Below are 72,089 nucleotides of genomic sequence, written 5' to 3'. Positions count from 1 at the left end.
TGGCTGCTAAGGGCCAGTCTACCCCACCCACCTCACACCATATCATGTAGACTCAGTGGTGGACATGAAACTTAGACTCTGACTATAATTTATGAGGAAGGGCAATTGTATGTCATTCAAAATTCCCCAAGACTTTTACCTCTTTTCTTTTTTATTTACATAGCCAGTACTTAGTGTCTTAAGAAAAGATGTTTGTCTCATGTATTTTGGAACAATTTGGTTGGATGCATAATCATTTATGATTGTTATTTCTTCTTGGTGAATTGTCCCTTTTACTAGTATATAATATCCTTCTTTGTCACTTACGGCATCCTTACATTTAAGTCTACTTTATCTGAAATTAGTATTGCTACCCCTGCTTTCTTTTTGCTGTAGCTTGCATGGAATATTTTTTCCATCCTTTCACTTTCAATTTCTGTGGGTTTCTGGGTCTAAGATGAATCTCTTGTAAACAACATATTAATGTTTTGTATTTTTTAATCCATTCTACCAAACTATATCATTCATTTGGTGAGTTTAATCCATTCATAGTCAGTGGGTTCTTGAATGCAGTTCTTAGATCAGCCATGTTATGCTTTGTTTTTATTTGTCAGATGTATCCCCCCTCTTCATTTCCTTTAATATAACCTTACCAAAACTCTTCAGTTCTGTTCCCTTCTCCAGATTCTCTCTCTTTTCTTTTTTTCTGCCAGTAGATCTCCCTTTAGTATTTCTTGTAGGGCAAGTCTCTTGTTAACAATTCTCTCAGCAGTTGTTTGTGAAAATTTTAAGCACTCCCTCAGTTTTGAAGGACATCTTTGCTTGATAAAGTATTCTTGGCTTGCAATTACTCTTTTTCAGAATTTTAAATATTCATACCACAACCTTCTCACTCCCATGGTGACTGCTGAGTAGTCAATACTTAGTCTTATGTTGTTTCCCTTGTATGTGGTGAATTCTCTCTTGCTGATTTCAGAACTTTCTCCTTCTTATCAGCATTTGACAATCACTAATTTCCTCAGGGAAGTTCTCAGCCACAGGGCTGTGAAGGGTTATCTCCCAGACAGCTGCAAAGATGGCTACTTGTGGTATGGAAAGCTACCCCATTCTGTGATCATCTGCTTGCTCCATTGGTCCCTGAAATGGCAGCTGTTGGCCCCAGGTCTGGGAAGGAATATCACCCATGCCAGGTACTGAGGAGTATGCCCAGGATGTGGAAGGCTGCTCTCCCCTAGCTGTCAGCTGGTTCCAGTCCCCCATGTTCCAGGCTGAACACTCACCTGTCTAAATGCAGCCTCTTGGTTTCTCCAACTATACACTTTATGGGCATAGAAGTCCCTGCCCAGATGGTGGAGCCCAGGAACTGCTGTTCTGGAGCAATTTCTGTCCTTTATTTAGTGTTTTTCAGGGAGGAGAATTTTGCTCTATCCCTCCTAATCCACCATCTTGGATCCCCTCAGAGTCATTTTATTATACTCATTTTAGAGAAAAATATGTGGGTATAGTGAATGTATGTTGAATGAATAAATGGAGATACAAATGAAGGATTCAACATGTGAGATCTTAGTTGTGAGACAGGGAGACAAAAGATGGGAGAAAGAAGAAACTGAGGCAAAATAAAGGGCAACACATCAGATAATGGAGGTTCTAACTGAAGAGGAATAGAAGACCTTTGGCTCTGAGTTTGTGAATGAACAAGCCTAGAGTAGAGAGAGAGTGGAATGCAGGAAGGACAAAAACACTACACAGGTCTAGGAATTTAAATGGTTAGGAATATTAGTACATGTGACTTTCCCTTTTCTTTGCATTCCTGTGTCTTTTAGAGTTCTGTTTCCCACAGCATCCTCTCCCTCTAACCATATTTGTTCAGAATGGGAAGAAGAGCGTGCACACGTGTTTAACTGCCCCCACAATGATGGCTCCAGGAGGCACAAATGGGTTTATTCTGTCTTGTAGTGAAGGGCTTCAGGCCAAGGTCATGGGGTAATATTTGCAGTAGGGTCTTTAGCAATTCAATTATTTCTTGTAGTACTTCTATAATATTTGAGCACTTTACCTCATTGAGAGCACCTGGTCCAAAAAATCCAGAGATCTTATTTGCTCTTTAATCCACATGTTGAAAATTTCAGCCCAATAATTGAATCCAAAACTACAAATATTCTTCATCATACAAGAGCTTTTCTTCTTGGGATTGTGAAATTGACTATACAGAAGGTCACAAATAAATATTAACAGAGCCCATGAGCTGCAGGTTCTCCACACTTAGAGGGAATTAGGCAGGCATTAATTCAAGCATCATTGGGCTCCAGTGTCTTCCTTCAAGGATGTGGACATGCCACCTGGATAGACTCAACCTCACCTGGAACACCCAGGAGCACCCTGCCACTGCTACTTACAGTTCTTGAGTTTGGACTCAAAACAGAGGAAATCATTGTCTGTGAGAGAGGTAAAGGGAAAATCCAACTGTCTTGTTTCACCACAGACCTCATAGTACTATCTCTAGATTCACTTATGACATCCTCTAGGACCTGGTCATAATATGTTCATGTTGCAAACTTTAGGGAGCGGAGAGTTTGTTTATACAACACATACATTATTGCTTCTTTAAAGTCATGGTGTTCCCTAGAAATATGCACATGCAGACCATTCCAGCATTTTAATTGCAAATCAAAGCAGAATAAGATGGTGAGTTATTTGGAGTTACCAAAATTAGGTTAGTAATAGATGAAACTCTCCCCCAATTCTGGTGGTGAAACTCTCATGTCTTCACTACTGGATGTCAAAAGCCTCTTGTCACTGATTACGGTGTTACACTTTTACCCATGTCACAGTTTCCTGCAGATTTACTCAGCATGCTTGGATGTCAGGTCCAGGATATGGAATCCCTGCCACCAACCTCTCACTAGTGAGGCTGTTGCTGTGTGAGATATCTTCAGCACACAGTAGGAAATGGTTCAAGATCCTTGAAATCCATTATTGGAATTCCTGAAGTTAATGGACTGAAGACATTGCTCATTATATTACACAGTGTGTCCTGTTCAAGAGAATCAGAAATATCAGTGTGCTTTTTTGCATTGATATATGGAAGGGAAATGCTTCTACTACTAATGTGGCTTGTTTTAATGTTATGTACACTGTGAAACTTGTAATCAATACTTGTGCCAGTGATTGCTTGCCCAATATACCTATTTTGCTCTACCTTATTAATTCTCTAATCACTCCTGACTTTCCCTAGAAGACACTGCCAATAAGTTTTCCCTCTCCCAAACCTCCATGAGTACAGGACTTATTGGATAACCTGGCTTCCTACAACAGCATTACTGGATGGACTTGGGTATATTGGAATGTCCTCTGCTGGGAAATGTGTGTGGAAAAACAAGGAGGTGGTGTGTGGTGCTGACTCTCTGCAGGGGAAGGACAATTTGCAAAGCCTCAGTGAGGGTGCTGTTAGCCTGTCCCTGATGCCCTGCAGAGGGGAGAATTGACCATCTCTGTGGAGCTGGAGGCTGAATATTCAGAGAGACTCATTGAATACACTGTTTTCTTTTTACAATATTTGCTCAGCAATTATATTCTGTGGATGCCCAGGGGCAATAAATAAAAGTAAATGTTTTTTGCCTGCTCTCTCCCAGTGGGTTCAGCTTTGGGGCCTAATACATATTCCTTCCCTATTAATGGAGTCATTCCACCTGATTAAAACTTGCCTTTGCTGATATTCCCTCTGCTTTGGGGATTGACAAAAAGGCCATGCATGGGCCTCTATGACACTGTAAATGACAGTTTGACACTAAGTCCCAACAACTGACTCAGAGATGTGGGACTATCCTCTGACAACACTGAACTCACACAGGATCCTTCCTGAAACTTCATTCTGACATCTAGTGGAAACCCTATTGACAGACCCTAGAATAAATGGATGGCTATCACATTTGATTGGAGGTTAGCAGGCTCATTTCTGGTTAAAGAGAAAAAAAATCATGACTCAAATACCCCAGGTCCAGTTCTTGAATCTTTGCTTGTGTCATAAACACATACACAATACAAATTCACATGACTTTTTTTTGCCATAAACCCATGTAGAATACTCAGAGACTTCCTTCAAATTGTCAGAGAATGTCAGCAGCCATTTTATGTAAAGGGTTAGATTGTAAGTATTTTAGTCTTCTAAAACCACATGTTCGGGAACTCTATAAAAGTTTCACTCACTAAGTTTATTCCTCAGAAACTTAAACCCTCCAGAGGCAACAACCTTTCCACAAAGAGCAACCAGTTGCATCCCCTTTTCCCATAATGTCAAGTCCCCTTTTCAACATGAATAAGTTAGGATAGTCATTGCCTAGTCATCCCTGAAGATCTGGAAAGTGATTAAACTAGAGGAAGGGTTAGCAAAAGACAAAATATAATTTAATAAAGGATTATGAATACTGAATCTCTATAAAATCTTCTTTTTCTTGGTTACCAGTGTATTTGAATAGCTAGAAGGAAAGAATTGAAATGGTGGAACTGCAACCTATATTACTCTTTGGAATTTGTATTACAGCTACTTACTAAATTGTAATTTGAAAGTTATCACCTTTTTGTGTATATGCTATATTTTACAATAAGGAAATAACTGAAACTATGGTAGTGTAACCCATAAGATTCTTGGAAATTTCCTATATAACTACTTGTTAAATAGTACTTTGAAAGTTTTCACCTTTTGGCATAGATGTTATATTTCACAACAGAGAACAACTGAAACTGTGGAACTGTAACCCATAACATTCTTTGAGATTTTCTCTCTAACTACTTGATAAATTGTGCTTGGAAATTTGTCACTTCTACATAAATATATTATATTCCACAATAAAAAAAGACAGGTACTAAAAACACATGTTCTCTGTTCCAACCACTTATCTCTGTGGCTTATGTGAACACAGGTGTAGACAATGGTACAGACTTGAGCTGGTTGTGTCAATTAGTGTCCTGTGTCTACTGTAACAAATAATAAAAAATTTGGTAGCCTAAAAAATGAGTAATTTATTCTTTCATGATTCTGGAGGCACAAATTCCAGAAACAAGGTGTCTGCAGGGCCATGCTCCTCCTGAATCTTGATGGACTGACTTCATCTTTGCATATTCTGTAACGTGTTCATGGTCAGTGTTCTAAGACTGTGGCTTCATGACTCCAGTCACTGCATCTGTCATCACATGGCCTCTTCCTTCTCTGTGACTCCCTCATGTTTCCCTTAGAAGAACACTATATGTTGGATTTATGATCCTCTTGGATAAGTCAGAATGATTATATCAATAGATTATATGAACAGGACATTCACATTTTTTCCAAATAAGTTCAAGGGGATGTTATGATGTGGACATATCTTTGAGGGTCCCATGAAAAACATTACATTATGCTTGAAAAAAATATTTGTACAAAACAGCCAATAATAGACATCTTCACAATGGTAATGATAGACAGCTACTGAAAATTCCCAGGTTCAGCAAAAAAATTGGACAGATATCACTTAATCATAACTCTGGAGGAAGTAAATATTAATGATCCCTCAAATCCTGTATTAAATAAAAGAAAAATATCAGTTAGAAAAATTTCATCCCAGATTTTCTACTTCTCTTCACTCCCACTCACTCAGTGTCACAGAGCTTGGGAAGTGCCCAGATGGAACAGCCAAACATAGATTATAAAATCTGAGATAGAACCAGCTACATCCAGACACAGAGAACAAAGCCTACAGGGTCCCGAGGCAGGACACAGATTGCTGAGGAATGCAGAATACATGAGGGCCCAAAGGAGGATTTTCCAATATGGAGGATTAGGGAAGTAACAGCAGGTAGCCAGGCAGAGACTGTCTGAATCAACTATTTGGGGACTTGGGAACAAGGGAGGGAATTTCATCACCCAGGTATCTGCAAGATGAAGGGACTGAGGAAATGTGGGCAGAGACTTAATTCTAGCCATGTTTTCTGGTACCATCCTCACCCTGAGGGAAGGAGCAATGGGTGGCCTGACTCTTGCCTAAGGAAATGACTGAAGATGAGTCAGCTGTGGTGTTCCTCCTCCATGAGTAAAGAAGAGGACACAGTCTAATGGTAGCCAATTTGGCCAGTGAATTGAGAAAATAAGATCCTGTGGTTTCAGTCCCACCTAGTCAGATTCTGCAAGGCTCCAAAGAGCACCAAATGCTGGGCAGTACAGAAATTACAGGAGGAAAAGGCAGGAATACTTTGGAGTCTCTCAAAACCCTATCCCAGCCCCATCAGAACTGGCATACCCACCCCTCTCCTTTTGTACTGCAGCCTGTTTTGGTCAGGAAGTACAGATGAACCAAGTTTTAAAGCAGTGCCCTATACAAACCCAAGGAACAAAGATATCCTAGACAAGAGAGAGAAACCAGCTTTCAGAGTAAACTCATCAAGATAATCAGATGATCAGGTATCAGCAAAAATATCACTGGATGTATTAAAACACAGGAATGTATGGCCAAGTCCAGGGAACAAATTTAAAGGCCAGAGGAGACACAGAATTTGGAACAACTATCTAAAGATGTTCAAAAAAATCTAAATCAATTCAAGGAGATTAAGGAAAGGAAGAGTATTAATAAGTGTAACTAAAAGGATAAAAAGGAGAAAAATATATCTGACAAAAGTCAAAATTAAAATGATGGAAGTAAGTACTGCCTTTTCAGTGATAACACTGAAGGTTAATAGAATAAATTCCCCAATCAAAAGACACAGATTGGCAGATGGATAATAACATATGATCCATCTATATGCTGTTTAAAAAGTCTCACATTATACCCAATGACACAAACATCTTGGAAATGAAAGGTTTGAGAAAGATATTCCACAAAACAGTAACTCAGGAAGGGCTCGTCTAACTATATCACTGTTGAACAAAATAGACTTTAAATGCAAAACTGTTACAAGAGACAAAGAAGGACACACCCTATTAATTAAAGAGGCAATCAACAAAGAAGAAATAATTACAAATATTTATGAACCAGGGTGACCCAAAATACTTGAGGCAAACACAAGCAAAACTGTAGGGAGAAATAAACATCATTGCAATAATAGATGGAGACTTCAATACACCACTCTCATGAATACATAGAACATATTGAAGAGATTGAATAAGAATCTGAGAATTTTAATACTATGATAAATGAACTAGACTAATAAACATACACAAATCACTGTACCCCAAGACAGCAGACTATAACTTCTTTTCAAGTGCTCAATGACCATTCTCTAGGAGAGACCACATGTTGGGCCACAAAGCCAATCTCAACAAATTTAGAAAGATTGAAATTATGCAAAGAAGTTTCTCTGAATTTATAGAATGAAGCTGAAAATCAATAACATGGATAACTGGAAAATTTACAAATATTTGAAAGTTCAACACACTCTTAATCTTTGGATCAAAGAAGAAATTGAAAATGCAATCAGTAAGTAACTTGAGAGAAACAGAAATTAGAAGACAGCATATCAAAATTTTTGAGATGCAGCAAAGGCAGTGCTACATGGAAATTTGTAGCCCTATATGCTTATATTAAAAAGGACAAAAGAGCTAAAATCAAAGACCTAACTTCACAACTGGAGACACTAGAGAATGTAAACTAAACTAACCCCAAAGAAAGCAAATGGAAAGAAATAACCAAGATTAGAGTGGAAATTAATGAAATGGAGAATAAATAAAAACAATATAGAGAATCAATAAAACAAAGTTGGTATTTTCAGATCAATAAATTCAATAAACCCTAGTTAGAATGACAAAGACAGAAAGGGAGAAGGTGCAAATGAACAAAATCAGAAATGAAAGGGGGTCATTACTTAGGACACTGAAGAATTAAAAGAGATCCTAGGTGGAGCTAAGATGGCAGCATAGAGGGGAGTGGAAGACTGTTAGTCCCTCCTGGAACAATCCATAAATGACCAAAAAAACTAGTAAATAATATGGAATAACTGTGGGGAGACAAACGTTACTGTCCACTCATCCACCAACCTGAGTTGGGAGGAATGCCCAAGATCACAGCATAAAATCTGTAAGTAAAAACTGTGGACCTGCATGGAGAGCTGAGAGCTGAGAGCCCCTCCCTCATGGAAGCCTCACCATGCTAGAGAACAGCACTCCCCAAATAAGCTAGTGTACCTCAGCCCAGCTCCAACTGGGGTTTTAATGTTAACTGCTCAATACAGACAGCAAATCCCCAACAAGTAGAGGCTTTTGGTGACAACTGAGCTTGGGAGAGTCAGGGGACATAGCTGTCTCAGGATGGGGAGCCCAGAGGATTGGGTGCTATCTCTGGCTGATGGGTGAATCTAGGAGCTTTCTGTCCCTTTCTCTCTCTGTGGAGAAAGTCTCAGCCATTTTCAGCCTGCAGTGCTTTGCAGTAAAGAAAGCCTCAGCCATTTTAAAATTGCAGCACACTGATCAGCAGAGTCAGAGAAACAAAGAACTTATTGATATGCAACTGATCTCTCTGGAGTGGGCATAGCTTCCCAAGAGGAAAGGGAGAGGCCCAGCTCTACTGCCTGCCTTACTGGAACCAGACCACAAAGCCTGGGGGAAGAGAGCCGCAGGCCACACCCCCTTACACCAGCTGATGACAGGCTGACAGGTGCACCTGCCAGGCAGAAAAGCATATGTGTCAATCCTCTAAGAAAAACCATCAGGGAAACTGGAAACTGAATACTTCTTTATTCTGTGACCTCAGCCTGTTCTCATCTGGGAAAACCTGATTGGGGTGGCCTGGGAGGTCAGATGCCTAGACAACAGAAAACTACAACTTACACTAAGAAAAATGAAGTTTTGGCCCAGACAAAGGAATAAATGTACACTTCAACTGAGATACAGGAATTTAAACAACTAATGCTAAATCAATTCAAAAAGTTTAGAGAAGATTTGGCAAAAGAGATAAAGGCTACAAAGAAAACACTGGGCATACATAAGGCAGAAATCAAAAGTTCAAAAAAACAATTTTAGCAGAATCTATGGAAATGAAAGGCACAACACAAGAGAGGAAAGACACAATGGAAACATACAACAGCAGATCTCAAGAGGCAGAAGAAAACACTCAGGAACTGGAGAACAAAACACCTGAAAGCCTGTATGCAAAGGAGCAGATGGAGAAATGAATGAAAAAATATGAGCAATATCTCTGGGAACTTAAGGATGAAACAAAGTACAAGAATGTACGTATCATTGGTGTCACAGAAGGAGAAGAGAAGGGAAAAGGGGCAGAAGCACTAATAGAGGCAATAATCAATGAAAATTTCCCATCTCTTATGAAAGACATAAAATTACACATCCAAGAAGTGCAGCATACTCCAGAAAGAATAGATCTGAATAGGTCTATGCCAATACACTTAATAATCAGGTTTTCTAACATCAAAGACAAAGAGAGAATCCTGAAAGCAGCAAGAGAAAAGCAATTCATCACATACAAAGGAAGCTTAATAAGACTATGTGCATATCTCTCAGCAGAAAGCATGGAGGCAAGAAGGAAGTGGTGTCATATATTTAAGATACTGAAAGAGAAAAACTGCTAACCAAGAATCCTATATCCAGCAAAGCTGTCCTTCAAATATGAGGGACAGCTCAAAATATTTTCTGACAAACAGGCAATGGGAGACACTATGAACAAGACATCTCCCCTACAGGAAATACTAAAGGGAACACTATAGCATGATAGGAAAAGACAGGAGTGCATGGTTTGGAACACAGTTTTGGGAGATGGTAGCACAGCAATGTAAGTACACTGAACAAAAATAACAATGAATACAGTTGAGAGAGGAAGGTTGGGAGCACATGAGACACCAGAAGAAAGGAGGAAAGATAAAGACTGGGACTGTGTAACTTGGTGAAATCTAGAGTGTTCAACAATTGTCATAAAATGTACAAACATGTTCTTTTATGAGGGAGAACAAGCAAATGTCAACCTTGCAAGGTGTTAACAATGGGGAGGCATTGGGGGAGGGATGCAATCAATGTAAACAAGTGACTGTAACTAGCAGAATCATTGATTTATGCTTCCTTTAATGTAACAAAGGTGATATACCAAGGTAAATGCAGATAAGAGTGGGGGATATGGGAGGCGTGTTAGACACTTGACTTTGGTGGTGTTGTCTAACTTTTTACTCTACTTTGATTTAAGGCTATCTTTCCTTTTGTTGATTCCTAGCTGTTATTTTTTCCTCTTTCTTTATTCTTTTTCTTTTGCCTCTCTATCTTCTTTTACTCTCCCTCCTGCCTTGTGGAAGAAATGTAGATGCCCTTATATAGATAGTGATGAAGGTGGTGAACACATAAATATGTGACCATACAGAGAACTATTGATTGTTTACTTAGGATGGACTATTTGACATGTGAACAAAACCATCTAAAAAAAATAGGTTGATGAAGAAACCTCGAGGGCAATTTACTGAGTGAATAAGCCAGACACATAAGGACAAATGTTGCAGGGTCTCACTGATAGGAACTAATTATAATATGTAAACTCATAGACATGAAATATAAGGTACCAAGATATAGGATGAGGCTAAAGAATGGGGAGTGGTTGCTTAATATGAGCAGAATGTTCAACTAGGATGAGCTTAAATGTTTGGCAATGAACAGAGGTGTCGGTAGCAAGATGTGAGAATAACTAATAGTGCTAAATGGTGCATGAATGAGGTGGAAAGGGGAAGCTCAGAGTCATATATGTCACCAGCAGGAAAGTTGGAGGTCAAAAGTTGGGAATGTATAAAACTGAATCCTATGGTGGGCAATGCCCATGATTAACTGTAAAAATATTAGAAATCTCTTCTGTGAACCAGAACACGTGTATGACAATACAATTATAAGTTGATAATAGAGGGGCAAAAAGGGAAAAAATATATACCTATAGAAAACTATGTACTATAGTTAGTAGTATTTCAACATTATTTCATAGACAGTAACAAATGTACTATTCCAATACTATGAGTCAACAATTGAGGGGGGTTGGTTAGGGATATGGGAGGATTCAAGTTTCCTTTTTTTTTTCTTTTTTCATCTTTTGCTTTATTTCTTCTCTGGTGTAATGCAAATGTTCTAAAAACTGAACAAAAATTAAGTGTGGTGATGGATGCACAGCTGTATGAGGGTACCAGGGGCAACTGATTGTACACTTTGAATCTTTGGATAATTGTATGATATGTGAACAATCACAATAAAAATTAAAAAAAAGAGATCCTAAGAGGTTACTATGTCCAACTGTATGCCAACAAACCTGACAAATTGGGTGAAATATACAATTTCCTAAAATCACTTGAACAGCCTACATTGACTCAAGAAGAAAAGAAGACCTCAATATTCCAATCACAAGTAAAGAGAATGAATCAGTCACCAAAAACCACCTGTTTCAGTTTGGTAAATTTGCCAGAATTCAATAGAACAGAAATGAGTTTTCTTTTACAATGTGGATTTATTAGCTTACAAGTTTACAGTTCCAAGTCTGGAAAAATGTCTAAATCAAAGTGTCACCAGGAACCTTCACTGAAGACCAGTTAACAGTGAGCTTGGGATCCTCTGTCAGATACAAGGCACATGGCAATGTCTGCTGGTTCTTCTCTCCCAGGTTTCATTGTTTCAACTTCTGGCTTCTACATATGTTATTTTTCTCTTAATATCTCTTGGTGTTTCTCTGTGAGTCTCTTGATTTCATGTTTTAGATTTGTATGTGTTTTATCTTCTTACCTATGACTCCAGTAAGTGGATAAGATGCATCTTGAATGATGTGGGTCACAATTTATCGTTAAAATCTAATTAAATTTTCCCACCCACAATATGTCTACACCCATAGGAATGGACTAAATTTTAGAATATGATTCTATGGGGTACACAACCGTTTCAACCTACCACACCTCCCAGCAAAGAAAAGCTCAGGACAAGAAGCCTTCACAGATGAATTCTCCCAAACATTCCAAGAATAATTAATACCAATCCTGTTCAAACACTTCCAGAAAATTGAAGAAAAGAATACTCTATCTAATTCATTCTATGAAGTCAAAGCCACCCTAATACTAAAGCCTGATAAATATGTTAAAAGAAAAGAAAACTACAGAGCAACCTCTCTAATGAATAGAGATGTGTAAATCCATAACTAAATCATGGAAAATTGAATTCAAAGCACATTAAAAGTATTATACACAATGATCTGGTGGGTTTTATTCCAGGTATGCAAGGGTGGTTCAACACAAGATAATTAATGCAATACACTACATTAACAAATTGAAAGGGAAAAACCCACATGATCATCTAGATTGAAGCAAAATATACTTTTCACAAACTTTGGCATCCTTTCTTGTTAAAAATATTTCAAAAAGTGGGAATAGAAGGGAACTTCCCAGATATGTTAAAAGTCCTATATAAAAAACCCACAGCTAACTTTGTACTACATGGGATAGACTGAATGTTTTCCATCTAAGAGCAGGCACAAGACAAGAATGCCCACTATCATGCCTGTTACTCAACACTGTGCTAGATATTCTAGCTACATCAATTGGGAAAGAAAATGAAATAATATGAATCAGAAAAGAAGTAGCGAAAAGTCTCTGTATTTCCTGATGACATGGCCTCCATATAGAAAGTCCTGATAAAACTGTGACAAAGGTACTGGAGCTTATAAAGATATTCAGCAGAATGCCAGGACACAAGATCAACATGTAAAAATCTGTGGTTTGCTGGAGGGCAGTGAGTGTGGTGGTTCTACAAGAAGCTAAGTATTGGGTTGCCATGATTTCCTGCAAACCCATTATTAGATATATATTCAGAAGAACTGAGAGCAGGGATATCAATGGACATTTACACACTGGCATTGATGGTGGCAGCATTCACAATTTGCAATGGATGGAGTGGCCTAAGGGTACATTGGCTGATGAATGGAATGGGGAACTATGGTGTATGCATGCAATATATTATTGAGCATCTGCAAGAAGGAATGAAGTTGTGAGGCATGCAACTAGGTGAATGGACCTTTAGGACGGCATTTTAAGTGAAATATGCCAGAAATGAAAAGACAAACATTATAATGTCTCACTAACATGGAGTAACTATAATGTGCAAACACTGAGAATTGAATCTTAGAGCATAGGTTTTTGTAAAGCATAAGCTTATTTTAAAGGTACCTAGGTTTTAAGCCCTTACATCTATTCCTGAGTTGTAATGGTTATCTCTAAACTCTGAAATGCTGATCTCTTTGTTTAGAACCTTGTCTGTGTCTGGAACTTTGGGTATTTGTGTGAAACCTGAGACTCAGAGTTAGAGTTCAGCAGCTATGAATGTCAGTGTTACATGGTACAGCAACTGGGAAAAAAGCTGAAAAGAAATTCAGACTTCAATTACAGATATGAATGAACATGATCTGGTAATGACTAAGGCAAATAGGACTAAATATCAAATAATGATATTGACAGTGTTTTAAAACTTCAACTTCCATGTGAGACCAAAAGAAGATAGATTTATTTGGTACATAATCTATAATTTCTGTATCAGACTATATAATTTAACTTGTATGGTCAGTTTATTCAAGCACAATAGTTTCATGGAACTTTGAATAGGGAATTGGATATGGTTGGTTTTATATGTTAGTGGGAAGCCCTGATACATTCCCAAGTAATTTGGACAGATAATAAAAATATATTTGCAAAGGTCCCTTAAGGGACTGGGAAAAAAATGTGGAAATATTAAACTTCCCCAAATGGGGAATTAATGGTATTCTCATCAGCATTGGGGAATACTAATTTAGAAGGACTACTTGATCTTGGGAATTGCCCCTATGAAGTGTTTTATTGCAAAAGAGAGGCTAAGCCTATTATAAATTTGTCTAATTGTCACAAGAGAACTTTCTGTTGTTCATATGTTCCCTGTCTAAGTCAAGTCAGCAGGTAAACTTACTGCCCTGCCCCTCTATGTAAGACATGACACCTAGGTATGTAAATCTCCCTGGCAATGTGGTACACGACTCCTGGAGGTAAACCATTCTGTGATAGTACTTTGAACAATTAATTGAACAGTGTGGGTGTTTGTATGGTATTTGAGTATATTTCAATAAAACTGAACTAGAAAATCAGTGGTGTTTCTATTCACTAGTAATGAGCTATCAGAGGAGTACTCAAGAAAAAATTCTCCGCTTACAATAGCATCAGAAAGAATTAAATATCTAGGAGTTAGCTTAACCAAGGATGTAAAGGACCTGTACAAAGAAATCTACAAAACACTGTTAAAAGAAATCAAAGAACACCTAAATAAATGGAAAATCTAATGTGTTCATGGATTGGGAGGCTTAAATGACAAAGAGATATAGATTCTATCAAAATTACTCTGGAGATTCAATGTATTTCCAATTAAATTTCAAACAGCCTACTTTTGCAAAAATGGAAAAGATAATGATCAAAGTTATTTGAAAGGGTAAGTGAACTCAAAATGCCAAAAGCATCTTGAAAAAGAATAATTAAATGGGAGGACTCATGCTTCCAGATCTTAAATATATTATAAAGCTACAGTGGTCAAAAGTGTATGGTACTGGCATAAAGATAGACACGTTGATCAATGGAAACAAACTGAGAGCCGAAGAGGCACCCAATCAACTTGAAAAGGCTCCCAAGTTCACTCAACTGGGACAGAACAGTCTCTTCAAAAAATGGTTTTAGGAGTACAGGATATTCATATCCAAAAGAATGATAAAAGGAACCCTAGCTCACACCCTATACAAAAATTAACAAGCAATGAAAGAAAAAAATAAACGAACCCTCCTTAAAATAGAATACTTCTGTGCTTGAAAGGACTTTGTGGAAAGGGTGAAAAGGCAACAGACTCAATTGGAGAAAATATTTGGAAATGACATATCTGTTAAGTGTTTGATAACAAGAATATATAAAGGCATCTTATAACTCAACAATGTAAAGACAACCAACCAAATTAAAAATGGGCAAATGATATAAATAGACATTTTTTTCCAAGTAGGTAAAAAGCACATGAAAAGATGCTCAGCTTCACTAGCCATTAGAGAAATGCAAATAAAAACACAATGTGAAATGCCACATATTTCTGCAAATGTAGAATGGCTTCATAGTTTTACTGCTCTCAGAAAATGGATTGTTGTAAAAATTCAATGAGACAATCCTATAAAAGGGCTAAGTAGTGGCATGTTGCATAAGTAGAAATATATCTCTTTTACATAACTAACACTTTATAAATGAAGGACTAAATGGGACTTCATAACTTGTGTTAAAGGCAGGACATTCCTAACTGGACAAAAGCATAATTAGGGATGTGTTAGTTGTGTTCATGATCCAAGGAGTCCTTTTTTCCACTTTGTTGAAGAGGGAAAAACAATGCCTTGGAGAGAAAATGGGGTCTGTTTCCTCACCATGCATTAATGCATGGCAAGTCTAAGATAGTATTGAGGATGATTCATCAGTCCTAGACATGGTGAGAATTTAATTCAAAGAATCAGAAAGGTGCTAGATGATGACTCCAGGGCAAGGCAGCAGAATCCATGAGAAGGGAGAGTGATAAAGTTGGATTCACATAATGCAACCTGGAATCTTGGGAACAAAGAGTGAGCAACAATGTTTTCCATTCTCCTTTGACCAGTGTCCCAAAGGGAATGGATGACTGTGGAATGAAGCAACAAGGAAATATCCTAATGAGGGACATAGAAAAGTGCTAATGATGGAGAGAGGCAAAAGTGCTAAAGAGCAGCTAAAGGAAAGCTGCAACTATCCTCTTATTTCTGATATCCCTCATCCTGTGCAGTACTGGGCTAGATGGGACAGGATTGTTTCCTTGGGTTCCTAAGTCTGGTTGGAGGACTGAAACTTGACTCTTTCCTTCTTTCTTGTCTAAGAGCTGCAGTCTCTACTGCCTACCACCCAGGTAGGAATTGAGACTTTCACATGGAGATCTTCTTCTCAGAGTTACCATTTGGGAAGTGGAGAGCACATTAGGGGGTGCAGGAACATGTCAGGGGAGCAGAAGCCAAGAATTTTTATCTGAGAGCACAGAGAGTCAATACAGCACAGCCCAGAACTGAAGAAAACCCTGCTTTGTAGGACTGCTTGACTAATAAATGAATGTATTTATTTAAAATGTACTTAAAAGCTGTTTCTATATTAATACAAGATATTCAGAAACTTCTGTGAAAACACAAAAGTGAACAACACTGATGTAGTTTCTGCTTATTTGGTTCTTTGTGCTACAGAAGTCAGAGTTCAGTGAAGTAAGTTCATGTGAGAAAATGCCCTCTCAGATACATCATAGGAAAAAAGATGTATCCTAGTAAAGATAGTTGTGGCCTGTGCAATTTTTTTAAGAGAATGGTTGGGGAATGGCTGCATATTGCATGAGGTACAGAATGAGGACTGGGTTATGTCCATTGGATTGTCAAAAAAAAACAAAAAAACAATCAAAACCAAAGTCCAAGAATAACAATGTAAAGAATGTTGTGAAACAAATGTGAAAAAAGGATGCTCTTCATCTGCTTTGGGACCACATAAAAATCAGCATTACCTAATAAATGTGAGACAGGGTCAGGAATAACAGGTAGAACATGGTGAGATGTGATGACCATGACATTGCATGAGCCATAAGAGCATTGCTCTGTTGCATTAAATCTGGAGAAGTGCACAACACACTCATGCAGCCAAAAAAGAATTTCCAGAAATAATTTTGTGTAGTAGTCACACTATGTGTGTTCTCCTCTGATATATTCTATGGATCTCTATCATTATATCCTAATTAGTAAAATATACATCATTAATGAGAAACAACTCATAGGGTTTTTGAAATTTATGCTTCTAGCCTCTTCTCCACACCATATTTAACATCTTACTGCTTCTTCTCTTTCACTTACCACTAATGTTTGCACTGAAACCATATTCTTTTGTTCACTCGCACACTATATTTTTATAAATCTATTTATACTCAGGCACCAACTGGACTAAGTATGTAGAACAATTCTATATCCCTCAAGGCATTTGCAGTGTAGCTGAGCAAAAAGTAGTCAGTAAAAGCAAAACAATGTCATAGACCCTTAAAATTAAGTGCAGGAAAGAAGGTGTGGTCTTCCTGTGAGGATATGAAAACCAAAAGTTCATAAAGTTATTACACCAGGCATCCCTGGATGAGGAGGTGGAGTTTTCCTGATAGGAGGGAGTGAAAAATTCCAATTGCCCTTATAGAAGAAACCCCAAGACAGTGAAGTAGTGCTAAGCTTTGAGTCTATGGCATGCTGGTGAAGGTGCCAGTAAGGTTCAAGATCATGGAGGCTATAGTCAAGGTCAAGGAGGCCATGATATGCAGTCATTTTGTCCCTCTGTGTGTGCACAGTCTGTAGACGTATGAATGTCTTTGTGTGTGCTTGTGTGTGTTTGGTGTGTTCAGAGCAAGTGAGATTGGATTGTGTTCCAAAATGTGTTCTTTATAATACAGTCTGTACAATGCAAATCCATAATTGGAAACAAAGAGCATATTCATTTCTATTTCTGGGATCCTAGAGACCAATTTAATAAAGGAGAAGATGTACAACATGTGGCTGAGGGTGTGTGTCCTGAAGTTTCAGCAGCCATTTCTCTGTCTCTTCCATAATAAACATTCTTCCCTTTGTCAACTTTCCCAATTTCTGGTGCTTTTCTCAATCTTGAATGAGAAAAAATCTTGGAAATTCTAACATATCATGAGAAGACTGGGTTTCCTGAAGAATAGATTTTTCTCAATTGAAGTTTAAAATCACAACAGATTTTTCTTTTTTTACTGAAAAAGTGGTGGTGAGTTGTCCTAATCTAATGGAAAAATGGACCCATATCATCTAAGTCTCTTTGTAAAATTTTAATGTAAAAGACCCTCCAGCTTTTACCTTAAATGTCTGTCATCACACTGTATATTTTTACCTTATAAATCTTTCTACTAATACTGACTTTTATATAGTGATGCTTCTCACAGCAGGTCATCAAGTTTATCATCCTTATTAAGATCCTGTTTTCTTTTTCAGCTCATTGTCTTCAGTGCTTATCATGGATGGTCTCTGGCTTAAGGTGCTGTAGGCAAAATTGTTTGTCTAATATCCATCTTTCAAGATGTGATGGTTAGGTCCATGTGTCAACTTGGTCAGTTGATGGTGTCCACATGTCCTTTGAAGCAAGCACTGGTCTAACCATTACTGAAAGGATATTTGTGGCTGGTATGTAAACCAGAAGCATGGTTTATTAAATCATCAGTCAATTGGCTGCATCTGTGGCTGATACATCAACAGAAGGCATGACTTCTGCAATGATAGAATTCAGTCAGCTGGATTTAATCTTATCAGTTGAATTTTAAGGGAGAAGAGAGAGAATTTTCACTTCTTCAGCTATTCTACCTAATCTAGAGAGTTCATCAAATACCTTCATTGGAGTTGCCACCTTGCTGCCTGCCCTATGAAATATGGACTCATGCATCCTGCCCTACAGAATTTGGTTCCATGTTTCCTGTCCTATTGAATTTGGACCCCTGCATCACGACAGTTGTGTGAGATTCTTTTATAAGATCTCATATTTACAGATATCTACACTTGGTTCTGTTTCCTTAGAGAACTGCAACAAATATAGCTTGGTACCAGGAGTGGTTTTTGAGAAACAGAGCCTTAAAATGAGCTTTCACAACTGGTTTCTACTCTGATTAGATTCAAGGGCCTTAATGACTCAATTTCCAATAGTCAAGATGACACTAACCAACCATGGCATGAGTTGGCAATGGAGATATGCAAAATACCACCATTTGATTCTCCCAATAATACTCTTGTATGAGGCAGGGCTCTGGGTGACAGTGTTTTTAATACTTTAACAGAGTTTTTTGGAACAGAGTTTTGTTGAATCAGGCTGAATTTATTGATATGGACCCCCTAAGCATAGATTCTGCATTCAGTGTTGTAGCTCAAGGGATTAGAAAAGGCATTAACTGTTTGGGTTGTTGGCTGAAATGTGGATCAACATGTGGCCAACATTAACTGAGGTGGAAATGTCAGAACTTCCCTGGTGTAATGTAGAGGAGAGGATTCAAAGGAATAGAGATTGGAATGTTAGACTGGATTTATCATGGAAGACCTCTTCAGTCATCCTAGGAATGTCCAGAGGAAATACCTTTAACCAGGACTGTGAGAAATAAATTTGAGAGACTAGCTCTATTATCCCTGAAGAGCTCTGTAGTTGCCCTTCTCTGGAGATCATATATTATTGTGGGAACTGCTGCCACTGAGCTGGAATCCTTAAACACATTGAGAATAATTGCATCCCATGTTTGTAGCAGTTAATCCCCAAAGACAAGGTGGGCATGACTATCACAGTGGTCAACAAGCCCAAGGCAGCAGTCAAAATAATCTGAAGGCAGAACATATAGGAATGAACAGCACAACAGAAGAGATGAAAAACACAAAGGAGACATGCAACAAAATATTTGAAGATGTGGAATAAAGGATCAGTGAACTGGAAGACAGAACATCTGAAATCATGTACACAAAAGAACAGATGTGGAAAATAATGGAAGAATATGAGCAGGGTTTTAGGGAACTGAATGAGAAAAGGAAGAACTTGAATATACATATTATTGGTGTCCCAGAAGGAGATCAGGGGAAAGTGGCAGAAAGAATCATAGAAGTCATAACTGAAAATTTCCCAACTCTTACGAAAGACATAAAATTATAGACTCAAGAAATGCAGCATATGAAAACAGAATAAATCCCAGTAGACCTACTCCAAAACACTTTCTGATAAGATTGTCCAACATCAAAGACAAACAGAATTCTGAAAGCAGCAAGAGAAAAGCAATCCATCATATACATGGAAAGCTTGATTAGACTGTGATGGATTTCTCCACAGAAACCATGGAGGTGATGGCAGTTGTTTGGTGTATTTAAGATAATGAAAGAGAAAAACTACCTAGCAAGATATCTGCGTCTGGGAAAATTTTCCTTCAAAAATAAGAGATTAAAGTATTTTCAGAAAAACAGACACTGAAAAATTTTGTCAATAATAGGCCTGCCCTGCACTACAAGAAATACTAAAGGGAATGTTACAGGCTGATAGGAAAAGATAAGAGAGAGAAGATTGGAGAATTGTGTAGAAATGAAGACTATCAGGAAGTGTAAAAGGAGAGAGAGAGAAAAATTAAGATATGACATACAAAATTCACAAGACAAAATGGTAGAAGAAAATACTGCCCTTATGTTAATAACACTAAATGTTAATTGTTTAAATTCCATAATAAAATGACATAGACTGACAGAATGGATTAAAAAAATATGACCCATCCATATATGTCTACAAGAAACTCACTTTATACACAATGACAAAAATAGGTTGAAAGTTAAAGGTTGGAAAAAGGTATTCCATGAAAACAACAAACAGAAAAGAGAGGGCACAACTATATTAACATCAAAGTAGACTTCAAATGTGAAAGAATTAAGAGAAAAAGAAGTGCACCAGATATTAATAAAAGTGACAATTCATCAAGGAAACACATCAATAATAAATATTTATGCACTGAGCCAGAGTGCCCCAAAATACATGAGGCAAAGACTGGCAACATAGAAGAGACTTACTTCTACAAATATTGGTGGAGACTTCAATATACCACAGTCATCAGTGGATAGAACCTCTAGACAGAGGCTCAATAAGGAAAGAGAGATGGTGAATTGTACAAAAATTAACTAGTCTTTGACAGACATTTTAGAACACTACACCCCACAACAACAGGATACACATTTTTCTCAAGTGTTCATGGATCATTCTCTAGGATAGGCTTAATGTTGGGACACAAAGCAAGTCTCAGCAAATTAAAAAATATTGATTTTATACAAAATACTTCCTTGGATCGTGATAGAATGAAGTTGGATATAAATAACAGGCAGAAAACAGAAAATTCGTAAACATGGAGACAAAACAGTATACTCTTTAACAAAGATTAAGGTAAGAAATTGCAAAGGAAATTATTAAATGTCTCAAGACAAAATGAAAATGAAAACACAACATATTAAAACTTATGGGATTCAGCAAAGGCCATTTTGAGAGGAAAATTTATTGCCCTAAATGCCTATTTTAAAGAGAAGTAAGAGACAAAATTGAGGAATTAACTGTTCACCTGGAGGAACTAGAGAAAGAACAGTAAACTAACTCCAAAGTAAACAAGGAAAGAAATAACAAAGATTAGAGCAGAAATAGATGAAACTGTGTACAGAAAAAATAGAATCAGCAAAAGCAGAAGTTGGTTCTTTGAGAAAATCAGTAAAATTTATGAACAATTAGCTAGACTCACAACTACAAAAAAGAGAGCAGATCCAAATAAACACAATCAGAAATGGGAGAGTGGACATAACTACTGCCCCTGCAGAAATAAATGAGATAATGAGAGGACACTATGAGCAACAACATGCTTCTAAATTAGACAATTTAGACAAAATGGGCAACTTCCTAGAAAAGCATGAACCACCAAAATTTAGTAAAGAAGAAGTAGATAACCTCAAGAAACCAATCACAAGTAAGAAAGACTGAGACAGTCATAAAAAAAGCCCCTCCCCCCCCCCCAAAAAAGCCCAGGACCAGACAGCTTCACATGTGAAATCTACCAAATATTCAAGAATAAATTAATACAATTCCTGCTCAAATTCTTCAAAGAAATTGAAAATGAGGGATAGCTACTAACTAATTCTATGAGGCCAACACCACCCTAATACCAGTTAGAAAAGATACTACAAAAAAAGAGAGCACTGTAGACAAAACTCTCTAATGAATATAGATGTGAAAATCCTCAACAAAATATTTTCAAACAAAATCCAGCAGCACATTAAAAAACTTACACACTATGACCAAATGGGATTTATTCCAATTATGCAAGCTGGTTAAGCAAAAGGAAATCAATTAATATATTATATAACATTAACAAATCAAAGCAGAAGAGCCCCAAGATCATCTCTATCAAGGCATTTGACAAAATTCAACATCACTTCTTGTTGAAAACACTCAAAATGATATGATTAGAAGTAAATTTTCTCAATATGATGAAGGCAATATATAAAAAACCCATGGCTAATACCATACTCAATGGGGAAAGTCAGAAAGCATTCCCTCTAAGATCAGCAACATGACAGGGATGCCTACTGTAACTACTGTTTCTCACCATTTTGCTGGAAGTCCTAGCTAGAGAAATTCAGCAACAAAAAGAAATAAAAGACATCCAAGTTTGAGAGGAAGAGGTAAATCTTCACATTTGCAGATGCATGATACTAGATGTAGAAAATCAGAAAAAAAATGTACAGCAAGGCAACTAGAACTGATAAATGAATATAGCAAAGTGGCAGGGTACAAGATCAACATGCAAAAATCAGTAGTGTTCCTATACACAAGTAGTGAGCAATAGGAGGAAGAAATCAAGAAAATTTCCAATAGCAACCTAAAGGATAAAGCATTTAAGAATAAACTTAAGGCCACAAAAGACATATACCCAGAAAAATAGAAGAAACTGCTGAAAGAAATCTAAAAGGACCTAACAATGGAAGAACATACTGTGTTCATGGACTGGAAGACTAAATATAATTAAGATGTGAATTCTACCTATACTGATTTATAGATTCAATGCAATACCAATTAAAATCCCAACAACTTATTTTGCAGAAAGAGAAAAACCAATAACAGAATTTATTTGGTAGGGCGGCATACCCCAAATAACTAAAAATATCTTAAGAAAGAGGAATTAAGTGGGAGATTTCACTCTACCTGATTTTAAATCATACTACAAAGGTGCAGTAATGAAAACATATTATTGGCATAAAGATATTTATACCAACCAATGGAATCAAATTGAGTGTTCAGAAATAGAGCCTCTCATCTATGGACAATTGCCTATTTTTTAAAAATTCAATTTTATTGAGACATATTCACATAGCATACAGTCATCCACAGTGTAAAATCAGTTGTACACAGTAGTATCAAATACTTGCCCATTCATTAGTAAAATCAACTTTTGAACATTTTCATTACTTTAAAAAAAAAAACAAGAATAAAACCCAAGTAAAGGAGAACATGCAAAACATCCCATCTCCATCTTTAAAGGATTATATTTTTCATTTTATTTTATTCCCATTTTCCTACTCATCTGGGCAATTGATCTTTGATAAGGCAGCCAAGGCAAAGCAACTGGCACACAGCACTCTCTTCAATAAATGGTGTTTGAAGAACTGGATATCCATTGTTTTAGGTTTTCTAATGCTGCCATTACGCAAAATAACAGAAATGGGTTGGCTTTTATTTATGGGATTTATTAAGTTACAAATTAACACTTCTAAGGCAATAAAAGTGTCCAAACAGAGGCATCAACAGGTGATACCTTCACCGAAGGATGGCCAGTGGCATCCAGTAAACCTCTTTTAGCTGGGAAGGCACATGGCCAGTGTTTGTTGATCCCACGTTGTGTTCAACTCCTCTCTCAGTTCCTGTGCATTCTTGGATATTTCTCTCAAGGTGTTTCTCTCTAGGAATCTGGGAGCCCACTTAACATACCCTGGGGCAAACCCTAGGCTTCATCACAGAGCTAAACATCCTCCTGTCTGCATCTCCATGTGTCAGTGTCAGCAGGAGTCTGCTTTCAATGGCCATCTCCAAAATGTGTCTTTCAGCTACAGCAAGCATCTGGGCCTGAGCTCTCCTTTTAGAGGACTCAAGTACACCAATCAAGGCCCATGCTGAATGGACAGGGTCAAATCTCCAGGGAAACATGCAATCAAGGGGTCACACCCTAACCAAAAATATTAATAAATCTGCTGTCAAATGATTGTCATTAAAGAATATGCCTCTTGAGTGATATAATTTATTCAAACCAGCACATCCATATCGAAAATAATGAAAGAGCACTCCTATCTCACATCTTATACAAAAATTAACATGAAATGGATCAAACAGCTAAACATTAGTGCTGAGCTCATATGACTTTTAGAAGAAAATGTAGGGAAATATCTTAAAGAACATGTGATAGGAGGTGTTTTCATAGAATTTACTCCCAAAGTGCAAGCAGTGAAATAAGAAATAGATAAGTGGGATCTCCTCAAAATTAAACATCAAAGGCCTTTGTCAGACAAGTTGAAAAATGGGAAGCAATATTTGGAAACCACATAAGAGATAAGGGTTTAATATCACAAATATATAAAGAGATCCTACAACTAAACAACAGAAAGACAAACAACCCAATTTAAAATGGGAAAAAGACATGGACAGGCACTTTTCTGAAGAGGAAATTCAAAAACATATGAAAAGATGCTCAACTTCACTAGCTATCAGGGAAATGCAAATCAAACCACAAAGAGATATCATCTCACACCTACTAGAAAGACCATTATAAAAAAAACTGAAAATTACAAGTGTTGGAGTGGATGTGGAGAAAAAGGCACACTTATTCACTGTTGGTTGGAATGTAAAATTGTGCAGCCATTCTGGAAGGCAGCATGATGGTACCACAGGAAGTTAAGTATAGAACTGCCATATGATCCAATAATTCTATTACTAGGGATATTCTCAGAGGAACTGAAAGCTAAGACACAAACAGCCATATGTAAATCTTTGTATTTAGAGGCATTATTCAGAATTGCCAGGGGTGGAAACAGCCCAACTGTCCATCAATGGATGAGTGGTAAACAAACTGTGTAATATACATACAATGGAATATTATATTACACAGCTGTAAGAGAACAAAGTCATGGGATATAATAACAAGTGGATGATCTTTGAAGACATTATGCTGAAGTGAAGTTAGCCAGAAAGAAGAGGATAAATATTTCATCTCACTAATATGAACTAACACTAATGAGTGAACTTTGAGAGTTAAAGCTGAGAACACAGGTTATCAGGAAATAAGACGGTAGAGATCAGGAATTAGGTGCTAAATGTTTATTGAATGTTCAACAGGATTGATTGTGTAGATCCAGAAATGGATAGCACAATAATGTGTGATGGTAGCATGATATTGTAAGTTCACTGAACAAAGATATGAGTAAATTTGTAAGAGGCAGTCAGGGGCACATATGGCACCAGAAGGAAAGATAGACAATAAAGACTGGGCCTCTATAACTTAGTGAAACCTAGAGTGGACAAGGATGCTGATTAAATGTACAAATATAAGTATGTTTTTACATGAGGGAGAACAAATGAATGTCAACTTTGCAAGTTATTGAGGATGGGATGTAGTGAGGGAAAATATAATCAATGCATACTAGAGTTTATAGTTAAAAGTAAAATAATATGCTTCCATTAAATGTGATAAGGGCAATATACAAAAGTTAAAGGTCTATAAGGGGAATATAAAGGAGAGGTATGGGATTTTTGGTTGTGGTGGTGGTGTCTGGCCTTATTATTTTATGTTATGTTAATTTATTTTTTCTTTTCTTTTTATAATTATTCTTTAAATTTTTTGGAGTAATGAGTATGTTCAAGTGCTGATTGTGGTGATGAATGAACAACTATATGATAATAGTGTGAATAATTGTACACCAAGTATTATTGTATGGTCTGTGAATATTTCTATATAAAATTGCAGGGAGAAAATAAACAGAGGGACACAATTACAGGAGAAAGCCAGAAGATAGTTGGGAAGTAGAATGGTGCAGACTATCTGTAGCACAGTGTGGTTTTCCACAAAAAAATATGATTGTGGGTGCTGTAAGGACCAGCAACCTCATTATTTGGTATATACTTGGATGAATTTAGAACAGGGGCATGAATGGACATTTGCACACTTGTGTTTATGATGGCAGTTTCACAATTTGCTATGGATGGGGTGGCCTAAGGGTACACTGACTAATGAACAGAATGGTGAAATGTGGTGTATGCATAGAATAGAATATTGAGCAACTGCAGGAAGGAATGATGTTGTGAGACACAACTAGGTGAATGGATCTGGAGGACAGCATTTTGAGTAAAATATATCAGAAATGAAAATACAAACATTATAACACCTCACTAGTATGAACTAACTATAATGTGCCTCATGAATGCAAGGGTTTTCATGTAAGAAATGAATGTAATACATCACATTCAAAGAACAAAGGGGGAAATCACATGATAATCTCAATTGATGCAAAAAAAATGCATTTGCCAAACACCAATGCCCTTTTGTGATAAAAGAAAATATCAGAGAAGTATGAAGAGAAGTTACCTTCCTCAATAAGTAAAGCTCATATATATTAAAACACAGCTAATCTTATATTCAGTGCTGAAAGATTGAAGGCCTTCTACTTGAGGTTTGGAACAAGACAATGATACATGTTTTCATTATTGCTATTTATTGTACTGGAAATCCTTGTGAAAGACATTAGGAAATGAAATGAAATAAAAGGCATCCAAATTGGAAAGGAAGAGGACCAGCTATCTGTATTCACAGATGACATTATCCTTTATATACAAAATACCCAAGCATCCATGAGAAGTCTTTTGGAGTTCATAAATGAATCCAGCCAAGTGCAAGCTCAAAGATTAATATGGAAAAATTGATTGTGTTTTGTACACTAGCAAAGATCACTTCTGACTGGAAGTTAAAAAAGATCATTCACCATTGACTCTAAAAGAATAAACTACCTAGGAATAATTTTATCTGAAGAGGTGAAGGACTTATACCTGGAAACAACAAACACTGCTCTGATGGTTATGTTTATGAGTCAATTTGGCCCAGTGATGTTGCCCTTTTGTCTGGTCCAGCAAGCACTGGCCTAACCATTACTGCCAGGATATCTGGCTTATTAGATCATCAGTCAGTTCATTGCATCTGTGGCTGATTACATCAGTAATCAAATAAGGAGTGTCTTCCACAAAGACAGAATCCAATCAGTTGGATTTAATCCAAACAGTTGAAGACTTTTAAGGGAGAAGAGAGAATATTCATTTCCTCTTCTGCCAAACAGGCTCTCCATCATTAGAGTTGCCTCCTTGAACTCATGCATCCTACCCTATGGAATTTGGACTAATGCATTCCCACAGTTGCATGAGAACCTTCTATAAAATCTCATATTTATAGATACCTCTTATTGCTTCTGTTTCTCTAGAGAACCATGACTAATAAAACTGCTGAAGGAAATTAGAGAAGACCTAAGTAAATGACAAGACAGACTGCATTCTTGGATAGGAAGAATTAAGACTATTATACTGTCCACAATACTAAAGTGATCTGTAGTTTGAACATAATCCCTTTCAAGACCCAGGATCCTTTTTAGAAGAAATGGAAAAGCTTATCCTCATTCATATGGGATTGCACTTCACTAGGACTTCAGTACAACCTTAGGTTGTTGTATTTATTTATTTCCTATCCCTTGTACTGTTTAGACTGTGAGCTGTTTCAGAGAAGGCACAATATATTTCTCTTTTCTTCATTTAAGACCATAATTCAATATTACTGAAGAAAAGGTTTTGAATGACTGAAAAAAATTTTTTGAGTGAGTTGAACAGATATTGCTAACAATGGGGAGAAGAGAAGCAGTGAAGGAAGAGGAAACACTGTTGAGGGAGGGTAGCACCATGAATGAGAGCCAACATAGGAGGCAGATGGAAGACAGAAGAAATGTTACTGTACCCAGAATCTCTGTCCAAAATCTGCAATAGCAAAATCATTATGGAAATGTTGCAATACCAGAGCTCACACCTAAAAGAGATCTCTCCTCCTGAGAGGAAGGAGTCCACTGGGATAAGAGATTAATATAAATTTCCAGGGTTTTTCCCAAGGGTCAAAACTGGCACAAGTTTGCATTGTTGTTTCCCCTCTTACCTGCAGAGTACTCAGTATCTCAGGGAGTAGGAACAGAAGAATACTTCATTAATGATACTTATGGGAATTAAATCCCTAAAAGCCTGGAAAGTGTAAATGCTTCCCCTACACTGTCTCAAGTCTAATTTTCCAATTTCTGTTGAGGAGGAAAACTATGTCATCTAGAGGCTTCATGAGTGGTTCCATATCCCTGCCTTTCCTAGGAACAGAGCTTCCAATTTCTCCCCATCATTCAAGGAAGAATCTACATTATTGACCTCAAAGCCTTCTTAGATAATTTGTGGGTAAGTCACCAAACTTTGACTTGTGCTGGGACAATGTATTACGTCTCCAGGAACCCCTTGTGTTGGTAGTAGCTTTGGGGGCATCAATGGGGAAACACAGAGTTTAAAAACACAAAATACTGCCTATTTTCAAAGCCTGATTGTGGATGGAGATGATGGATTCACTAAAATATATTCTTTCTCCATTCTGTCTTCTCTGGCATTAGCTCATACTCATGGGTCTTCACTCACAGTAGCATTTTTCTTGTTTTACTGCTTATTTTCCACAATTGTTGTAAGTGTCCCTTTAGGCACATTCAACCAGTTTTTACTTTTAGTTATTCAACTACCATTTATTCATCTGATATTCACCATAGAAACTAAATATTGATCTGGGATAAATAAATGAATTAGACATTGTTCTTAATTTCAAAGAGATTAAAATTAACAGGAAAAGCAGTGTAAAATGAGTAAATGCATTATCCTGAGATGGCACTGAAATCCTGGTGAAGAGGATCCAAAATTTGGACTCATCCACTGGAGATGAGGGATGGCTTTAGTGATTCTTGAAGGTGGAATTGGAGTAATTACAGGAGGATAAGGGGGTAGAAGCACACCAAGAAGAGACAACAGGGACACAAATGTGGGATCAATATAACTAAGTTGTGGTTATGGTTTAAAAGTAGTTCTTAATATCTGATGTTGGGTGAGAGGAAGGGTGTGAAAAGTGGAACATGAAATTGCTGAGTTAGAAGCAGCTCAGTAAGAAAGGGCCTTTTGTGTTGTCAACTAAATTGATATTTATGTTTGAAGTTATTGTAGAGCCCTTGCAGGGTTTATAGAAGGTGAATTTCTTGAAAAGACTTTCCCTATGGAAAGTTCATTTCAGTTAATTTCTGTTGTCCAAACCATGGAGAAAAGATGAGGTCTGGGAATAGCACAGTGGAAGTGGGGAAGGAGATTTAGAGAATGAATCTGCATGGGTTTGAATCTTGATGTATAAAAATATAGGGAATATAAAATATGCCAGACATTTTATATTCCCTATTGTATTTAATTCTTTAAATTTCTCTGGGAAATCATTTTCACTATTCTGATTTAATGTATGAAGAACATGAGGATTTTAGCAGTGTGATATTCTTGTCCAAGGCATGTAACCATGTTTGGAATTATGCATGGAGTTCATTGCATTCTGTTTTTGCATTTCACTAATAATATTACTTCTTAATTAACTTGATTTTGTAGAAGTATTAGATTGACAGAAAAAATGTGAACATAGTAGAGTTTCCAAAAATTTATCACCCACTCCCCCGTCTCCCATCCACAATACTACACTACATTTATTTGCCATAAATTCTTGGTCTCTTTGTGATGGTGACAATTTCTCAGACTCTAGGTTTTGTTTTTTTTTTTTTTTTCCTGATGACTTAGATCATTTTGAGAAGTTCTGTTCAGGTATCTTATAAAACACCTTTGCTGGGATTTCTCTGATGTTTCTGCCATGATTTGAGTGGGTTATGGATTTTTTATGGAAGACATCAGAGATAAAGTGACATTTTCATCAAATCATGTCCAGGGTACATCTTATCATCATGACGTATCACTGTTGACTTTGACCTTGATCCGTAGTAGTTGCCAGGTTTCCCCACCATAAAGTTACCTATTTTCCTACTTTTCCTTATATCATGTTTGCAAAGAAGCCAGTATGTGAAGCCCAGATTTCAGGAGTGGGAATTACGCTCAACTTTCTCGAGAGAGCAATATCTACATAAATTTTGGAATTCTTCTGGCATGCTAGATTTGTCTCTTCTTATGTCTTAATACAATAATTATTTATGTTAGTATGGACTCATGGCATTTAGTTTTGAGTTGTGATAAAATGCAGCTTTACTCTGTTATTCCACTTTGGCCATGGGATCTCTTCCCTGCATCTCTTTGATATGCTGCATCATTGAGGGCTTTATTTTAAACCTACTTACTCTTCGGTAATGCCAGATGATCCACCCTTCTTGTGTATTTGTTTTCCAAGCCTAGTGTCATATTTCTCCAAGGAGACTTTTATTGGAGAATGGTGTTAAAAATCAAGGTCTGGGCACCATCTGTGCTCCTGGCTACTAGGAACTCTTGGCCCTCTCCACTGATAGGATAAGGAAATACATGTGTGTCTACTGACCTGTGAATTTACACATATCCATAAATATTTCTAAATGTAACCATCTGTATCTATACTAACCCATTCATGAGTTTATGCTGCTATGTCCAACTCTAAGACATTGCTATACAGATAACTCTCTTCCTCCCCATGCTTTTCTGTAACCTCCCACTCTAGAGTGAGAAATGTATTCCCCTCACTTCCATTTATTTAATTGCTTGATACCAGTCTACATGTATAGAAGAAAGAGAATTTTTTAATTCTTACCCTGTTGTGATATAACTTTATCAACTAGAGTACCATACTTATGTACAGTATCCATTGACTTCTCATTACAGAATCCACTCATATCTAATATTAGTAGATTCAGCACCTTTCCCCCAAAACCTTCAGTGAAGGCATGTTGTACATTTGTAATACAGCTGGATTATTTTGTAATATTTTGAGTTCCATCCTAGGGTTCCCTTGGTTTTGAAAATAATTTTTTATTTGAATACTTTAAGGTTGACTTTTTGTGTTGTAAAGGTCTATGGGTTTTAACAAAGGCCTAATATCACCTGTCTACAAATACAGTATTATATAGAGTTGTTTCACTGCTCTAAAAATTCCCCTGTACTTCATCCATTTAACCCTTCTCTTCCCCCAAACACCTGGCAAGTAGTGATCATTCTATTATCTATTGTTTTGCCTTATCCAGAAGGTCATATAATTGAAAGCATATGTATGTAGTATTTTTAGAATGGTTATTTCAATTAGCAACAATTTTTTTAAGATTCATCCATGTCTCTTGTGGATGGATGGAACATTTCTTTTATCTGTCAGTGATATTACATTGTGTAGAGAGAACACGGTATGTTTTTCTTTCATTTAGGAGATTATACATCAGACTATTAAAGACAGTCATGTGTAGGTTTCTGTGTGGACTCTTAAGTTTCAAATCAGGTGTTTATATATATGTAAGCACACAGTTCCTGAATTGCATGATGTTTTAGTTTCCTTGACTGTTCAAGCAGATACCAAGCAATGGGTTGACTTATTCAATGGGAATTTACTGGCTTATAGGTTTGAGGCTGGGAAAAGTCCAAACCAAACCATCAAGGTGATGCTTTCTTCCTGAAGACTGCATTGTTCTTGGGCTTGCTGCCTGTGTTCTTTTGTCCTGGGTTCCTCTGTCACATGGTAAAGCTCATGGTGGCTTCTCCTGGTCTCTCTCCCCTCTTCCAGTTTCCATTGACCTTCAGCTTCTTGCTTCCTGATGCTTCTATTTGTCTGAATTTTATTCTGCTTATCAAGGACTCCAGTAATAGGATTAATACCCAAATCTATTCAGTTGAGCCTTACCATAACTGAAGTAACATCATCAAACAGTCCTAACTAAAATAAGTTCACATCAATGGTAATGGATTAATTTTAAGAACATATTTTTCTGGTATGCATACAACTCAAAGCCACAACATATGTAAAACTATGCTTAGTTTACAAGAAACTGCCAAACTGTCTTCTGACTGTACCATTTTTTAATCTCACTAGCAATGAATGAGAGTCTGTCTTGCTCCACATCCTCAGCAGCCATTGCTATTGCAAGTGTATACGTTTATAACTATTTCAGTAAGTGTATGATGATGTATCATGGCAGTTTTAATTTTGAAATTCACTAGTGAAAATTATCCTGATCATCTTTTTGGAGGCTTATTTGCCATCCATATATATTTAGGGTTCTGTTCAGATCTTTTGCTCATTTATAATTGGCTTTTTGCTTTCTTAGTGTTAAACATTCTTAGTATATGTGAATGCAAATTATTTACCAAGTGTTTTGAAAATATTTTCCAAAGTCTGTGGATTTTCTTTTCATTCCCTTATAATTTTCTTTCAGGGAGCAGAAGTTTTAAATTTTAATAAGGTCCAATTTATAAATTTTCTTCTTTCATGGATCATGCATTTGGCACTATATCTAAACACTCATTGCCAAACTATGGACCTCTACATTTTTTATATATTTTTTTCTAAAAGTTTTATACTACTGCATTTTACCTGTAACTGTATGATTTGAGTTAATTTTTTGAAATGAATGCCATCAGTGTGTAAATTCCTTTTCTGTTTTGCATGTGGGCATCCCATTGTTCTAGCAACATTTGTTGAAAAACCTTACTTTCTGTGTTAAATTGCCCTTGCTACTTTGTCAAAGATCAGTAGATTGCATTTCTGTGGGTCTATGCCTGACTCCTGTAGCATTAGCCTATAAGTCTATTTCACAAAGACAGCATTGTTGATTATTGTGTACTTACATTTAGGCTTAAAATCTGGTAGGAAGTGTCCTGCAAATTTATTCTTAATGAGAATTGTAACTAGGTTTGTTACAATTGTCATAGAAACTTTAGATTTACTTTGTCAATATCCAGGAAATACCTTCTGTCATTTATAATTGGATTAAGTTGAATGTATAGATCATTCTGGGAAGAAATGGCATCTTAACAATATTCAGTGTTCCAGGCCATAAATACAGAACAACTTATTTAATTAATTATATATATGTAAATAACTTTTAACTTTTTATTTTATTAATATATATACAACTAAAAATCTCTCATTTGAACCGTTTTCAGGTGTGCAATTTGGTAATATTTATTACACTGGAAAATATTGTTCTATCGTCACAACATCCATTACTCCAACTTTTTCATTATATGGTACAAAATGACTGGTTGCAATGATTGCTGAATAAACTAAAGTCTAAGAGCATTTGTACTGGAAGTTTTGCCTTGGGACAATGTTCACAAATATGGATAAGATGGTCAACCTGCAACAATATCAAGGAGAAGCAGGGATATTTGGTTTCCCTACCATTTTCAGATAAATGGCTCTAGATCTATATATATATATAAAATAAGAAATAATTAATTTAATGTGCTCCCAATACAAACCATAGCATTTATGTGAATTCACTTATTACTGCATGTGGCTAAATTTGCAGTGGTTTGGGCTGTTTTTCCAGAAGTTTCATCAGCTACATGAATTCAGAAAACCAAACAAGTGTTTCAGAATTTATCCTCCTGGGGCTCTCAGAAGATACCAATGTGCAGCCCCTCTTCTATGGGCTGTTCCTGATGATGTACCTGGTCACTTGTATTGGGAACCTGCTCATTATCCTGGCCATCACCTCTGACTCCCACCTCCATATGCACATGTACTTCTTCCTCTCTAATCTGTCTTTTGCAGATATCTGTTTCACCTCTACCACTGTCCCAAAGATGCTTGTGAACATCCAGACAGAGATCAAAATCATAACCTATGAAAACTGCCTCACCCAGATGTACTTTTCCTTGGTTTTTGGAGTATTAGACAATTTCCTACTGACAGTTATGGCCTATGTCTGCTTTGTGGCCATCTGTCACCCACTGCACTACATGGTCATCATGAAACACCAGCTGTGTGGTCTCCTGCTGCTTGCATCCTGGTTATTGAGTTTTCTGGTGTCTCGTTTACATGGCTTAATGGTTTTGGGATTGCCTTTTTGTACCAAATTAGAAATTCCCCCCTTTTCCTGTGACCTCAATCAGGTAGTCCAACGTGCTTGTTCTGACACCTTCCTCAATGATTTAGTGATGTATTTTGCAGCTGGGCCTCTGGGTATTATTCTACTCACTGGTATCCTTTCCTCTTACTGTAATATTGTAGCCTCTATTTTGATAATTTCATCAGCTAGAGGCAAGTAAAAAGCATTTTTGAACTGTGGATCTCACCTCTCAGTAGTGTCCCTGTTTTATGGCACAGTTCTTGGAGTGCATCTTAGTTCTGCTGTTATCCAACACTCCAGGGCAAGTGCAGTAGCTTCAGTGATGTACACAGTGGTCACTCCCATGTTAAACCCCTTTATCTATAGTCCCAGAAACAAAGACATAAAGCATGCCTTAAGGAAACTGTTCAGCTGAGAAACATTTTACTTGATAAGCATCCTTTGTCTGAAGTTTAGAATTTTGTTCATGTTTAACAGATTTCAAACACTGTGAGATCTAATTCTAGATTTTTTTTTTTAGTTTGCAGCAAGATAATCTGCTGTTTCCCTAATTTCTAGAATTTTGTGTCTTTAATTTTTATATTATAAAACCATCCATTTATTCTGTTTATTTTTAAAAAATCAGCTTACTTCTTTCATCATATTCCATGATTTCAGTGTTGAAGGCAGTATGCTGCCTTAATTTTCAGTAGCAGAATATTTAATGCAGAAAATGTGGTATATATATTATAGGAGATGCTGTAGGGATGAAGTTATGCTGCAGTCTGTGATACATGAAATCAACTGCTCTTGTGTTATATGCTTATGGTCAAAATCATTTTTTTATTCAAATAGTGGCATTTCCAGGGATTATGTTACAGCTCCAGAAGGGGTCACATCTTTACTGTAGTCACCATCTGGTTAAGGTTTTTTTAAAGTCATTTGTTATTGTCAAATATAACATATATACATAGAAGTGATAACTTTCCTAGTGCAATTTAACAAGTAGTTAAAGAGCAAATTTCAAAAAATATTATAGGTCACAGTTCCACAGTTTCAGTTATTGCTTTATTATGAAATATAACATATATATACAAAGGTAATATCTTCCAAAGTATGATTTAACAAGTAGATATATATGAAATTTCCAAAGCTGTTATGAGTTATAGAACCATAGTTTTAGTTATTTCCTTACTGTAAAATATAACATATATACAAAATGGTATAGCTTTCAAATGACAATGTAACAGGTAGCTATAGAACAAATTTCAAAGGCTGACAGTTACACCATTTCAATTCTATTTTTCTAGCTATTCTAGTATCCTAGCAACTAGGGAAAAGAAAATTATATAAAGATTCAGTATTCATAATCCTTTGTTAAATTCTATCTTTTGTTTTGCTACCCCCTCCTCTAGTCTAATAACTTTCCTGATCTTTAGGGATGTCTAGGCAGTGACCACCCAAACCTCTTCATGTTGAAAAGGGGTGTCAACTTTATGAGTAAAGGGGACACATCTAGTTGTTTTTTATGTTTTTTTAATTTTTATTGGGATTGTTCAGATACCATACAATTATCTGAAGATCCATAGTGTACAATCAGTTGCCCCTGGTACCCTCATACAGCTGTGCATCCATCACCGCACTTAATTTTTGTTCAATTTTTAGAAACTGCATTACTCCAGACAAGAAATAAAGTGAGATGTAAAAAGAAAAAAAAAAAAATAAGAAACGGAAACTCGAATCCTCCCATATCCCTAACCAAGCCCCCTCAATTGTTGACTCGTAGTATTGGTATAGTACATTTGTTACTGTTTATGAAAGAGTGTTGAAATACTACTAACTGTAGTACATAGTTTGCAATAGGTATATATTTCTTCCCTATCTGCCCCTCTGTTATTAACTTCTAGTTGTATTGTCATACATTTGTTCTGGTTCATGGAAGAGTTTTCTAATATTTGTACAGTTAAACATGGACATTGCCCACCATAGGAGTCAGTTTTATACAGTCCCATCTTTTGACCTCCAACTTTCCTTCTGGTGACATATATGACTCTGAGCTTCCCCTTTCCACCTCATTCATGCACCATTTGGCACTGTTATTCTCACATCTTGCTACCAACACCTCTGTTCATTTCCAAATATTTAATTTCTTCATAGTTGAACATTCTGCTCGTACTAAGCAACTGCTTCCCATTCTTAAGCCTGGTCCTGTATCTTGGTACCTTATATTTCATGTCTATGAGTCTACATATTATAATTAGTTCTTATCAGTGAGACACTGCAATATTTGTCCTTATGTGTCTGGCTTATTTCACTCAGTATATTGCCCTTGAGGTTTTGTCATCAACCTATTTTTTTAGATGGTTTTGTTCACATGTCATAAATTCCATTCTGAGCAAGCAAACAATAGTTCTCTGTATGGTCACATATTTATGTGTTCACCACCTTCACCACTATCTGTATAAGGGCATTTACATCTCTTCCACAAGGCAGGAGGGAGAGTCAAAGAAGATAGAGAGGCAAAAGAAAAAGAAAAAAGAAAGAGGAAAAAAAATGACAGCTAGGAAGTAGCAGAAGGAAAAGTAACCTTAAACCAAAGTAAAGAGTCAGACAACACCACCAATGTCAAGTGTCTAACATGCCTCCCCTATCCCCCCTCTTATCTGCATTTACCTTGGTATATCAACTTTGTACATTAAAGGAAGCATAACACAATAATTCTGTTGGTTTGTCTCTAGTTTACATTGATTTCATCCCTCCCTCAATGCCTCCCCATTTTAAACACCTTGCAAGGTTGACATTTGCTCGTTATCCCTTGTAAAAGAATGTATTTGTACATTTTGTCAGAATTTTTCAACACTAGATTTCACCAAGTTACGCAGTCCCAGTCTTTATCTTTCCTCCTTTCTTCTGGTGTCTCACATGCTCCCAACCTTCCTCTCTCAACCATATTCATAGTTATCTTTGTTCAGTGTGCTTACATTGTTGTGCTACCATCTCCCAAAATTGTGTTCCAAGCCACACACTCCTGTGTTCTCCTATCACTCTGTAGTGCCCCCTTTAGTATTTCCTGTAGGGTGAGTGTCTTGTTCACAAAGTCTCTCACTGTTTGTCAGAAAATATTTTGAGCTCCCCCTCATATTTGAAGGACAGCTTTGCTGGAGATAGGATTCTTGGTAGGCAGTTTTTCTCTTTCAGTATCTTAAATATATCACATCACTTCCTTCTTGCCTTCATGGTTTCTGCTGAGAGATCCACACATAGTCTTATTAAGCTTCCGTTGTATGTGATGGATTGCTTTTCTCTTGCTGCTTTCAGGACTCTCTCTTTGTCTTTGGCATTTGATAATCTGATTATTCAGTGTCTTGGCGTAGGCCTATTCATATCTCTTCTGTTTGGAGTATGCTGCACTTTTTGGATCTGTAATTTTATGTCTTTCATAAGAGATGGGAAATTTTCATTGATTATTTCCTCTATTATTGCCTTTGCCCCTTTTCTCTTCTCTTCTCCTTCTGTGACATCAATGATACGTACATTCTTTTACTTTGTTTCATCTTTAAGTTCCCAGAGACTTTGCTCATATTTTTTCATTCTTTTCTCCATCTGCTCCTTTGTGTGTAAGCTTTCAGGTGTTTTGTTCTCCAGTTCCTGAGTGTTTTCTTCTGCCACTTGAGATCTGCTGTTGTATGTTTCCACTGTGTCTTTTGTCTTTTGTGTTGTGCCTTTCATTTCCATAAATTCTACTCGTTGTTTTTTTGAACTTTCAATTTCTGCCTTATCTATGCCCAGTGTTTTCCTATAGCCTCTATTTCTTTTGCAAAATACTCTCTAAACTTTTTGAATTGTTTTAGCATTAGTTGTTTAAATTCCTGTATCTCAGTTGAAGTGTACATTTGTTCCTTTGACTGGGCCATAGCTTCATTTTCCTTAGTGTAGGTTGTGGTTTTCTGTTGTCTAGGCATCTGACCTCCCAGGCCACGCCAATCAGGTTTTCCCAGATAAGAACAGGCTCAGGTCACAGAAGAAGGAAATATTCAGTATCTGGTTTCCCTGATGGTTTTTCTTAGAGGATTGATACACCTGTGCTTTTCTGCCTGGCAGGTGCACCTGTCAGTCTGTCACCCACTGGTTTAAGAGGGTTTGGCCTGTGGCTCTCCCGCCCCAAGCTTTGGGGTCTGGTTCCAGAAAGGCAGGCAGTGGAGCTGGGCCCCTCCCTTTCCTCTTGGGAAGCTATGCCCTCTCCAGAGAGGTCATCTGCATATCAATAAGTTCTTTGTTTCTCTGACTGCTGATCAAAGTGTTTTGATTTTAAAATGGCTGGGGCTGTCTTTACTGCAAAGTGCTATGGGCTAAAAAGGGCTGAGGTTTTCTCCACAGAGAGAGAAAGGCCAGAAAATCCCCCAGGTTCACCTGTCAGCCAGAGATAGCACCCGATGCCCTGGGCTCCCTGTCCTGAGACAGATATGTTCCCCGACTCTCCCAAGGTCAGTTGTCAACAAAAGCCTCTGTCTGCTTGTTGAGGATTCTCTGTGTTGAGCAGTTAACATTAAAACCCCATTTGGAGCAGGGCCGAGAGAGTGCTGCTCTCTAGCACCGCGAGGCTTCCGTGAGGGAGGGGCTCTCGGCTGTTGATTCTCAGCACGGGTCCACAGTTTTTACTTACAGATTTTATGCTGTGATCTCAGGCATTCCTCCCAATTCAGGTTGGTGGATGATGAGTAGACAGTCATGTTTGTCTCCCCGCAGTTATTCTGGGTTATTTACTAGTTTTTTGGTCATTTATGAATTGTTCCTGGGGAGGACTAACAGTCTTCCACTCCTCTCTATGCTGCCATCTTAGCTCCTCCTACAGCCCTTTCTTCTTAACTGAAAGCCCTGGTACCAGGCTCTGAAGTGGCTCCAGCTAAACCGCTGCTTGGAGTAGGGGCATGCCTCAGCTTCCAGACTGAAACTGGGACACCAACTTCTCTCTGAGAAAGCTCTCTTTCATTTCAGTTCCTCACAAGGTTCAGGGACAACTGGCCCTACAAGGGAACTCACTCCTGCCTCTTGGCTCATCACTTTGCAGGAAACATGGGCTCCAGTGGTCAATACCTTCTACTGCTACACCACTTGGGTGTCTGCTCAGACAATATAAGAAACTAAGCTTCCAAAAAGAAATTCAGCCCAAATGGCTCATATTCTATTGTAACAGAGTCTGGCCACAATACAAGTTGGATAATGAGTCCCAATGACCAGAAAATGGTACTTTTGATTTTAATATACTCTGGGATCTTGATAATTTTATTCATTGAACCAGAAAGTGGGGTGAGGTTCCATATGTTCAGGCCTTCTTCTCTATTCACGCCCATCCCTCTCTTTTTAAATCCTGCTCCACTTACCACATCCTGATAGCTAGAACTCCCCCTACAGCCCCACCCCCTTCCTCTCAAACTTCATCACCTCCTCCCTACCCTAACTCCTCTGATGACTTTGACCCAGCAGATCAAGTTCTGTGGGTCAGACCAACCCCTACCCCAGTCCCAGAACAACCTCCCCCTACCGCATCTGCAGTCAGTCCTGTCTCCAGCCCAAAAAAACCCCCTCATGCCAACCCAACAGACAACCTTCTGTCCTCAGGCTCCCTTCCTCCACTCCTTCCAAAACCTGTTCTTGGGCCTGCCATCATCTTCACCACATCCCAGAAACCCACACCCCACAACCTCTCCTACCCCTCTGCTAAGTAGTGGGCTCAGAGGTCATTGTTAAAGTGCATGTCCCCTTCTCCCTAGGTGACATGTCCCAAGTAGAACAAACATTAGGCCCATTCTCCACCAACCCCTCTCACTATATCAAGCAGTTTACCTACATCCTCCAGTCCTATGACCTCAGCTGGCAAGATCTTTTAATGATTCTTAACTCCACCCTACTTCCTGAAGAGAGAGAGAGGGTCTGGCAGGTGGCCAGGCAACTTGCAGACACTCTACACACCACAGACAACACCAAGCCCCAGGAGAACAAGCACTCCCTTGAACAGCCCTGAGATGAGACTACCAACCAAATCATCCTGACTTATGAAAGTGCAACCACTTCCAAACCTGCATCATAGTTGGCCTAGAAAAGGCATCACTCAAAACTATCAATTTTGATAAACTTAAAAGAAATCTTCCAAGAACCTACTGAAAACCCTGCGAGTTCATGGTCTGGCTCACAGAAGCCTTACTGCTCACACCTGTCTCACCCCAGAAAGCCCTGAAGGCTGCCTCTGGCTTAACTCATGCTTCATCTCCCAAGCCACCTCTGACATCAGATACAAACTAAAAAAGTTTGAGGAGGGTCCCCTTACCCCCCAACAAGACCTAATGGCAGCTGCTTTCAAAGTATTTTAAAATAGAGCAGAAAGTAAAAGGGGAAAAGAAAGCTAATCTTCAAATGATTGCTACTGCCCTTTCAGGCAGTCAAGAAGCAAAAATGTTAGCCAAACAGGCCACCTGTGTCCCACCGAGTCCCTGTTTTAGATGTAAGATGGCCGGCCACTGGGCTATGCAATGCCCAGATCCTCAGCCACCCACCCAATCTTGTCCACTATGTGGCCAGCAGGGCCATTGGAAAATGGACTGTCCTTGGACCCCTCTAGGTTTGCAGACATCCAGCCAAGAAGCCACCACAGCCAACCAGGCAGCTGCTGCAGCTGACTTCCTCAGCATTCTCGGCAAAGACTGATGGGGCCCAAGACTACCACCAGCCCCCACTCACATCGAAAATCAGGAACCTTGGGTAACTCCTCTAGTCAAAGGTAAGCCTCTTACCTTTCTCTTGGACACAGGGGCCACTTACTCAACTCAAAATTCTTATTCAGGGCCCACTAACAGCTCTGCCCTTCAGGTCATGGGGGTTGAAGGAACGACCTTCACACCCAGATGCATCCCTTCCCTCACCTGCCAATATGAAAACCCAATTTTCACACACTCATCCCTGGTCATTCTACATTGTCCCACCCACCTTCTAGGTGGGGACATCCTCAGCACCCTCAGTGCCACTATTACCTCACAATTGCCACACAGCAGGCCACCTGACAGTATACTCCTTCTCTCCCTGTTCACCCCTACAACAATAACAGAGGCACCAAATCCACTCCTCCAAAATGTTAACCCCTTAGTATGGGACACAGATAACCCATCCATTGCCCACCAGCACTCACCTGTACTGATCAAATTAAAAAACAAAAGTCATTTCCCTTCTGTCCTCCAATACCCCATCTCTCCAGTCCACCTCCATGGACTAAAACCCATTATTAATATGCTGCTTTCAAAAAAGCTACTGCAGCCTACTAATTCCCCCTGCCATATGCCCATCTTACCCATAAAATACCTGAGGGCTCCTGTCGCCTAGTCCCAGACCTCTGCACCATAAACCAAGCAGTCATTCCTATACACCCAGTAGTGCCCAACCCCTACACCCTGCTCACACTTATACCCTCACACACCTCCTATTTTTCAGTCCTAGACCTCAAAGAAGCCTTCTTTACAGTTCCCTTACATCCAGCATCCCCAAAACTCTTTGCCTTCACATGGACAGACCCAAATACCAATCATTCCTCTCAACTAACTTGAACAATCCTTCCCCAAGGGTTCTGGGACTCCCCCCACCTCTTCAGCCAAGCCCTAGCAAAGGACCTCTTAGAGTTTCAAGAAGCAGACTTAACTGTCCTACAGTACATAGATGACCTCCTTCTCTGTCATCCCAGCAGAGTAGCCTGTCTCAAATCCACAGCATCTGTCCCCAACTTTCTTGCTTCCAAGGGATATCATATCTCACAGCACAAAGCCCAAATAGCACAGCTGCAAGTCACCTATGTAGGCTTAACACTCACCCCCTCCTCCTGATCCATTACATTTAACCACAGATCTCTCATCTCTAACATGTCTTGTCCAAGCACAAAACAAGAAATCCTATCCTCCCTAGGTGTAGCCGGGTTTTCCTGCATATGGATCCCTAACTTAGCTCTTCTAGCCTGACCCCTGTATCAGGCCACAAAAGGAAACTTAACTGAACCTCTCAGTCCCTCCACTCCTGTTAACAAACCTTTCCAAACTCTAAAACAAACACTTATCTCAGTACCTGCACTTTGCCTTCCAAATTTCAGCGTTCCCTTCCTTCTTTACACTGCCAAATCCCACAGTACTGCCCTTGCCCTTCTCGCCCAGCTTATGGACAATAAACCTCAACCTATAGCCTATGTCTCAAAACAGCTACTCCCAGTACTAAAGAGTGGCCTAGCTGCTTCAAAGCACTGGCTGCAGCAGCCACACTTACACAAGAAGCTGACAAACTAATACTACAAGCCCCACTCACCATACATACCTGACACCATTTAGGCAAACTCACTTCCCCCAAAATACTAAACCTCCTCTCACCATCCAAAGCCCAAGAATTCCATCTCACCCTCATTACTTGACCCCACCTCATCCTAGGAGCCACCTCAAAACTCAATCCTGCCATGCTCCTACCCTTACCCAATCCCATCACTCACAACTGCACTGAATCCATTCAACTAACCCAACACCCCTACCCCCAATATCTTCCTTAAGTGCTCCCACACCCTGCCCAAAATTGGTTCATAGATGGAAGTTCGTACTTACACCAGGGAAAATGTATATCAGGATACACCATCATACAACCCCCAACACAGTTATTGAAAAAGCCAGTCTCCCCCACAACACCTCTTCACAAAAAGCAGAACTTGCCACTCTTACCTGTGTTTTCTCACTCGTAGGCAACATTCCCACCAATATCTACACCAACTCAAAATATACCTATCACATTGTATATAATGATGCTGCCATCTGGAATGAACAGGGATCCCTTAATGCAAATGGCACACCTATTACCAATGTGCCCCTTATAAAAAAACTTCTTGAAGCAGCATCCTTTCCCCAAAAGTTCTCCCACCAACTTCTTCACCTGAAGGAGACTACTTCCCAACCTCATGCAAACTCAGAACCCTCCTTCGACAACACACAGACTCCCTACTCCCAAGCCCCAAGCCCCCCACTGAAACAAAAGTACAGCATAGAGATTTAATCCTACTAAAAACACAAACACTGAAACAACCCTCCAGCTGACATGGGAGGGGCCCTACACAGTTGCCTTAACTACCCCCTCAGCAGTCAAACTACCAGAAAAACCCAACAACTGGCACCGTCTTAGCAAAGTAAAAATCTTCCATCCTCCTCACAAAAACTCATACCCTTGTTACCAATCCACACCAACAGGTCTCACATCCCTCAAGCTCTAAGAAATACCAGTATGGACCTCCAACCCCAAATCCCCCTCCTGCTAGTAACTGAAATCATCTCTCTGCTTTCATAACTCCCTGAATCCCTGAAACACTTCATCCTCGACTTCCTAAAGGATGTGTTCCTTCACGGTTCTTTCCCAGAATTCCAGTGGGAACAGATCCATAACCTATTCTATAGCCGCCACCCCCCCCCCCCCCCCCCCCCCCCCCCCCCCCAATGCACCAGCCTAACAGTTTTTCACTTGCCTTACTCCTCCTATCCCTCTCCCTAGTCCATGGCTCTACACTCCCTTATATTATCTCAAGCTTTCCCTTGCCTGGAAACTTCTAAATCAAACTAACCCCACCCTAGTTTGTGGAACCAGATTCTTTGATGGCCCCCATAGTCCACTCACCACACTAGCAAAAAGGCTCTTTTCTGAATAGTCCACTCAACTAACCCAACTGAGCATTGCCCCCAGCTCCCCTCCAATCTGGGGTCACATCTCCCACAACCTTCTCCTTATGTCCCAAGCCCCACTATGCATCTCCTGGCTGTCATTTCCCAGCTCCACCCAAGTGGGCTCACTATCCCCCATTTGTTGCAATGCCACTGTTACTTTAAAAGCCACCACCAGCCATTTTTCAGAATATTTAGGTGGAACCTATCCCATCCACCACACAGGGTTCCCTACATTAGATGCCACTCAAACAATCCTGGGGCTCCTATTTTGTCAAGGACATGGAAGCATCACCATCAAAATCCTAAATCTCTAAAAGGATGGTGATGTCATGGACAAGTCCCAATGTCCAGCCTTCAACATGCCTTTCCATAACTAGTCCCAACCCCTTTACCTTGGCACTATAAAATTCCACCTATCCATTGAATCCCGAAGCCACCAACAATCATTTCAGCCCCTAACTGCCACTTCTTCCTCTTTCTCCCTATCATTCTGGGAAAGGGAGGGTGCCTCAAATAGAGATGCCGCTACACTCATGCACCTCATGACTTGACATCTAACTGGATGCCTTTACCCACAAGCTGGCATCTTCTTTCTCTGTGGCTCCTCAGCTTATCTCTGCCTCCCCACCTATTGGACAGGAATTTGCACTCTCGCCCTCCTACCTCCCCCCATTATTCTAGCCCCAAAAGAAACACCCTTCCAAGAATCAATAACACAACCCCAGTCCCTCTGCCCATGCCGGGCTGCCCCATTACTCATCCCCCTACTAGTTGGTCTGGGAATAGCCACAGGTACCAGCAAAGGCATTGCCAGCCTCCTTCTTGGTGCTCCTCTATCATTACAATTAGCAAAAAGCCTAGAAGAAATTGCAGGACAGCTAGAAAACCTGCAAGACCAAATAGACTCCCTGGCAGTAGTAGTCCTGCAAAACAGATGAGCACTCAATTTACTTACAGCAGCAAAAGGAGGCACCTGTGTTTTCTTACAAGAACCTTGCTGTTTCTATGCTAACAAAACAGGCTTAGTATGAGAAGGAGCTAACTTACTCAAGGAGCATGCAACCCAAATACAGGATGACTCTCCCACCCTCATTCTACCCTGGAGGCAATGGATCCTTCCTTTACTAACCCCAATTCTTCTCCTCCTCCTCAGTGCACTATTCACCCCTTGCATCTTAAGGCTATATAGTAACCTCATTGAAAGAATCTCAAAAAACATCTCCACCTCCATAGCTACCCAGCTTCTCCTGCTTCCTCTGAATCCCCTTTCTCAACTGCAGTTCCTCCCTGCCTCTGACAACTACTGCCCCCCTCAGCAGGAAGTCACTATGGAAGCATAAAACCACCCCTTAAACCCCCTCACCCAAAAGGCTGAGATGATAGACCCAGCCTCCTCAAGAAATGCAGAGAGATAACAGCAGCCTCTGAGGTCTTGAAGAAAACCAGCCTGCAGCAGAAAATTAACAGCAGCCTCTGAGGCCTTGACAGAAACCAGCCCACAGCAATAAGAGATTAAACCCCTATCCAGGACTGGCATCAACTAAAAACTTCTTGCTACAAACTTTTCTTCCTTCTCCTCCCTCCACCCAGTTCCCACATGCACAAACCTGCCTATATAATGCATTCTCTCTGCCACAGCTGGTGCAAACACCATTTTTCATGCTGCCCTGGTGGTTCTTTGTCTCTGCAAATAAACTTCAGCCTGAACACAGTCTTGTCTCTGGTGTTCGGCTCCTTTCAATGTCACACACAAGATGAGGTGATCCGGAATGTTCCAGGGGAGCCTGGCTGCCTTAAGGTGGCATAGTGACATCTTTGATTGAAGACACTAGAGCCCAATGACCCTTAACCAAAGCCTGCTTCAGTCCTCACTTCCTGCAGCTCAGGGGCTCTGGCAATATTTATTTAGTGAATTCTGCACAGTGAATGTTACTACTTACGAATTAAAAGCTCTTGTAAGATGAAGGCTTCTTGTACTTTGGAATTCAATCATTGAGCCGAAATTCATACCATGTGAATTTAATGAGCAAACAAAATATGTGTCTTTTTTGGACCCCTTGCTCACAGCCAGCCAAACTGCTCAGTGACTGTAGAAATATTCAAGAAATGAGAAATCAACTGCTGAACCCCAAGACTGCAAATAATATCCCATGACTTTTGCCCACAGCCCTCCCTTCCCAGACTGATGATAAATTCACTAATACATCACAGAGACATCACACTGGGGCAGCTAAGCATGTCTGCACTCTCTCCTTCCCATTCTGAAGACAGGGGTGGAGGGAGAGGAAGCTTTGGAGAGAAGAAGCTGCCAAAGACAGAGGAAGTCAAAGAGACAGGAAAGGCCAATGGACTAAGATTCCTGTGCCATTTAAGTCCATGGCTCTGGGTGGTGTTTTCGTGGTCACTGCATTCCATTCCCTCTCTGCTCTGGGCTTACATATTCACAAACTCAGTGTCACAGGAATTCTCTTCCTCTTCAGCTAGTATCTCCATTTTCTCTAGTGATTCTCCTTATTTTGCATCAAACAGCCAGTCTCTTCTCTCTCCCATTTTTCAGTCTCCCTGTCTCATAAGTGAGGATTCACACATACAATCCTTCATATATATCTTCATTTATTCATTCAGCATACATTCACTGCACACAAACATTTATCTGTAAAATGAGTATCATAAAAATCCCTGCCTATATCACAGGGTTGTGGGATGATACAAGTAGATAATTATGAAAAAATTCAGTGTGCAGTGGGCCAGGGACATGGCATTCTCCCAGGGAGTATAATCTACCACTGGTATTGATAATTGAATAATTCTTCTGCTATTATCCTGATTGGAGTTTTTTCTATTCTTTATCTAACTCATCAGTGCATTATGTGTTAAAGTTAATTATTTTACTATATTTTGTGGCCATTCACATACCAATATCATGTATTCATTTTAATAACTTAAAAGTTTATGTCTATCAGTATTTTCTGTGTCAGCCATCATCTGTAAGAAATAATTTGCCTTTCCAACATTGACTCTGACATATTTTTATTGTCTTATCAATGGTGTACGCCTCAGATGACTCTTAATAGACAGTGGTCTATCATGCATCATTATCTTCCATATGACTTTAAAAAGAATTTATCTCTTGTCGGCCCCAAGGAACCAAAGTATTGTGCTTTGTGAAGGGAAGCATTGTTGATTGATAAATTACTTCCTTGGGTATGTATCTATTCTACTTTATTTTGAATCAAATATTGGTTATATTTCCCCAAAAGAAATTAGCTGCATTAGGTTTTCTAAATTACCTAGTGAAACAATTCTATAGTTCACAAAATGTTCATATATAAAATAAGGTAGTATGCTATCATTACCCAACTGAAAATTTTTATGTGAAAGTGATATATTATTAATTTATTCATGGCCAAAGAAAGCCAAACACATTTGTGCATTGTCTGTGCATGTATTGATTACTTATTCTTGCTTTGTCCTTGGTCTGGCAGGTATATCACATGCATGGAATCAGAAAATCAACCAAATGTCTCAGAATTTCTCCTGGGATTTTCAGAAATGTCAGAGATTCAATTAATTCTATTTGGTCTGTTCCTTTCATGCACCTGGTCACCTCCACAGGGAACCTGCTCATCATCCAGGCCATCGTCTCAGACTCCCACCCCCACACACCCATGTATTTCCTCTCCAACCTGTCCTTTGCTGACTTTGGTTTGCCGCCTCCACCACCCCAGAAATGCTGGTAAACATCCTGATGTAGAACGGAATCATAACCTATGCAGGCTGACTCACCCAGATATATTTTCTTCCATGTTTGCATGCTTGAACAGTATAATCCTGGCTGCAATGGCCTATGTCAGCTATGTCACCATCTGTCACCCCTTGCACTACATGGTCTTCATGAATCCCCAGCTCTGTGGACTGCTAGTTCTGGGGTAATTGTTCCTTAGTTTCATTTTCTCCCTGCTCAATACCTTGATCATATTGAGAATCTCCTTCTGCAAACACATAGAATCCCTAACTATTTCTGTGATCCTTCTGAAGTCCTGAAGCTCACCTGTTCTGACACCCTCATCAATAACATATTCATGTACTTTATGATTAGTGTTATGGGCATTTTTCCTCTCACTGGGATCCTCTACTCCTGTTTGCAGATTGTCTCCTCCACTCTGAGCATTTCATCAGCTGGGGATCAGCATAAAGCCTTTTCCATCTGTCCTCACCTGTCAGTTGACTCTTTGAACTGTGGCACTTGCCTTGGGGTCTACGTGTGCTCTGCAGCCACTCCATCTTCTAGGACAATCTTGTGGCCTCAGTGATGTGCACCATGGTCACCCCCATGCTGAACATTTTCATCTACAGCCTGAGGAACAGGGACATGAAGGGGGTCCCTGGGGAGGCTCACTGGCAGTGGAGCCAACTCAGTAATGGGTGGCCATAGTAATTGGCAGGTTCATAATAATGAGAACCAAAACAACATTTCAACTTCATCTGCATTTACATGTTTTAAAGTAACTCTTTCCTTCAATGGTCCTTTGGGGACTTACCTCTCCACACTACAGTTCGTAAGTTTACATCATGGGGACCCTTTTTCACTTACTAACTAAAAATGTAATTTGTATAAAATAGAACTTGGCACACTCTCAGTAATTTTTAGTGAAGTTGTGGACATTTTATGAATATAAAGTTTATCTCACACCTGTAATATAAATACTTAAAAGTTATGAATTATGCCTCTTTTGACAGTGTCCTAAAGATTCACTTTGAGAGATGTTTTCTGGGTTACCAGAATGAGTAATTTTCAAAGATTGCCAACTTTTTCATCTGGCTCACTTTCTTTCATTCACACCATTTTAGTGAATTTTTCTATTCATTCACAATATGAATTTTTTAAATATATGCACACTCTCATCCACATCATGACTGCAATACATACTAGTATTATTTGTATGCAAATTATGTTCAGTTAATATTATTGAAAGGAGTGGCAAATAGATAATTTGAGGTAAAATTTGGCCCTAAAATCCAATTTATGAAATTAAAAAAAAAAGCCTTTTTTTCTGGAAAAATCCCTCAAAGAATTTGAAGAATAATGATGATACTCCCAATTTCCAGCTATGTTTTTGCATTTCATACACATCTCATTTGAATTCTGTGGTGTCTTTTATGTGATATGTTTCATATTTGTCAACATTACAATTATAACTACATTTGAAGTGGTCAGAGCCTACAGTAACTAGGTATCTAGCTCAAGGTCACATGGTTGGTGAAGAGGCAGAGCCAAAGACAAGCCTGACCTGTCTGCATTGAAGTAACTCTCTTAGCAGTCATTTGACCTTGACCCCCATCAAACCTTATAGTAATAAAAGATACAACTCAAAGGAGACAAGAGTTCTTCTGACTTAGACCCCCATTTCTGAAAGATGACTCCTGAACTAGGAATTTTCTGTCTCTTGGGTCTTCATTCTTACAAATAAATAAAACACTAGTTTAGACCTCTCAGCATTAATTCTTTCCTTGGAGAAGTCATATTCAGTGGGCAGTTCTTGGGTTTTATTGTTTTATTACCTTCTCACCCTCCTGATTGTTTTTACATTATTTGACAAATTAGCACTGGGGAAATTAGATTTCCATAGTATTTTAAGGTGAGGTTGTTTGATTGTTATGAAGGTGAGCCTTTTTTCATGTTTAGGATTTATTTGTATTTATTCTTTCTGTAATGTTGGTTCACCTCCTTTCATAACTATTCTTTTCAAATATGTTTTAACAGAATTTTTATGTCTACCTCTTTACACTTCGTATGTACAGTCTGTTCTAAATGTTTTCCATAGTTTTTTGTAGTACTTTTATTTACTTTATAAATTTCTGATATACAGCTTCTTAATGGACATGAATTCATCAATTATTTTCCCATTTCTTGTTTTGTGTAACTCCCATCTCAGTTTGTGCTCAAAAAGGTAAGCTATATTTCATCAAGAAATCTTATGTTATTTTAGATATTTCTCCAAAATCTTTGACATTATAGCAACCTATAATTATTCCCATCACTACAGATCTATTAATAGCCAAGTCCCATGCTATTTATTTAAATATGGTGTTACATTTCACTTCTAAATATTTGTTTCATACTTGGTGTGTGTTTAAGTATCTGTTGATGTATGTGAATCTGAGTGTGCATGTTGTGTGTGCATGTTGTGTGTGTACCTGTGTATGCATATGCTCTTTGTTGTGTGTATTGTGTATGCACAAAAGTATTGTTGATCTCCATGTAATAAAAGTACCTCTTGCTCTAGGCAATGGGCAAAATATTTGGAAACTTCTTCACTAAAGGCAAGAAAAGGTTAAAAGGCTGGTCTGAACTTGCTGATGGTTAATAGGCCCTTGATTATTGCCCAAATAGAAGAGCAGGTTTGGGCAAAGAAGAGGCAGCCAGCATGGGAGACAAGGCTCCTGCGGTCTCAAGGGTCACAGAGAGATGTTCTTGCAGCACCAGCCTGGGCACGGTCTCCACATCTCGCCCTGACTGATCTACTTGTTATTCCTGAGCATGTGCCATATTTGTTTGAAAATACTGATTTTTATGTGTTTCATAGTGGATGAAGAAGTTCCCTTTTCTTTTTTCTTTCTTGACATTCCCTCCTTTATTATTCTTGGGCTTTAAGTTGTGATGTGTTTTTCACAGTCCTGTGGTCATTCTACATTCCTGTTTCTGTACCTCATTAAATTATGCAAAGGACTTCCTAGGCCATTGTGTATAGAAGCCTGCACAGGCCCTTGGCTTAATGGTGTCTTTTTTCTAATCAGTTAGCAATGAACTTCTTGTAATGCATGTTAAGAGTAGCCATTTATTCCTCCATCTTCAAGACGTTTGTTAATTAAATGATATATATTCAGATATCTTTATGCAACAATACCTAAGCTTAGCTTCTTTATAGGGATTGTCTCATTGAGTACTTACAAAAATCAATTCTATAAAAGTAGTACTATTATGGAACCAATTCTACATTTTCAAAAATGAGGAGTATAAAAAGGGTTAAGTACTGGCCTAAAGTTATAAAATGGGAAAGGGAGGGGCTTTGGAACCCTATAAAGAGGTTTCCATTTCTAAGTCTTTTAGCCAGTGGTTCCATCCATGGGAGGTTGTGGCCCCCTTCTGCTATATGGCAATGCCTGCCAATATTTATGCTTGGTCAGCTGGTGATAGTTGGGTACAAATTGCATATAGTGGATAAAGATCATGGATGCTGCCAAGAGATCCTACAATTGTGCCAACAATATGTTAGGTTTAAGTGAAATCTTATGGAGGTGACTGTTAGGTATTTTTGCTTTTACTTTATTAGTTTAATTATGTAATTAGTTGATTATTTTATTGCATATGTAGTTGCAACAGAAATTTTGGCAATCTAACAGAAATATTGACATTCTAATCATTTCTAAGTATACAATCCAATGACATCATTTATTTTACCATGTTGTGCTACCATTGTCACCTTCCATTACTAGAATTTTTCATCATCAAGAGCAAAAGCTTTTACATATTAAGCCATAACTCCCAATTATCCTTCTCCTCAGCCCCTGTAAAATAATCTACTTTGTGTTTCAGAACATGGTCATATCCAGAGTTAGAAACAACTCAATTGTCCAAACACAGAGAATGGACCAACAAAATGTGCTGTATTCATGCAATGGAACACTACAAAGACACGAAAAGGAAAAAAAAATTCTAATTCCTGGTAAAACATGGATAAAACTTCAATATTGGTCCTTAATTTAGTATTCTTTCTCTATCATCTTTACAGACACTTCCTTTACATGGAATTAGGAAACCAACTGGGCTTCAAGTAATTCTTCTCCTGGGAGCTATTGAGAAGCAAGAGGGGTAGCCCTTTCTCTTTGGTCTGTTCATGTCCATGTACCTGATCAACTTCATGGGACACCCACTTATCATCCTGGTCACCATATCAGACCACCATTTCCAGAGGCCAATGTACTTCTCCAAACTGTCCATTCATTATATCTGTTGCACCTTGATATCCAACCCTAAGATGCTGTGGGATATCCATTGGATATCCATCATTACCTTTAACAGCTGTGTAAACCAGAAGTAATTTTTCTCCACTTTTCCAATTTTGGGCAATTTACCACTAACTGTGATGGCTTATGCTTGCTTCATGTTTGCCTGTCTCCACCTTCATTACATGGTCTCCTGGAACCCCAAGCTTTGTGCCCAGTTACTTCTCATTATGTTTTTGTCAGAATTCATCAAAATGTTTATGTGTCATTTTTTTCTCTCTTGGCAGTGATTGATATCCCTCACTACATCTGAACTACCTGAAGTTTTCTAATGCAAGTGTTTCATGTTACCTGATTTTGACCAAAGAAATGTAAGCCAAAATCAGCTGGAGCCTCAACAAAAACATGTATGTCCCTAATTTAAAAAGATAACTTCACAATGTTATGTCCAGTAAAAGAAGCCAGGCACCAAAGAATGTATATTGTATGCTAGCATTTATATAAACTTAAAGAGTGAATGTAATGAATATCATGGAATTACATGCATTAGAATGGTTAAAATAGGAAATTTGGGGTTAGAGTCACAATAAAATAGAAAACAAATAATAATCTGTTCTGTTAGAATTATAGCTATCAAGGTCCCTGCCAAAGGGACCAATGATTAGATTTGGGCATGCAGGGAGGGACTGGGTTCTGGTTAATGGAGGATATTCAGTTTGTGAGAATTTATTGAGCATATAGCATGGCTTTTTTCTTATTCACACATGTTCTGCTTCGATAAAGAATTTTCACAAAGATCTGTCTTGCATACCACCTGTAACATGCCCTTGATTTTTACCCTGTACCCCTGAATGGGATATTATTTTAGTCCCTGGAGCTGAAGCACCTATTCTGTGGCCATGAGGATGAAAACCACAGGATTGGAAAAGTTAATGAATACAGAGTACCTGGCAATTTCCTTGCACTGTTTAAGTAGTCCTAGACAACCTAACCTAGACTTGTTCATAGGTGGATTTATAAAGCCTTAATTTATTTAAGTCACTGTCTTTTTGGGTCTTCTTTTATTTGCAGCTGAATGTTGTAACTAACTAATACACACTTCATTATATGATTTAGGAAATTTCAGCTTGTGCCATCTTTAAAAGAACTGCACAGGAATCACAGATTGTTATATTCCATACATACTTCATGATAACATTCCAATTTACTGTATTTAATCCTTTACAAACTGCCATACACAAAGAAATTCCTTGATAAATTATAAAATCTCTACATAAGAGCTACTAAATGGGGACAAATTTTTAATAAAAATGCATGTAACAAGGGAAGAGGAAAAGAAGTGTATTTTCTGCATAAGCAAGGAATTAGTAGCCAGGAAACCTTTGTTGAACTGAAAGGAAAGCTGGCAGAGGTACAGCAATATCACTTCAGGCCATCTCTTCTGGTAACTTTGTAGAGTGTGGAGAACCCCATCTCTGCTCAATCCTCACAGTTACGAAGGGGACAAGTCCCTGCAAGAGAATGGACCTAATGCCACAAAACTCCATTCTTTTTCAAATTCCAAACTCTCTGATTTATATTTGCATTTGAAAAGTCACATCCTCCCCCAGAAGAGTCCAATGCCCCCAGCTTCCAGTTCTAGAATGGAAAAATTAATTACTATTTTGTAGAGCAAATCAGTCAACAGGAAGGCAATATAGACATAATGACCTCAGGACAACACCAGTGAAGCAGAACTCTCTAGGTTGGGTAATCAATGAGCAAGATGTGAGACCCCTTGGACTCAATGTAGTATCTAGAAAGAAAAATGATATTTGCTTTACCTAGAAAATGTGAGCTGGAGATGAGAATGTAGGGAATATTTACCTCTGGGAGATCCTTGAGTACTGAGGTGGCATTTCCATAGCTTTTCATCCAACATACAATTTAACTGTCACTTTCTTCTCCAAGAAATTCATTCAACTCCTCAGGACAGAGTTGGAAAAAGTCATTCTTCAAGGTTTAGTCTTTGAAATATTGCATAAAAATCTAACTGTATTGGACTTCATAGTTCTGGTCAACTGATTGCAGGGTTGTTACCAGTCCTCCAACTTTCTGTATATCCATATATTTTTAATGTTACTTTGAAGCTCCACCCATCAGGAGGTGAAATATCTTCCACCCACTTTGAGTTAGGGTGGGAATTATGATGCTTCATTTGCTTGGAAATAGTGTATGGCAGAATTGGCAGTGTGCTCCATGAGGACTTACTGTGGTTCTCCTCCTGTCTCTTGGAATCCTACCTCAGCATGTGCTCATGTCCAAGCTAGCTTCTGGGGGATCAGAGACATGTGGAGGATTGGGAATTTTTCCAAGTTCAGGTCATCATAGCCTGGCCTACAGGCAATCAGGTCATGAATAGTGAGACAGATTAACCCAGAATATCAAAGAAGCCCCAGCTGCTCAAAACAGACAACAGTCCCATGAGGAGTCAGAAGAGAACATAGAACTCCATACCATAGACTGCCATGCAAAAATTAAACCAATATCTTAAGCCACATACTTTTGTCACAACTATTTATGCAGCAATGGCTAACTGATACATATTAACCAGATATGACAGTATTCATATGAACAATATTCCAATTGTTTGCATTCTTTCATACATTTGAAGTCAGCACTGATCACTGGTTATTAAAGTTTACTTCAGATAATTGTACTTAAAAGTGACCATGAGTAATTTTCCCTTCCAGATAATTAGGAGAGTTTGAAAGGACATACCTCTTTGTGGCAGCATAACTGGTGAACCTGAATCAGAACTCTGAATTACCAAAGATATTTTGTGGGTAGGAGTCCAGACACTTGTATTGGGACTCTATTCATCATGAGGATTTAAGAAAATTTTAATGACAGTTGATATAAAGGGAAGAAAGTGTAAATACATAGTTTGTTCTTTAACCTGCCAATTAGTGTTTTCAAAACATTAGGAAAATGGTAGATATTTTCTTTAGAAGATATCTATAATCCATTAAATATTATAAAACATGCAACACATTCCTGTATTTCATTGAACATTTGTCCTTACATATTGACACCAAAATTCAATACTTCAATGAGTACACGTACCTCATCAAAAAGAAATCTTTTCATATGTAATTCATGATTGAAATTTTTCCTTCTCCATATTTATGATAATCTGTGATGCTATGATAGTATCGTATAAAATATATACCAATTTGTCCTATAGTAGGCTCCTCTTCTAAGACATGTTTTGAAAACAATTTTGTTTTAGTACTCTGTGTGTGAGAACCTCAATGGTTAGAATGTGGACAATCAGTAGAATAAGAGAAGGGATATTAATATAGAGAATAAAACCAGATGACCAGGTATAAGAAGCATAAGTATGTGAAAGTAAGAATTAGTGAAAACATATTTTACAGTATATATATAGAAGGGGTAACAGACACAAAAGTGAAAAGCTACACTGTCAGATGTTCCTATACATAATAATTTTATAGATAGTCTTAGGTGATATGTCTCCTTTTTTTCCATAGGACCAGGAAAACTCACCACTTCTCTTATTAAAACAAAGGAAAAAAACATTTTGGATAGTAATTGTCAGTTGCAGAAAAATCTTTCCTCCAGAAACACATGCTGCTTTTGATAGGTTAAAATTTCCAAATTGTTTCTCAGGGAATGTTAAAAATAACATTCAAAAGGTGGGAATGTGGACAAAGGAAAAATGTTTATTATGTAACAGACAGAGAAAACATATTAACGTCATTTGCTTAAGTTCAAACATATTGATGAAATGCTTTGAAATAAATTGAAAGAGGCACTTCCTACTTCCTTCCTTTTGATAAATGAATCAGATTTCTGGATCTGTTTCAGAGCCCTGAAATCACAGCAATTCTTCAGTCCCAGCGCAAGTGACTCTTTAAGACTTCTTCCCAAAGAAATTTTTCCTTAGACTGCAGATAAATGTGTTCAACATAGAGGTGATCACAGTGTATCTCACTGAGGCTGCTGCATTTGAATGTGTGTTGTCTGTTGTGGCAGAACTAAAGTACCCACCTAGGCTTGTACAATAAAGTAAGGAGACCACTGAGAGGTGAGACACAGGAGGAAAATGCTGTCTACTTCCCTTGAGTTGATGACATTGCACATATGGAGGAAACAATCATAGAGGAAGAATAAAGTATCCCAGCAAGGGGACCGACACCCAGCAGCCCAGCTGAAATAGACATCACCTGGTTATTGATGAAGGTGTCAGAACAGGCAAGTTGGACTATCTCATTAAGTTTACAGGAAAAGTGGGGGATTTCCAAATGTGCACTAAAGGAGAACTGCAACATCATTAAACTTTGCAACAAGGAATTCAAGACAGTTATGATCCAGGAACCCAGAACCGGCAGGACACAGAGCAGAGGATTCATGGTGACCATTTAGTGCCAGGGGTGACAGATGGTCATGAAGTGATCACATGCCCTCATGGTCAGGAGAAGGTCCTCCACTGCTACCAACAGTAAGAAAAATGGCGATTGTGTGAGACAGTCTGCAGAGGAAATGACATTTCTCTGTGTCTGGATATTCACCCACATCTTTGGGAGGGTGGTGGTGATAAAACAAATGTCAGCAAAGGATAGTTTGGAGATGAAGTACATGAGTGTGTGTAGGTGTGATACAGTGATGATGGTCAGGATGATGAGCAGGTTCCCAAAGACAGTGACCAGGTACATGGACAGGAACAGCCCAAAGAGGAAGGGCTGCAATTCTGATGCCTCTGAAAATCCCAGAAGAAATTCTGAATGCAGAGTGTTGTCTTCTGTTTCCATGTGGCTGCTGTAGGTAGGAAGAAAGAGATAAATATGACTAACTTTCACACTAACAGGCATTGTAGTCTAGTGGGCATGCTATAATTTCTGTGCTTCAGTCAGGAAAATATTTCTTGTATTTTTGTGTTTTTATCAATTTTGTCCATCTTCAGAACTGACTTCTTTACGAGGCTGAAAAATATTCCATCATGTGTATATTTATTTTGTTTATCTGCTTATTGACTGATGGATACTTGGTGGCTTCCAACCTTAGGAATTTGTGAATAATGCTGCTATGAACTTCAGTATGCAAATATCTCTTTAAGTCCCTGCTTTTAATTCTATGGGTATATACTTAGAAGTGGGATTGCTGAGACACATAGAAAATCTATAGTTAATTTTGTGAGTAAACGTCTATTAGTACAATCAGATCCCCCTATCTAAAAGTCAACCAGTTAGCAACTTTAATGCCATCTGCTTATCTCCTCTTTGTCATGTAACATAACATATTTAATGTCCCAGGGATTCGTACATAGACATCATTGGAAGGCCATAATTCTGCCTAACATGTCATATGCAATATTTTAGTCAAAGAAATATAATCAGAAATCTGTTATTTAAGTTATTATAAAAACATGAATATTCATAGTAAATAATAGACAATATAAAGATGAGAATCACAGACAGTTGATGGAAAAGTCTGAAACATAAGAATGTACATTATAGGATTGCATTCCTATAAAATTCAAAGAAGGCAGAAATAACCTCTGCTGTTTGAATTCTTCATGTTGATTCCCCTGTGGATGGGACGGTAACTGGGCATAAGGAATCCTCTTGGAACCTGACCATGATTTGCATTTTTCCTGGATTCTGGTTACAGGGCTTATTTCATTTTTGAAAATTCATTGAGCACATCATAGGGCACATACATATGTATAGGTTACAGTTCAATGAAAGGAATTTTTTTAGTCTACCTGACACTGTTTCAGTTTTGCAGCATGCTATGACACACAATGATTTGACTTAAAATGTAAATTTTGTGACTTATGGTTTCAAAGCTGGAAGAAGTACACAATCATGGCATTACCAAGGCAATACCATCTCTCCAAAATCTGTAACATTCTGATGCTGGCTACCAGTGATCTTGGGGCTCCTTGGCATGTACATCTGCCTTACGTAACATGGTGTTAACTTCCACTTTCTCTTCTGGGTTCCATTGACTTCTGGCTTTGGGATTTGGGCTCATCCCAATGGCTTTTCCTTATGCTTGGTTCTAGTCTTTTTTTCTTTGTGTCTGAATTTATTCAGAGTAGATAGGATTCCAGTAATCTAGATAAGGTGTAAACTCATTCAATTGGGTCACAACATAACTAAAAAATAGCATCTTCAAGAGCTCCTATTTACAATGGGTTCACAACTACAGGAATGTGGATTAAGATTAGGAACTTGTCTAAATTGGGGTCCATAATTCAATTGACCTCAAACTTCCATAGTATAAAAAGATAGAATGTTCTGTTTGGGAGCCTTGCCCATCACATGCCCATCTTAATGCTCCTGGATTTACTGTAGAGAAATCCATCCTTCCCTCTACAACACTTCCTGAAGCACTTCTCAGGAACCTGGTATGATAACTACAGCACCTGAAGTAAGGGTTCTGTTATTTTGTTAATCAATGACCAAACATGAAGTCCCTGGAATCATGGCATATATGGGAAGAAAAATGGTTATGTCTTCTTAGGCAGGGTGTGGTGAGCTGGAAGTAAGGGGAAGGAAGGCAATGTTTATATTCCAGGGTATCATGGTATTCTGAAATAGAATTTTCATGGATGCTTATTAAATATATAATTTGTCTCACACCTTCTTCACCAAGATTCATTCAGCTGCTGGGAATGGAATTGGATGTGTTGGGTTTGAAGGGTCCCAAATAAAACTAACAGAATTGTAGTTTATACTTGTGGTAGATATTTTGCAGAAATGACCATAATTTTCAATCTTTCTCTGAATCCATGTTTTGTTCAATGGTTCCCTGCAGGTCCTCATGAAAAGAGGCAGAGATCTTAAAACAATTTAGATTTGGGAATTCACTCCAAGTGTGTTATTTATTTAGCCAAGATAATATGGTGGAAGTGACAGTGTGGCTCAATGGTCCTTGGAGATTTTAACTTCTCTTAAATGGAACTCTGTGTCTACCATTTCAACAACTCCAGGCTACCTGCTAGACGATGAGGTGGCATATATAATAGAAGCCACTTGTCTCAGTAAATGCTACCCTAAACAAGCCTCTATCCAGAAAATCCACAAGTGTGTAAGAGGATCCTGCCTGAATTATTGGAGATTTACCTGCTGATACATAGCAGAATACAGCCAAATTAGGGGATCTGCATATATCAACCATATCCAAACCATACATGACTGCATTAAAAAATGTATTGTCTTAAAACATTTATTTTGGGGATAGCCTTTTATACAGTCACAGGTAATTGATATAACCATCCATGTGAACAGAATTGAAGACAGAATAATCTACTGTTACTTATTTTGAGGATTTCTTCAGATATTTGAAGACCACATTCATGACCATACTATTATTCCAGTTGTTTTATGATAAATATATTAAAAAGACTGCTTTTAAGATTCTATTAAGGGTAAAAAGGAGACAATGAAAGGACATATATGTTTGTTCATGAATTACTTATGCCTTGACTCAGAACACTCCATTCCCAGGAGAATAATTGGGCAGGATTTCAAGCCCTTGTGTAAGCCATCCTTTCATCATGAAGATAATACAGAGTTGTGAACATTACAGCTATAAAAAATTGATGATAGATCTGATACATAGATTGTTCACTAACAAAACCTTCAGGGTTTATGAAAAAATTTAGAGAAATGACAGACATTTTGGTTAGAGGAATGCAGAGAACCCCATATTTTCCATTAATAGTATAAAACATGTAAGTAGTCATACACCCATATGCAAAAAACATCTTGCACTAGGAAACCATATATTCTTTATTAATTTTTAGATATAAGTCATCTAAATTCTTTTCTTTAGTAATAGCTTGCATGGTTTAACGTTTTGCTGTAAAATATTTAATTTAATATCTGACTCTTAGATGTGTTCTGTTCCCAGAAATTTCAAAGTATCATAATTCCTTTCTCTGAGGTTTTGAAAACTGGTATCACAGCACTTCTTTGGTTCCATAACAAGTAATGTTTTATGGCTTTCCACAAAGGAATCTTTTCAGAGCCTCCTTTATGTCTTTATTCCTCAAACTGTAGATGAAAGGGTTCAGCATGGGTATCAACACAGCATACATCACTGAGGCTGGTGCACTTGCATGTGCATTATGTGTAGCAAAAGAACTCATATACACACCTAGACTAGTACAGTAAAATAAGGAGACAACGGTGAGGTGAGATGCACAGGTGGAAAATGCTTTACACTTCCCCTGAGCTGAGGAGATTTCACAAATTGAAGAAACAATCTTAGAATATGAGAAAATGATGCCAATGAATGGACATCCACCCAGAAGCCCAGCTGCAATATACATCACTACGTCATTAAGGAAGGTGTCAGAACAGGCAAGTTGAACCATCTGATTATATTCACAGAAGATGTGGGGGATGGCCAAGTGTACACAAAAGGACAGCTGCAATGCAAGTGAACTTTGTAAACAAGCATACAGGACACTTATAAACCATGACCCCAGAAGCAGCAGGACACAGAGCCGGGGGTTCATGATGACCGTGTAGTGCAGGGGGTGACAGATAGCCACAAAGCGGTCATAGGCCATTACTGTCAGGAGGATGTCATCCAACCCTAAAAACAGTAAGAAACAATACATCTGAGTGAGACAACCCCAATAGGTTATGACTCTGCTCTGCATCTGGATATTCACCAGCATCTTTGGGACAGTTGTAGAGGATAAACTTATGTCACCAAAGGACAGGTTTGAGAGGAAGAAGTACATGGGTGTGTGGAGGTGGGAGTCAGTGATGGTGACCATGATGATGAGTAGATTCCCACAGATGGTGACCAGGTACATGGATAAAAAGAGACCAAAGAGAAAGGGCTGCAAATCTGGTTCCTCTGAAAATCCCAGAAGAAGAAATTCTAGAATTCCTGTTTCATTTCCTGTTTCCATGAGGTTGCTGTGACTATTCAGAAATAGAGAAAGAAACTAAGCCATTACTAACCTAGGCTATAATTTACATTTTTGCACACAAGTTATATTTTCTGTGGTTATTAATATGTATTGATTCAAATATGTTGATGAAAAAGTTAAAGGCTCTCTTTATTTGAATGAAAAATAAAATGTCTTCCATATGGTGACAGAGGTGATGATACTTTTAATAAAAACATCTAACCACAAAGTAAAAATGCAACAACAGGAAAACAATATGGTGATACATATAAATGGTGACATTAACAAAAAGATGCTGAAAAGCTTTCTATTTTTGAAAAATAATGTGGGAATCTAAAATGTAGTACTGAAGCATTTTGACCAAGCAAAATTAGTGAATTTTAAACCATTTACCATAGATATATTTATACATGCAGAAAGAATTAAAAGGCAAATGGTTAACAAAGTCACAAATAATTTCAGCCTCATCTGTAAGGAAATTGTTTCAATGTACTATGCTTAGCATCCCCCTCCTCACCTATTAAATAAAAATTATATTCTTTCATGTGACTTGCCAACATGACTGAGTATTTGAACATGCCACACAGTGTATGAACTCTGTTGCAATATCTGTTATCTGGGTCTTTCTCATCAATACAGAATCATGCTCAAATATAACTGATTTTAAAATTTGCAAAAAAAAATACCCTCTCTTTTTATGCACATTCCTCAACTGATAATACCGCTTAATTCTCTTAATGTCAAAATTCCTTGGACCAAGGTTCTGCTTTTCCTGGAACAACTTTCTCCAATTGCCTCCTCTAATTGGTCTTCATTTGCATCATTGATTTTCAAAAATGACCCATGCATTTCTTTACCCAATGCACACTACTTTTTAATGCAATTTTATTGAGATATATTCACACACCATAGAATCAATCCAAAGTATATGATCAATGGCTCACAGTATCACCATGTAGTTGTGCATTCATTGCCACAATCAATTTCAGAACATTTTCATAACACTAAAATGAAGAAAAAAATACAAATGAACATCCAAAACATATCATACCCCTATTATTTATATATTTTTGTCTATTTTATTACTCATCTGCCCATACACTGGATAAGTGGAGGTATTCACAATCACATGGTCATGTGATATAAGCTATATAATTACACAGTCTTTTTTGAGAATCAAAACTACTGAATTACAGTTCAACAGATTCAGGTATTTCCTTCTAGCTATCTTATTGCACTAGAAACTAAAAAGTAATATCAATATAATGCATAAGAATAAACTCCAGAATGGCCTCTCAACACCATTTGAAATCTCTCAGCCACTGAAGTTATATTTTGTTTCATTTCTTTTTCCCATTTTGGTCAAGAAAACATTCTCAGTCCAATAATGCTGGGTGAAGGCTCATCTCTGGGAGTCATGTCCCATCTTGCTAGGGAGACTTACACCCCTGGGAGTCATGCCTCATGTAGGGGGCAGATTTATCTTTAAAAACAATAAATTATAAATAAAATATTCATTAATTTGTCAAGCAAGAAAACAAGAATGGACATCTCTCTGTTCTGGACTAGCTTGCATAGAGTCTAAGATAACTTAAGATGAAAGTTTTTGGCTTCCATTCTCTCTGACCCTTTCCTACAATATCTACTGGGCTCTTCCACTCACCTGTAAGGCGTTTAATTAAGGACTCCCTGTGGAAATCTTAATTCCTCTCCTGGAGTTTTATGACGGAGACTAAGCTCTCTTCCCAGACAAGACAGCAGCAAGGAATCAGGCTTTGGTCTGATAGCCAGATATAGGACCCCAAAGAAACAACCATATCCCTTTCAGCCCAAACTGCACAGGATGAGAGTCAGCAGCAGGGCAGCCATTTACTGCTTTCCTTTTGCTGCTTATTAGCACATTTCCCTCTGTGTCCCTCATTAGCACATTTTCTGGTTGCTTCATTCCCTGAGCCCTCAATTCCCATTGAGACACAAGTCAGGGAACAATGGAAATGATTCCTGTTGATACTCTGTTCCCCAGGCACCAAGGTTGCATCAGGTGAATCCAGGTTTTATCACTCCTCTTCATGGACTCAATGCCTTGTGTAAGTCTAATCTTCTAGGACTTTCTCATCATTCAAATTAAACTGTTTACCATGCCTTCAAGTGAAGAAGCCATGTTCGCTAGTCCCTTGGGTCTCCAAAGCCTAGGCTTTGGGTAAAGATACAGCCCATGTTGCTCTCCTCAGAACATTCTTTTCTGTTTTTCAACAAAGTGAAGAACTGTGCTTCTTGGATATGAAACCAAAAGCAATGCACTCTTTCTCAATCACACTTTTGTCCAATCAATTAGGAATATCCTGCCTATAAGGAAAGAGGTGCTTTTACTCCTTTATTTAAATAATATTTGTTAATTGAGAGATATATTTCATGCCTGACACTGTTGAACTAAAATTCAGTATATGTGATACTTGATGATCATACACCTATATCACTAGTATTGTGTGACTGATTGTGAAAACCTTGTGATGGACAGTCCCTTTATCCAGTGTATGGGCAGATGAGTAATAACAAAATAAAAGTAAAAATAAATAAATAATAGGGAGAGACAAATGTATGGGTTGTTTTGGGTGTTATTTTTATTTCTTATTTTTTGGAGTAATGAAAATGTTCTAAAATTGATTGTGGTGATGAATGCACAACTATATAGTGATACTGTGAGACATTAATTATATGGTGTGTGAATATATCTGAATAAAATTGCCTTTGTAAAAATGACATATATTTCAATCTCTTTATGCAATGTTACCTGAGCTTAGCACCTTGATATGGATTTTCCCATTGAATTCTTACAAAAATCCATTTTATAAGAGCAGTACCATTGTGGAACCAATTATACATTTGCATAAATAGGTGGGATTCCAAGGGTTAAAGTACCTGTTTATGTTATAAAATGAATAAGGGCTGGGACATTATTGGGAACCCTGCAAAGATGTTTCCAGTTCTTGTTCTCTCAGCCAGTGATTCTCACTCATGGGGGATCTTGCACCCCAGCATTTATATGGCAATGCATGATCATCAAGTGAGGGAGGGGTACTAATAGCATTCAGTGGGTAGAGACAAGGGATGCCCCTAAATATCCTACAATTTTGTCAACAATATATTTGGTTCAAGCAAAATATTTCCAAAGGGCTTGTTATATATATTTTTTACTTTTATTTTATTAATGAAGTCATTTAGTTTGTTATTTTTATCATAGTAACATATAAACATATGTAAAATTAAATGTGACCTTCTTAACACCAGTAGAGCTGTTTCCAGTCTGGCCAGTAGATATTTCTGATCAGAATCAGTTGCAAACAATCTCCTGGAGGATTTTAAGTAACTTGTGATTCACTAGAATCAGGATAAGTGCTCATCTTCAATTTGTTCTGTTTCAAAACAGAAGTTTTCTTCTAACTGATTTTTGTTACTTTGGAATTACAAAGTACTAAAGAACTTTTAGCATACTGAGCCAGACAGCTTTTTGCAACATAGCAGAATTCAGTGAATTTCCTATTCTACACAGATTCTAGCATTAAAACTACATAAACCATATATATTCTTTTAGACTTCATAAAAAATCTAATGTTTACTGATATTTCTTTTCTTCCACTGCTAGTTTTTTAATTTTTATTTATCAGAAAAGTGAGTTTAAAATACAATCATGGTTAAAATGCAGGATTCCCATATACTACCCCTTTATTAACTACTTGCTGTAGTACATTTTTGACAACTGATGAAAGCACATTTTTGTAATTGTGCTATTAACTATTGTCCATGATTTAACTTAGGGTTCACTATTTGTGTTGTGTACTTCCATGGGTTACTTTTAAACTTTCATTGTACTGCCAGATATACAACATGACATTTCTACTTTTAATCACGTTCAAAAGTATAATTCACTGCAATTAATTACATTTACAATGTTGTGCTTCCATCACCACCAAAACTTTTCCACTGTCCCAAAGAGAAACTCTGTACATTTTAATGATTACCTCCCTATCACCTAACCCCCACCCCCAGTAACCAATACTTTATGTTCTGACTCTGAGTTTGCTTGTTCTGAATATTTCATATCAGTGAGAGCATAAACTACCTGTGCTCTTGTGTCTGGCTAATTTCACTCAACATGATGTCTTCAAGTTTCCTCCATGTTGTTTCATGTATCCAAACATCACTCCTTTATTATGGCTGAATAATATACCATTGTGTTTGCATGAATGTGTACAACAATGATAAATCCTGATCTTAAACAATGTCTTGAATTATTATTTATCTAATGCATAGTGTCTATATGAATTTTTATCTGACATTTTAAAAAAATCTACTGAAAGATTAAAAATTAGAATAAATATATTTTGTTTTTTGAATTTGGAAATGGAAAACTCTAGAAATAGTAATCCTTTTCAAATGAATGGAGAGGTTTATTATAAAATTAAATTAATTAAATTAAAAATGTATAGGAACTTTACTTAAAATTCAGCACATTTTTCCCCACTCTTCTGAAGAGGGTAGAATGAATAAGGGATAACATTATTAAATGCAATAATGATTTTATGCAGCTTGCTGTATCAGATTTTAAAATGTGCTGTAAGATACAATAATTGAAAAAGTTATAAAAGTGTAATGTCTGGCAGAATTACTAGGGAAACAGATAGAATCTTGCAAAGTGGACATAGGTAAAATAAGGTAGTATATGATCCGATTTCCCAGGTGAAGATAATTCTACAAAATTAGTACATTATTAATTAATTTTCTTCCAATGAAAGCCAGACACATTTCTGCATTGCATGTTTGTTCATCTACACATTGAGGAACCGGACATAGAGGGGGGCCTGTGGAGGTTCCTTGGTCAGGTGGCCTCATCTTAATGATGGGGGGCCATTGTGACGAGCAGGATTCAAAACAGGATGAGATGCAAACTTTCAATGTCTTTCCTTCTGTCTTCCTTTTGAGAATTTTCTGGCATCACTACAATTCAAAAAGTTATATCATGCAGCAACTTTTTCTAATCAATAAAGTTAAATTTCTGAAAATAGAACTTGGCACATTCTCAGTTATTTTTAGGTATGTTTGGACATTTTGTGTGTATATAAATTGTACCTCACACCTGTATTATACACACTTAGAAGTGATGAATTTATGCCACATTTGGCACATCCAAAAAAGACCCACTCACAGAGATGTTCTCTGGGTTACAAATTGAACAGTTTTCAAAGATTACCATGTTTTCATCAGGCTCACTTTCCTTTCATTCATGAAAACTTTGAAGAATTTCCTATTCATTCACAATATGGGTTTTCTGAATTTGAAGGCTGTATATTATCCATGTTTGTAAACACATGCCTAGTATTATCCTTGGTATGGATTTTATGTTCAGTGAATATAAGTTTAAAAGAGTGACGGATAAGTGGGTAGTTAAATTTGAGGTACAGTCTGACCCCAAATATACAAATTTACTGAACTAATATAAGACTTTTTATGGAGAAGCACCTCAAAGCCTTTAATTAATAGACAACACTCCTATTTGCCAACCCTGATGAAGCATTTCATACACATCATCTCATTTGATTTTTGCAATAAGTATTTTATGTGATTAGTTTCATATTTGTCTAGTTACAGTTGAGGCAATCAGAGCCTACAGTAATTGGGAATCTAGCTCAAGGTTATGGGATTGGTGAAGAGGCAGAGAAAAGTTCAAACGTTGGCTTTCTACATTTAAGTCACTCTCATAGGTGTCATGTGACACTGAATCCTGTCTAGCCTTAACATAATAAAAGATAAACCTCAAAGGAGATGAGAGTTCTTACTTAAACTCCCACTTCTAAAGATGGCTCCTGATGAAGAAATTTTCTATTTCCTGGGTCTTCATTCTTACAAATAAATGAAACACTAGTTTAGACTTCTTAGTGTTAACCCTTTCCTTGAAAAGTCTTATTCCATTGTTAGTTCACAAGGTTCCAGTTTTATTGTTTCCTGAATACATCAGAAAACATGGTCCTAAATATTGAAGAGCCAAAGTGATTGAGATTTTTTCTGGCAGGCAGAGCCAAAAGTGTCTGTAGTAAAAGATGTATTTAGTAACAGCATGTTCCCATCTACTTCTGGAGCATGTTATATGGTTGATACCTTTCTAGTTTTAGGAACCACATTTATTGTCTAGCTAATAAATCAGATGGGGAGACACCATACAACAGATCTGGGAGCTCAGTTAAAAAATGTAAGCACTTCATTTAAAATGGAGGTTTAATTTTCTTGTTTACATTTTTACTAGGGTTACATAAGTTAATGCCTTGCTTTAAAAAAAAAAAAACTTTTGTTGCTGCTGAAGATGAAGCTCCGACTTGTAGCTAACTGCAAGCACTTTCAGAGAAGCCTCAGAATAAAACAGTATAACTGACAAGGAAATTTGGCTGTTTCTGTAACATATAAACTAAACTAAAACTATAACTAGGAGCACTATACTGTTGTTTAATATTATGCATATTGCTAAGCAACAGAAGGTTAGATTTTTAAAATTTTTATAATGTTTAAACATATCTTATGCAACTTATCAGATATAAAATGTACTTAACCATTTTTAGCACTTCATTTTTTTCAAAGTGAAAGAACAAATCCTTTTTATAATGGTTGGGAATAAAAAGATATCCTTTAGGCCTTGACCTTGAGAAAGCAAAATGTTAAAAGTTGTCAGGTTTGAAACAATATTTGTTTTTTTATTTAGCTGAAGTTAAGGAAAAGACTTAACACTTTTAAAAGTGAGAAGACAATATTCTTAAACAACCAAGGATATGATAAATTAACATAAAGTAGATGCTATTTTGGTAAAACAGATTTTTTTGCCTTTTATACTGATTTTACAAAAAATTATTTTTTAAGAGAGAAAACTTATTTTGTTTCACCAAGTTTTAAAAATTTTTCCAAGATAGACTCATCAAATCTTTCCTAGCCAAAATTATTATTTTTTTTTTGCTTTTAACAAAAACACATTTTTAATATTTCATATTAGAAATTACTAAAATGACTTTGGAAATTCTTTACGTAAACATCTTACAAAATACATTTTCCATTATGCTCAATATAACACTAAATATTTAAAACACTTTAGTCAATGCATTTGAAACAAATAAACAATATTTATTTGAGGATTAATGAAACATATATTCCATTGTTCCTCCCACCAAAAAAGAAACGTTTTAATTTTGTATGAATTTTGAAATTCATGAAAATATTCTGTATTTATAGTTTTGTTAAAATTTTTAGAGGTATATTGGTTTCATGTATATTAACTACTATAGGGTACTGAATGAAGGTGAAACCAGGTGCAAGTTTCACAATCTTGTGAGTAGTTATTAAATTAGAGTATTTGGGGGAATTCCAAATGCTCTTGCCAGTTGCCACCCTATGGCTCCTCCTCTATGCCCACCACTTCATGTATCATAATGTAGCTTCCTCAGCAGGTGTGGGACATATTAGAAGGATAATGGGCTAAAGTAATTGCTTTGTGGTTACTAGGAGAAGTTTTCCCAATTTAATTAGTGACACAGAAAAGTATTTTATTATTTTTTAAATGTAGTGGGCCACCTTAGTACTGTTAAAAATTTTTAAATTAAATTCAGTTTTTTTGAGATATATGCACATACCATAGAATCATTCATGGTGTATAATCAACTGTTCACAGTACCATCATATAGTTTTGCATTCATCACCCTAATCTATTTTTGAACATTTTCCTTACACCAGAAAGAATAAGAATAAGAAATAAAAGTAAAAAAGAACACCCAAATCACCCCCCTCATCCCACCTTATTCTTCATCGAGTTTTTGACCCCATTTTTCTACTCATCCATCCATACACTGGATAAAGGGAGTGCAATTCACAAGATTTTCACAATCACACTGTCACCCCTTGTAAGCTACATTGTTACACAATCATCTTCAAGCGCCAAGGCTACTGGGTCAGAGTTTGATAGTTTCAGGTATTTACTTCTAGCTATTCCAATACAAGAAAACCTAAAATGTGTTATTGATATAGTGCATAAGAATGCCCACCAGAGTGACTTCTTGACTCCATTTGAAATCTCTCAGCCACTGAAGATTTATTTTGTTACATTTTGCATCCCCCTTTGGTCAAGATGTTCTCATTCCCATGAAGGCAGGTCTAGATTCATCCCCAGGAGTCATATTCTGCACTGCCAGGGATATTTACACCCTTGGGAGTCAGGTCTCAATGTAGGGGGGGGGTGAGTTCACCTGTTGAGGTGGCTTAGCTAGAGAGCAAGGGCCACATCTAAGCAACAAAGAAACTCTCAGGTGGAGACACTAAGGCACAATTATAAGTGGGTTTAGCTTCTTCTTTTTGGTAACAAGCTTTGTAGGGGCAAACTCCAAGATAGAGGGCTCAGCATGTCAAGCTACCAGTCCCAGTGTGTGTGAGAACATTGGTGACAATCCAGGTGAGAAAGTCCAACAATTCTGCATTTTTCCCCAGCTCCTCAGGGGACCCCTGCATATATATTTTTATTCTCTGCACAAATTACTTTGAGATATGTTGCTATTCCACTCTAACCTATACATATATCTCACTTCCTATTCAAAGTTCCATGTAATTGCAGTGTTTGAACAAAATGACTGTGGAAGTTATATTATTTAGAAAATATAGATCCTGCACCAAATAAACATCATTTCCCTTGGTCTCACATGGAAGTTGAAATTTTAGCACACAGTCAGTTTCAACCTTTACCTTTTGACTCTATTGTCCCTAGTCTTTACAAAATCTACTTTGTTAATATGTCTAATTGAAGTTGGGGATCTTTTTCAGCTTTTTTTTTTAAAACAGTTGCTGTATGCCTTAATACTAACATGATCTCTAGCTCTGAGTTTCAGTTGTCACACAGATACCCAGTGTTCCAGAGACCAATCAGATTATACACAAAGGGATCAACATCTCAGATTTTGGAGACAGCCATTACAATTCAGGAATAGATGTGACTGCTGTAAGAGCTTACAATCTAGGGAACATTACAATAATCATTTCCCTGTTAGGCTGTGGTCCAAGATTCAATTCTGAGTTTACACATTGTAGTTAGTCCATACTGGTGAGGCATTATAGTTTTTGCCTTTTTTTGTGTGTACTTCTCCCAAAATGCTGTCTACAGGTTCCATTCACATTGTTGCATGTCTCACAGATTCACTCCTTCTCACAGTAGCTCAAAATTCCATTGTATGCACACTACAGTTCACCATTCTGTTCTTCAGTGGATGTACCCTAATGCCAACTCCACCCACTGCAAGTCATGAACACTGCCTCCGTAAACGCCAATGTGCAAATGTCCATTCATGTCTCTGCTCTCAGATCTTCCAGGTACATACCCCATAATGAGGTTGTAGAAACTTATGGCCCTCACATACTTAGCTTCTTGTGGAACCACCACACTGACCTCCAGAAATGCTACACCATTCTGCCTCCTCATCAACAGTTAATAGGTACATCACTCTCTCCATGTTTTCTCCAGCAATTTTACCCCATTTATATTTTTCCCTACAATTTTATAAAGATATATTCACATACCATACAGTTATCCACAGTGTACAGTAAGTTGTTCAAGATGTCATCATATAGTTGTACATTTATCACAACAGTAAACATTTGAATATATTGATTATTACAAAAAATTTTTAGTGAATAATGAAAAAGATAATAAAAAGAAAAATAATGTCATATAATACAGCATAATAGTAAGGATAGAAAACAACACCACTGCCAAGAATCCCATATCCCTCCCGTATATCCCCCTCTCCTGCACATTTAGCTTTGGTATATTGCCTTTGTTACATTTAATGCAGACATATTACAATTTTATTGTTGACTATAGACTCCAGTTTGCTTTGATTATGTTTTTTTCCCACATACCATCCCTTTTTCAACATTCTGCATGATTGACATTCATTTTTCCTCCCACATGTAAAAACATCTTATTTTTTTACATTTAATAAGTCATTGGCCACTCCAGTTTTTGCCAAGTTATACAGTCCCAGTCTTATCATCTGTCTTTTCCTCTGGTGTCACATATTCCCCTATCCCATGTCTTTCAGCTTTACTTGCAGACATCTTTGTTCAGTGTACTTACAATATTGTGCAACCAATTATGCTATTCTGCTATTTCTGGATCTATAAAATCAATCCTGCTGAACATACTGTAGTCCTTCAGCATCAAATGCCTGATCTCTATCCTCTTTCTATGTCCTGGTAGACTGTGTTATCAGCTTTTAACTCTCAAAGTTTGCTCACTAATGTTAGTTTATATTGGTGAGACCATGCAGTATTTGTCCTTCTGTTTCTAATTTCACTCAACATAATATCCTATGATTGATCCACATTATTACATGTTGCATGTCTTTGTTCTGTCTTACAGCTGCATAATATTCCATCCTGTGTTTGTGCCACAATTTGTTTATCCACTCATCCTTTGATGGACACTTGGGATGTTTCCATCTCTTGGGAATTGTGACTAATGCCACAATAAACATCAGTTTACAAATGCCCATTTGTGTCTTAACTTTCATTTCCTTTGACTATATGCCTAGTAATGGAATAACTGGGTCATATGGCAAATCTATACTTAGCTTCCTAAGGAAACTCCACAGTGTCTTTCACAATAGTTGCACCATTCTTCATTCCCACCATCAATGAACAAATGTGCCTCTTTCTCCACATTCCCTCCAGCACTTGTAATTTTCTATTTGGGGGATAATGGCCATTCCGGTAGGTGTGAGATGATATATCATTTTGGTTTTAATTTGCATTTCCCTAATAGCCATTGGAGTTGAGCATTTTTTCATATGTTTTAGAGCCATTTGCATTTCCTCTTCAGAAAAGTGTCTGTCCATGTCTTTTGCCCATTTTTAATTGGGTTGTTTGTCTTTCTGTTGTTGAGTTGTAGGATTGCTTTATATATTCAGGGTATTAAACCCTTATCTATTATGTGGCTCCAAATATTGTCTTCCATTGTGTAGCTGCCTTTTTACCTTTCTAACAAGTCCTTTAATGTACAGAAGTGTTTGATTTTGAGGAGATCCCATTTGTCTATTTGTTCTTCACATGTCATGCTTTGGGTGTAAGGTCTAGGAAACCATCTCCTATCAAATTTCTTTAAGAAATTGCCCTACATTTTCTTCTAAGAGTCTTATGGTCTTATTGCTAATGTTTAGGTCTTTGATCCATTTCAAGTTAATTTTTGTATAAGGTGTGAGTTTGGGGTCCTCTTTCATTTTTTAAAATGGATATCCAGTCCTCCAAACACCATTTATTGAAGAGGCTTCTCTGTCCCAGTTATTTTGGCTTCAACACCTTATCAAAGATCAATTGCTGTAAATGCAAGAGTCAATTTCTGAACATTCAATTCAATTCCATTGGTCAGTATCTCTATCCTTATGCCAATACCATACTGTTTTGAGCACTGTAGCTTTGTAATATGCTTCAAAGACAGGTAGTGCGAGACCTCCCTCTTTGTTCCTCTTTCTCAAGATATTTTTGACTTTTCAGGGCACCTTGCCCTCCCAAATAAATTTTGTTAGTTTTTCTATTTCTGCAAATTAAGTTGATGGGATTTTAGTTGGCATTCGATTGAAACTATAAATCAGTGTAGGTAGACTTGGCATGTTAATTATATTTAGTTTTCCAATCCATGAAAATGGTATGTTCTTCCATTTTTTAAGGTCCAGT

The 72,089-nt window shown here is 37.7% G+C and overlaps 1 protein-coding gene and 2 pseudogenes across 1 annotated transcript; 1 reads left to right on the top strand and 2 right to left on the bottom strand.

The window, feature by feature from the left end:
- The first annotated feature begins 33,189 nt into the window (after positions 1 to 33,189).
- LOC119525325 lies at positions 33,190 to 34,110 on the top strand (annotated as a pseudogene).
- A 21,209-nt stretch (positions 34,111 to 55,319) lies between these two features.
- Positions 55,320 to 56,277, bottom strand: LOC119525324 (annotated as a pseudogene).
- A 3,134-nt stretch (positions 56,278 to 59,411) lies between these two features.
- LOC119525246 (olfactory receptor 7A17-like) lies at positions 59,412 to 60,341 on the bottom strand. The gene has a single exon (XM_037823876.1). The coding sequence runs from the start codon at positions 60,339 to 60,341 to the stop codon at positions 59,412 to 59,414; it is 930 nt and encodes a 309-aa protein (XP_037679804.1).
- Between the last annotated feature and the right edge of the window lie 11,748 nt (positions 60,342 to 72,089).

Source organism: Choloepus didactylus (genome assembly GCF_015220235.1).
Source record: "Choloepus didactylus isolate mChoDid1 chromosome 25 unlocalized genomic scaffold, mChoDid1.pri SUPER_25_unloc1, whole genome shotgun sequence".
NCBI classification, from domain to species: domain Eukaryota; kingdom Metazoa; phylum Chordata; class Mammalia; order Pilosa; family Megalonychidae; genus Choloepus; species Choloepus didactylus.
The sequence above is the reverse complement of the archived record's forward strand: the minus strand, read 5'-3'. Positions and strand labels throughout refer to the sequence as shown.

What these genes read in the sequence shown, in the direction of transcription:
- LOC119525246 (XM_037823876.1), bottom strand. Translation starts at nt 60,341, where the DNA reads ATGGAAACAGGAAATGAAACAGGAATTCTAGAATTTCTTCTTCTGGGA.